Genomic DNA, 72089 nt, shown 5'->3' on the forward strand with positions numbered 1-72089 from the left:
CACTGGCACTGAAATTCATCTACCATATTACCTATTTATTTTTTGAGTTTTTTTATAAATTAAGAGTAACCATTTCATTTTTCTAATAAAGGGGCAATTTAGTGAGGCCAATCCGCTTAACCTGCACATCTTTTGCGTTGTGTGGACAAAACCCACACAAACATGGAGAGAACGTGCAAACTCCACACGGACAGTGACCCAGGGCCAGGATCGAACCTGGGACCTCGGAGCCCGTGAAGCAGCAGTGCTACCACTGCGCCACCGTGCTGCCCCTGCATTACCTATTTATGTGACAGGCAGAATGCCTGATCATTTTGCGCTGTATATCATGCAAGCTCATGAACAGGCCAGCATTTCCTGCTCCGGAACTGTCCAGCACAGCTCAGGTTACCCTGGAATGGCAAGGTATTTCCAACATTTTGAGCAACAGGGAAACTACCTGTTTCATGCTGTTGCTATGCAGTAGCAACATGAGTGGTTTTCACCACTAACTGGATGCTGCCGTCAAACCAAAATGACACCTTTGCCAATCGGAATCCACATGCCAACCAGTCAGCACTCTCTTCTCATAGAGTATAAATAGTTGTTTTCCCCTCCTGTTGGTATTATTGCGAAGTATCACGACGAGTGCAAGATGAAAATCTTCAACATGCCTATTTTTTTCAGCAATACTCAAGCCCTGTACTACCAAACAATTAAAAAGCCAACAGTGATCATATTATCTTGGAAGCATCTGGAAGTTGTGCACATTATGCTTGGAAGGAAGTAATTCAGAATGTGCAAATATTGTCACCTTAGTGATCTAGGGCTGGATTCTCCGTTTGTGAGTCTAAGTGCCGGCGCAAGCGAAGAATCCGCAGGAGGTTCAAGACAGGAAAATCAGCGAGAACCCTTCACCGATTCCAGTACTGGTGAGGGGCTAGCACTGGCACCGCCGCTCCAAAAACTGCCGGAGAATGGCCGGGTCTGAGGCCGCGCATGCTCAGGGCTGGCGACCTGCACTGGTCGCGCCGTAAAACATGCCGCCAGCCATGCTCGAATCCATCCACCAGTTGCGTCCACCCCCCCCCCCCCCCCCCCCCCCCCCCACCAATTGCCCCAGCCTGGCCAGAAGCTCCCCCAGCCAGCATCACGGATCCTGGAAGAGTGTGGCGGTCCTGGACACTCTCCGCAGCCGGAATGCCGGGTTCCCAACCGCTGGGACCACACGTGGCCCGCGCCATTGGGAACTCGGCCCATCAGGGGTGGAACATGACGGACCGGCGTCAAACCGGTCCCAATTCCGGCATCGGAATCCATTCTTCGTCCGATGGCGTCGTGTCACGGAGAATCCAACCCATAGTGTCTGAAAATGGGGGTTGCAAAGACATCGAAAGAAGAATTGAACTTATTGTGCTGCTTATGTAAGTTGGCAAAGTATATGGAAGACTAAAGATATGTTTCGAAAAAGCAAGTAAGTTATTAAGTGATGATTATAATTATGAAGTGAAATGAGATTATGATTATGAAGTGAAGTTTACCAGGCTGATTCCTGGGATAGCAGGACTGTCATATGAGGAGAGACTAAGTCGATTAGGATTATATTCATTGGAGTTTAGAAGAGTAAGAGGAGATGGAACATGGAACATAGAACAGTACAGCACAGTACAGGCCCTCCGGCCCACAATATTGTGCCGACCACTTATCCTAATCTAAGATCAACCTAACCTACACCCCTTCAATTTACTGCTGTCCATGTGCCTACCCAAGAGTCGCTTAAATGTCCCTAATGTCTCTGACTCCACCACCTCTGCTGGCAGTGCATTCCACACACCCACCACTCTGCATAAAGAATCAAACTCTGACATCTCCTCGATACCTTCCTCCAATCTCCTTAAAATTATGTCCCCTCGTGACAGCCATTTCCGCCCTGGGGAAACTTCTCTGGCTATCCACTCTATCCATGCCTCTCATCACCTTCTACACCTCTATCAAGTCACCTCTCTTCCTTCTTCGCTCCAGTGAGAAAAGCCCAAGCTCCATCAACCGTTCTTCATAAGACATGCCCTGCAGTCCAGGCAGCATCCTGGTAAATCTCTTCTGTACCCTCTCCAAAGCAACCACATCCTTCCTATAATGAGGCGACCAGAACTGGACACAATATTCCAAATGTGGTCTAACTAGGGTTTTATAAAGCTGCAGCAAAACCTCGCGGCTCTTAAACTCAATCCCCCTGTTATTGAAAACCAACACACCATACACCTTCTTAACAACCCTATCAACCTGGGTGGCAACGTTGAGGGATCTGTGTACGTGGACCCCAAGATCCGTCTGTTCCTCCACACTTCCAAGAATCCTGTCTTTTACCCTGTATTCAGCATTCAAATTCGACCTTCCAAAATGAATCACTTCACATTTATCAATGTTGAACTGCATCTGCCACTTCTCAGCCCAGCCCTGCATCCTGTCAATGTCCTGTTGTGACCTGCCACAGCCCTCGACACTATCTACAACTCCCCCAACATTTGTGTCATCTGCAAACTTACTAACCCACCCTTTCACTTCCTCATCCAAGTCATTTATAAAAGCCACAAAGAGCAGAGGTCCCAGAACAGATCCTTGCATGACATCACTGGTCACCGACCTCCAGGTGGAATATTTTTCATCCACTACCACTCGCTGTCTTCTTTCGGCCAGCCAATTCTGTATCCAGACACCCAAATTTCCCTGTATCTCATGCCCCCTGACTTTCTGAATGAGCCTACCATGGGGAACCTTATCAAACGCCTTACTGAAATCCACATACATCACATCCACTGCCCGACCTTTATCAATGTGCCTCGTCACATCCTCAAAGAATACAATGAGGCTTGTGAGGCATGACCTGTCCCTCACAAAGCCATGCTGACTACCTTTAATCAAACTATGTTTTTCTAAATAATCATTAACCCTGAGCGGGATTCTCTCAGCCCACGCCGGGTCGGAGAATCAGCCAGGCCGAGCGTGAATCGCGCTACGCTGCCCCGATGCCGGTCCACTGATTCTCCGCTCACCGGACTATTGGCGCCGGCACGATCGGCGCAGCGCCGGTTGGGGGCCGCTCTACGCCGGGGCCGTTTACATCTGGTCTTATCCGGCGGAACCTCGGCATCCATCCTGTCTGGAGCGGCCTGATGGAGGGGGAGGAGGGGTCCGACCTCAAAGGGGGGAGGCCTCCACCGTGGCCTAGCCCGCAATTGGGGCCTACCGATCAGCAGGCCGGCCTCTCGTGGTGGGGGTTTCATTTGCCCGGCGCCGGCCCCGACGCAACATGGTGTAGGGCTACAGGGGCTGGTGCGAAGAAGGAGGCTACAGCGCATGCGCGCATTCGTGCCGGCCAATGCATGCGTAGACCCACAGCGCCCATTTGACACCAGTATCGGCAGCTGGAGTGGCGTGGGTTGCTCCAGTGCCGTGCCAGCCTCCTGTAGAGCAGAGGATCACTACACATAGTGGTCCGATGACACCGTCATTTAACTCTCCAATTTTTACAAAGGCATCAACACTCTGCCTTCAGATGGGAGAATCCCAGCGATTCTCTGACCCGGTGTGGGCTGAGAGAATCCTGCCCAAGATTTATGATTATTTAGAAAAACATAGTTTGATTAAAGATAGAGATGGGAGAATCCCGACCCCTATCTCTCAGCATCCTTTCCAGTATTTTGCTCACCACAGATGTAAGACTGACTGGTCTGTAATTCCCAGGGATTTCCCTATTCCCTTTCTTGAACAGGGGAACACCATTCGCTTCCCTCCAATCATCTGGTATTACTCCAGTGGAGAATGAGGATGCAAAGACCATCGCCAATGGCGCAGCAATCTCCTCCCTTGCTTCCTGTAGTAACCTAGAGTATATTCCGTCTGGCCCAGGGGACTTATCGATCCTGATGCATTTCAAAATTTCCAGAACATCCTCCTTCTTCCTGTTCAAACCTGTTTGAACCTATTAACCTGGTTCACGCTGTTCTCGCGAGCAACACGATCCCTCTCTCTTGTGAATACTGAAGCAAAATGTTCATTTAGGGCCTCCTCTACGTCCTCAGGCTCTTGGCACAAGTTCCCTCTACTATCCCTGATCGGCCCTACTCTCACTCTGATCATCCTCTTATTCCTCACATAAGTGTAGAACGCCTTGGGGTTTTCCTTAATCCTTCCCACCAGGGCTTCTTCATGCCCCCTTCTAACTCTCCTAAGTCCATTTTTGATTTCCTTCCTGGCTACCTTGTAACCCTCTAGAGCCATGCCAGATCCTTGCTTCCTCAACCTTACGTAAGCTTCCTTCTTCCTCTTGACTAGAAGCTCCACTTCTCTTGTCATCCAAGGTTCCTTCACCTTACCCTTCCTTCCTTGGCTCAGTGGGACAAAACTATCCAGAACTCGCAGCAATTACTCCTTAAACAACCCCCACATTACTGTTATGCATTTCCCTGAGAATATCTGTTTGCAATTTATGCTCCCCAGCTCCTGTCTAATAGAAGTATAATTTCCTCTCCCTCAGTTAAATACCTTCCCATACTGTCTGTTCCTATCCCTCTCCATGACTATGGTAAAGGTCGAGGAGTTGTGGTCACTGTCACCAAAATGCTCTCCCACTGAAACATCTGACACCTGGTCTGGTCCGTTGCCGAGCACCAAATCCAATATGGCCTCCCCCCTAGTCTGCCTACATATTCAGCAGGATCCTCTGCCAGCGGGATGCCCCGTTTTGCCGGCAGCCCGGGGGTTTCCCGACAGTGTGGGGCTGCCCCACAATGGGAAACTCCATTGACCGGCCATCATAAGGGAGCATCCCGCCGGCGAGTTGAGGCAGAAATGTGACGCAGCGGGGTGGAGCATACTGCCGATTGAGTCAGGAATCCTTCATGGACACACCTGACAAAATCTGCTCAATTTGCATTAAGGAGGTTCCAGTCATTCTATTAGGGAAGTTGAAGTCACCCATGACAACAACTCTGTTACTTCTGCACCTTTCCAAGATCTGCCGCCCAATCTGTTCCTCCATCTCTCTGCTGCTTTGGGGGGTCTATAGAAACTCCCAATAAAGTGACTTTCTGACTTCCATCCATATTGACTCAGTGGACAACTCCTCCTCGACTACCTCTTTTTATGCAGCTGTGATGCACTCTCTAAGTTATGGTGCCGCACCCCTTCCTCTTTTACCTCCCACCCTATTCTTCTTAAAACATCTAGATGTTTTAAATATGAGATGTTATTGAAATTTATAAAATTCTAGCAGGATTAAATGGGGTAGATTCAGAAAGAGTAATGCTGATGGTGGGGGGAGTCCAGAACTAGGCACCATAGTTTGAGGATTAGGGGTAAACCTTTTAGGACTGAGGTGAGAATTGGGCGGCATGGTGGAGCAGTGTCTAGCACTGCTGCCTCATGGCGCCAAGGACCCAGGTTCAATCCCAGCCCTGGGTCTCTTTCCACGTGGAGTTTGCACATTCTCCCTGTGTCTGTGTGGGTCTCACCCCAATAACCCAAAAGGGTGTGCAGGGTAGGTGAATTTTCCACACTAAACTACCCCTTAATTAGGAAAAAAAATGGGTACTCTAAATTTATTTAAAAAAGGACTGAGATAAGGAGGAATTTCTTCACCCAGAGAGTGGTGAATCTGTGGAATTCACTATCACAGAAAGTATTGAGGCCATTTCAAGAAATTAGATATAGCTCTTGGAGTTCAAGGGATATAGGGGGAAGGCGGGATCAGGGTATTGAACTTGATGTTCAGTCATGAGCACAATGAATGGTTGTGCAGGCTTGAAGGGCCGTATGGCCTCCTCCTGCTTCTATTTTCTATGAATATTCCTACGTGTTACCTATCATTTAATTATAGGAATCTGAATGTTGGATCATGAGGAAAGCTGACAAGCAAAAGATAGTAAAAGAAATGGGAGTTTCCAGAATGCAAAATCCAATTAAAGTCATGACATTGACAAAATCATCCCAGAAAGGCAATTTTGAAAGTTTGGCATTTAACAAGAACGGAAAGATGTTGAATACCTTTCAGTGCCCTGCATACAGGAGATAGAAGTAGCAAGAGCTTAGGAAGAAGAAGGAAGTAATGGATAGACAATGCCAAGGCTGATGGAGATCACTGAAAACCCAGACTAGTTCAGATCCAGAAATAATCCATGGATCCATTTGGTCCAATCTCTATTGTTGGCTGATCGAAATTTAGGACGGGATTTTCCAGCCCTTCCCGCCGACAGGAGCTGTCCCACCAATGGCAGCCCCCGTGCACTGTTCCGCAGTGGTGGAGGATGTGAGCCACACAAAATATTGTAAACGTCGACGGGACTGGAAGAGCTCTCCAGCGGCCAGTGGTGAGCCGCCTCCACCCTTGGTCAAGCTATCGTATTTTCTCTTGGTTAGGTGCCTTATGTATTGAAACTATGGGTGGGATTCTCCGACCCGGCGGAGGATGGCGTGAATCCCGCCCCCGCCGGCTGCCGCATTCTCTGGCACCGGGGTTTTGGTGGGGGCGGGAATCACGTCGCGGCGGTCGGTGGCCACTGGCAGCGGCCCCAATCCCGGCGATTCTCCGGCCCGCGATGGGCCGAGCGGCAGCCCAGTTTAGGCCGGTCCCGCCAGCGTAAATTAGACCTGGCGGGACCTGGCTCTGCGGGCGGTCTCCGGGGTCCTCAGGGAGCTGCGGGGGGATCTGGCCCCGGGGGATGCCCCCACGGTGGACTGACCCGTGACTGGGGCCCACCGATCTGCAGGCGGGCCTGTGCCGTGGGGGCACTCTTTCCCTCTGCACTGGCTGCTGTCAACCTCAGCCATGCCCGGTGCGGAGACAAAACCCCCTGCGCATGCGCTGGGATGTCGCCAGCACATGCTGGCGCTCCCGCGCATGAGCCAACTCGTGCTGGCCGGCAGAAGCCCTTCGGTGCTGGTTGACATGGCACTAAGCCCCTTCGACGCCGACAGGCGCGGTGCCAACCCGCCGGCGCTAGCCTAGCCCCTGAAGGTGCAGAGGATTCCGCACTTTCCGGGTGGCCGAGGCTGGAGTGATTCACGCCACCCCTCGGCGCAGGGACTTCCCGCCCAGCCGGGTAGGGGAGAATCCCGCCCAACATAACTCATAACAGCTTAAATTTCTGAAAGTATCTTAGTCCATTATTTTCCATTATATTAAAATAATACTTACATAACTAATGACAGAAATATTTTACCCTTTTATCTATAAGGGGATGTTCAGCACCAATCCTGATTCTTCCAACGTATAAAAGAAAAATCGCTTCATTGTCAGGTTTCATGTCCTATTCAAGTGTCAAAACTGGTGGATAGGCCATTGCCATATTAAAAGGCACTTAATATAATTAGATTCAGTACATATGCATTTTTAATTAAAGTGCAAGCTTCAAGAACTAATCATCTGGTAATTAATTTTCAAACTTCAAAATCCCCTAATCTTCCAGCACAGAGTTTGGATTAACTACTTAGAAGGGATCATCTTCTTTAATGACGTCACCCCTTCTCCAGTCTTCACCTTCTTCAGTCCAGAATTAGTCAAATCTACCAGAATAGGATCCTAAAATATATTTAAAAAAACAATGACTTCAACATCCATAACAAATATTTTCAGCATCTCAATAACCTTATTCAAATGATTAAGCGTTTTGCTCTGCAAGGTGAAAAGAAAGTCATATATTTTGAATATTCTTTTGTTGTAAATTATAGATTGTAAAGCAAGGATAATGAAGGGATGTGGCAAAAAGTAGATAGGTGGTATTAAGATACAGATCAGCCATGTTTGAATTAAATGGTGGAATGGGCTGTTCCTAAGCTCCATTGCAATGACAAAGGAAACTGCCAAATAATGAAAGTTGTCAGGCTTTGCATCAAATTTGGCTTTGCACGTTCCATCAGAAGTGGCAAAACATTAAAAGGTATTTTAATTTAAAATATTCAAGATTTGAATTCAAAACAAGATTTGTTGCTAAGCTCAGTCAAACATAACAGAATTATCAAAGATGAAATTGCAAAAAAACTCAACACTTTCCAGAAAATTTGCCATCTTATATCATGTCTTTGGCCTCACATTCAGCTTGGTGTAACATGTATATTTGTCATTTTTACTTGCAAAAGGAACCATTTTCTGTGGATGGAAATACTGGCCGGGATTCTCCGAAATCCCGGCCAAATGTTGACACCGGAGTGGTGTACGCCGGCATGAACAGACATCCTGGCCCAGCAATTCAGAGGTCTTCAGGGGGCCAGCACAGCGCCAGAGTGATGCTGCTGCTCCAGCGCCGCTGCACGGTCAGCTCCGCAGTGGCACATGCACATGACGGCCGTCTCCATGCCGGCGTATGTGCATGGTTGCCGTCACCGCGCTAGCGCGAGCAACATGGCGGAGACCTACAGCAGGCCCGCGCGCAAGAAGGTAGCCCCCCTCCAGATCGCGGGCACCCGCCGATCGGAAGCCCCGATCGTGGGCCTGGGCGCCAGAGAGCCCTCCCCCCCCAGAGCCAGATCCCCCCACCCCCCCACCAAGACGTCCACCGCAGCCACGGGTCCGAGCTCCCGCCGGGTGGTACTAGGTTGAAACCACGCTGGCGGGACACGGCTGAACTCGGTGGGTTTTCGGGCGGTCAACCGCGGAGAATCGCCGCGCGGGCCTCTTTTAGCGGCCCCCGACTGGCGTCGTGGCAACCGCGCGCATGCACCTGGTGGGTCCATGGAGAATTGTGGAAGCGCCAACGCACCAGATTTGGCGTAAATGGCTATTCTCTACCCACGCGCCGAGCATGATTCCCTCCGATTCCGGCGCGGAGGGTCGGAGAATCCCGCCCACTAGGTTTTGGTAACTCCAGCTAGAAAAAGCTTACAGTGAAACCAATAGCTATGGTGCCGGTGTAGGATCCGTATCCGCTCCAACTGTACTTTTATTAAACATAAAGCCTCCAAAACCTCATGGACATAAACACTGCAATAAGAAGGAGGGACAGAATGAGTCACCTGGACTCAGGCACACTTTCAAACTGGACAAACACGGCCATGTTGTGATCATCGGTGTGTTTTCAGCCATATTTTGGTGATATTGGCCTGAGGTTTTGGCACTGCAGTCACCAAAGAGGATCAGAAAGGGTCAACCTGATTCACGGATCTTCAGTTCAAACCAGAATGACCAACTGTGTGGGGAGGTGAAAGAATCAGCTTGATTCGAGGGTATTGGAGCTGAGATTTAAAGATAGTTCAAGGATAGTAACTAAACCCCGAGAGTGTTTGGGGTGAGGTTTGGGCAGAAACATTTTTTTTTTTCCTGATTGGCAGGCAATGACTAGTCGGGTACCACAGGACCCCAACTGTTCACATTATACATGAATGATTTGGACGAGGGAACTAAATATATTATCTCCAAATTTGCAGATGATACAAAGTTGGGTGGGAGAGTGAGCTGTGAGGAGGATGCAGAGATGCTTCAGTGACATTTGGACAGACTAAGTGAGTGGGCACATGCATGGCAGATGCAGGATAATGTCGATACATACGAGGTTATCTGCTTCGGTAGAAAAAATAAGAAGGCAGATTATTATATGTATGTATGTAAATTGAGAGAGACGGATACTCAGCGAGATATTGGTGTCCGCGTACATCAATCGCTGAAAGTAAGCGCGCATGTACAGCAGGCAGTAAAGAAGGCAATGGTATATTGGCCTTCATAGCACGAGGATTTGCATATGGGAATAGAGATGTCTTAGTGCAATTGTGTAGGGCATTGGTGAGGCCACACCTGGAGTATTGTGTGCAGTTTTGGTGTCCTTATCTGAGGATGGATGTTCTTGCTGTGGAGGGAGCGCAGCAAAGGTTTACCAGGCTGATTCCTGGGAAGGCGAGATTGTCATACAAGGAGAGACTAAGTCATTTAGGATTATATTCATTGGAATTTAGAAGAGTGAGAGGGGATCTCATCGAAATTTATGAAATTCTAACATGATTAGACAGGGTAGATTCAGGAAGAATGTTTCCGATGGTGGGGAAATCCAGAACTAGGGTCACAGTTGGAGGATAAGGGGTAAATCTTTTAGGATTGAGGTGAGGAGAAATTTCTTCACCCAGAGAGTGATGAATCTATGGAATTTGCTACCACAGAAAGTAGTTGTGTAATTTCAAGAAGGAATTAGATATAGCTCTTTGGGCTAAAGGGATCAAGAGATATGGGGGGAGGGCACGACCAGGATATTAATAAATCATGCTTCCGAATGTTGTGTAGCATTATTACATTGGTTTAGAGCTCTTGTATCAGGGCATTAGGAGTGTTTCTGTGTTAATCAACAAGTTTGTGGTTGAACCTTAAACCCTTTCCAAAATCCGAAAATCAAGAATTGACAGTAAACGTAAACTGTACCATACATCTTTTACACAATGTCAAATCAGATCATCATTTTCCTTGTAGCTAACGAGGTTGTATTCCAGTTCAAATGGATACAATTTAACTCAGAGTCTGCAACATTTTTTGAACGGAAAATAAAAGGAATGGATATCAAATGAGAACTGGTTTGAGTGAAATTTTTAAATTATGCTCAAAATACAATTGAAACTGTGCTTCTGAGCTTAGCGTTAGAGTCCCATTAAAATATATGCATTATCACAAACTTCCATGAATCAGACAGCTGAACACAACTGTTTCTTTTTTTTTTCTTTCTAATAAAAAGCGCTCAAGTATGCACGTATCAGTTTCTTAGCAAATTAAATGATTTTTGACATGGGAAAGGTTTGCAAAACATGCCTAATAGCGCCTATGTGCCTAAGAATAATCTACGGGATTCTCTGTCGGCGGCGCGCCCAGACCCATGGGTTTCCTGACGGCATGGAGGTGGCCACAATGGGAAACCCCATTGGCCGGCTGTGGGAACAGAGAATCCTGCTGCTGGTGGTCGTGTGTCGCGCCAGAAAATGGGGCTGGCAGGATGGAGAATCCCGTCCAGAGTTTGATTTGAAGAGCCTTCCGGCAGTCCGACACAGCGATCATGCAATTTTGTCTGGGGTGTGGTCAGTTGTGTGTGGGACCTAATTTGGGTAAACTGAATCTTGAAGCAGGGTAAATCGATAATTGAAAACTGAAGAAACTGTTTTGGAGCATTAATCACATACCATAGAAAGATAGAATCCCGACAGTGCAGAAAAAGGCCATTCGGCCCATTGAGTCTGCACCGACCCTCTGAAAGAGCACCTTACCTAGCCCAATAGCCCCACTCTATCCCCATAATCGTGTAACCTGCACAGCTTTGGAAACAAAGCGACAATTGATCATGTCAATCCACCTAACCTGCACACCATTGGACTGTGGGAGGAAACCGAAGCACCCGGAGGAAACCCACGCACACACAGGGAGAAGGTGCAAACTCCACCCAAGGCTGGAATTGAACCCAGGTCCCTGGTGCTGTGAGACAGCAGTGCTAACCACTGTCCCACAATGTCGCTTTCCTGCTCTTTTTGCAGCATAATGCAACTGTTCCTTTATGTTTTTCTTTCTAATTAAAACCACTCAAGTATCGACAATTGGAAGTGGGCAGAAAGCTAGCAGGAACTCTAACCCTGTCATATAAATGTGACAGCATGTGGCTCATCCCAGGAATTCACCACCTTCTTCAAAAGGAAGCAGCAAAATGTTCACCATAACATTTGTCGTGACTACGATTAGACTTTAAGAAAAATCGCCTGCATATTCATGTGACAAAAATAGGTCACAGTTCTAAAGTTTGATGTCATTTTATCATTTTGAGCTTTCAATTTAAAATATAACTGAGCTTACTGCTTTTAAATCCTTAAAACAAGAAAGGCATTGTCTCCAAGAGTGCAGGATCTTTTAATTCTTTGATTGCAATGATCACACTTGACAGTCAATGAAAGCATATTTGCATCATGTCACCAGTGCCGTACATGCACACAATACTGAAAAGGTCTTCCCAGGCTTTCATCCACCAACTGTCACCATGTCAGAAATTCCTCTTAGAACACAAGCACCATTTCATAGTGCTGACTAACTGCAGTTTGACCAATTAGAAATATGACAGTAAAAACAAATTAACAAAGAACATACAGCAAAAATGACTAGTTGTTGATATTCGTCTTCAGATTTTCATTGTGAGAGGGAGGATGTCTGCTGTCAGATTGTAAAGATTTAACATCAGGAGCACCCATACTGGTGTAACTATGACGCAATGGCACATGAGAAAGGGGGCGATTTTGAGTCTGTCAGTGGAAAAATGGGTGCGGACCTAAAATCCGAAGAGAGTCGTGAAACACAATTCTTTCCGAAGTGATTGAGACTTGCAATTTTCCCCCATCCCCTCTCCCGTGGAGTCGTGCAAATCGCGCTGCTGGAGCCTGGGAACCTCATTTTATACATTAGCATGTCATTAGCAAGCACTCTCTCCAGAACTTCCGCACTCAGAGAGTATTCACCAGGCGCCGGTGTGACATCTTGCCAGCATCATTTACAATAGGTCGACAAAAGCGTGAACCTGGCAGACTCACCTCTGAAGGGGATATGATGAGGATGTGGACACGAGTCCCATGCATCTGCTCAATAGCCATGTCACCTAATGTAAGATATGGTGGGTTGGGGGTTTGGGGAACTGTGTGGAGAAATGAGATTCTTGAGTGTCCAGGCGTGTAATCCTGGTGGATCTGAGAGGAACAGATGTGGAGATATGCTAGTGTGAGTGGGGAGTGTACAAGACTCAGTGGAGAGCCACTCACTAAGGAGTGAGCATGGGTGGAGGTCCCAGAGGAGTGGAGAGCTGGGGGTCAGGTATTTCTCAGGAATCCTCACCACTCACTTTGCTTCTTCTCTTTTCAGTGCATGATTCTGGAGAATCATGGAGCCTGTCGAGATGGCTTTTTTATGATTGAGACAGAGATGTGCCGCCGCACACAGCCAGGACTACCAGTGCCCTGCTGTGGAGGGGGATGCTGGACCCATAGCTGTAAAGAAATCAGCAGCACAGAGGAAGGATCCCCATTAAGGACAGTACCGGCCAAGGTTATTCTGACAACGAGACATCCTATTTGCAGATGTTGGAGACACAGTGTTGGAGAAGACTGCCCCTGTCCTGAAGGATGGTGGACCATCTTTGCCATGTCCTGTAAGAGCTGCCAACACATGGAATGGGAGGACACCCACTGCCTATAACCCTTAAAGTTACAACTGCTCTGACCTATCATGCGAATGGCTCATTTTAGGGTAGCTGTGTGGCATTTCTCAGTCAGCCACACACAAATGCATTACAGATTCCATTCATGCGAGGCTTCACATGTACATCAATTTTGACCTGAACCACGGGAATCAAGGCACCAGGGCCATGGGCTTTGCACGCTTAGCAGACATGTCTAAGGTACAAGGTGAGAAAGATTGCACCCACATGACCTGTGTCTCCATGGCATCATGTGGCACGATTTATCAACGACAAGGGATTTCGCTACCTCAAAGTCCAGATTGTTTGTGATGACACAACGCGAATCATGCAAGCGTGAGCCCGTTTCCCAGGAGTGTCGTTGATAGTGACATCTAGGGAATGCTAGGCGGTCCCAGATGTTTTTGAGGGAGAGCAGGGTCTGGAGAGATGGCTCCTCAGGGACAAGGAGTGCACTGTGAGGAGGTGGCTGCTGATGCCAGTGCGGAGGCCAAGAACTGAGGTGGAGACTCACTAAAACAAGGTGGCATGGTGGCACAGTGGTTAGCACTTCTGCTTCACAACATCAGGGACCTGGTTTCGCTTCCGGCCTTGGGTGACTGTCTGTGTGGAGTTTGCACATTCTCCCTGTGTCTGTGAGGGTTTCCTCCAGGTGCTCTGATTTCCTCCGGCAGTCCAAAGATGTGCAGGTTAGGTGGATTGGCCATGCTAAATTGCCCCTTAGTGTCCAAAGATGTGCAGGTTAGGTGGATTGGTCATGATCAGTGCATGGGGTTACGGGGATAGGGTGGCGGTGTGGGCCTAGGTAAAGTGCTCCTTCGTAGCGTTGGTGTAGACCCAATGGGCTGAATGGCCTCTTTCTACACTGTAGGGATTCAATAGATGTTAATGAGGCTCATGCATCAACACGCGTGCTAATCGAACATGCATTTGGACAGCTGAAGATGCGGTTTTGGTGTCTGAACTGGTAGTGTGGGGGTGCCCTCCAATGTAGCACCCAGAGGGTGTCCTGCACTATTTTGGTTTCCTGCGCTCTCAACGTGATGTTGCAGTGGGGAGACCACCTGGAACAGGAAGAGTTGGAGGAGTGCCACACCTCCTCAGATGAGGAGGAGGTTGAGGAGGGTGGTGAGGGGTGACCCCCAGAGGAGGAGGGAGGGAGGACCTTGAGCCATGGCCAGTTCTCACTTGTGCCTTCAGGCTATGACTGCCCTCATAGTCTCTAGGTCTGGACATGAGCAGGACTGGCGGTGAGGAGATCTTCTACCATGGGACCTTTTATCTCATCATCAATGAGGTGCCAGTGGTAAGTTTCCGTGATCGTGCCCGATTCCATGGACAGGGCACTCAAGTCATTGGCCAGACTCTGCAGGAGAATGATGATGACCTGCATTGAGTGGTGGCATGGTGGCACAGTGGTTAACACTGCTGCCTCACCAGAGCCAGGGACATGGATTCGATTCCGACTGTGGGTGACTGTTTGGAGCTTGCATTTTCTCCTGTGTCTGCGTGGGTTTCCTCCGGTTCTCCGGTTCCCTCTGACAGCCCAAAGGTGTTCAAGTTAGGTGAATTAGCCTTGCTAAATTGTCCCTTAGTGTCCAAAGGTTGGGTGGGGATGCAGGGCTAGAGCAGGGATTGGACCTGGATAGGGTGCTCTTTCAAAGGGTGGGCACAGACTCGATGAGCCAAATGGCTGCCTCCTGCACTGTAGGGATTCTAATTTGAGTAAACAGAGCGAAGCTCCTCTATTCCTCAGGGATATGTCTGTCTCCTGCCTGATAGAGAACTGAACACGGTCTGGCACGAATCAGGCTGATCATGGGGTTCAGAGATGAGAGATGAGCTCTTATCTGTACCAGCCCCCTTCGAGGTCAGGGATTCTGTTGTGTTCCTCCAACCAACCACTGGAAGGTCAGCCTTTGTGAGCCCATGGCTGCAATGAGAGGCCTGAGCATTGGTGTGGGGTGGAGGGTGGGGTGGGGGGGGGGGGGGGGGGGTGGGCAGGCCAGCAGCAGTGCATCTTCATTGAGTCACAGTGTGGGTGTGAGAGAGACATAGTGCTGCCTCTCGCACACTGCACAGGGATGAAGCACTGAGTGCGCACGGGGGTTTGCAGAGCATGGCGCCACGGAATGACAGGGAAGAGGATCTGCTGGTGAGCAAAGTAATGTTTATTTACATGTGCTCTTTTTACTGTGGTGACCTATCCAACCTTGTGCCTCTGCTCACCCATGTCCACGAGGTACCTACAGCTTCTCTCTCTTCCTAACCCTCACAATACATCTAGGTGTTTCCCCAGGATCCACAGCTGTGATTGAGGCGGTCTGCTCTCTTCCATACCCTGTTGTCTCAGATGACTTTGGCAGGTGTCCCCTAGGGGACCTGAACCTTGAGGGTCAGGGCGTACTTTTGGTTGGCACAGGTGTTGCTGCCATCCTCTGTGCTTTGGGCTGGAGGTGTGCCGCTCACAAGGGAGGGAGTGTTAGATGGGCTGGGCACCCCCAGGGGCCCCTGAATGGAGGGCTATACCAGAAATCTAATGGAATTGAGATGGACCCAGGAAATATCAGAAGGAACCAAAGAGCCTTGATTTCCTTGGGTAGGAAAGCAATTGAATCTTGGACAAACATTTAGCTCCAGATGGAGGCAAGGAACCAGAAACTAGTTGAAATCTACAACTGCCCAGGTGGAAGATATGCCGATCGAACAATGAAAGAAGGCAACTAATCCTCAGCTTTGAAATGAAATCAGAACCAGATCAGGGAGATTGGTCAAGACACCATCAAGACTAACCCTGTGATGCCTGGGACTTTGTGTGGGGAGATGTTGGACCATTTTATGGACATAGTTGCCATTAAGACTTGGAGGGAGATGTGGTGTTAACATCAGGAGAGTTTGATGCTAATGTAACTACTGATGTAACCGAGATGCAATATCACCTGAAGAAGGAGCCGTGCTCCGAAAGCTCGTGTTTGAAACAAACCTGTTGGACTTTAACCTGGTGTTGTAAGACTTCTTACATGACAAAGAGACTGAGATCTGGTAGGAAGCAGAAGTACAACCTCTTGTAGAGTCACTGAGATGTATATAGATCTGTAAGTAAAGAAGAATGGTTTTTACGAGTAACAGTCTATGGTAGCATTCTTAGGGTAACAGGCAAACAGTAAGTAAACCCCACCCACGTCCCTGAATCCATGAAAAAATACGTTGGGACTATCTCAGGAAAAACAGGAAAATGCCTCCTCTGCTCCCTCTATGGGCCCATTGAGATCCAAAGATTTCAAACAGAAGATGAGCTCTGTTTTGGGTTCGGGGTGGGATGTTGTGGAAAATTCTACATTTCAAAAATGAAAATGATTCCAATTTTATTTGCAGTTTCGATTTCACGCTGTTGAGCAGTCTTAAGGAGACTATGCTGGAATGTACCGACAAAAGCTGCTGGGTCCCTCTGTACTCTGTCAAAATTAATAATTTGCTATGTTGTGTACCAGTTGGTGAATGATCTATTCAATCGCATCTTCTTCAAAATCAGTTCAGTCCCCGTCTCAATCTCGCTTTCCATTTCCTTTAGGTACCAATTTATACGATCACTTTTCCGCACGGCCACTTCTCCTTCCACTATAATAAAACACATGTAATTTAGAACAGCAGTCCTGAAGCATATCTTTTCAGAAACTGCGATCAGAGATGAGAGTCTCACATGCTGGTACTGCAATTCATTCAGGATACTTAACTCCACTACAGGTGCAGTAACAATTACCAACAATGGCTTACAAAAGAAATTGGGTATTTGAAGACATGGAATGATCCACTGTGATGCTCAAAGAGTCTCGGGGACAATTTCTCCAAGAATCTTGATGATTGCCTTGTTGCAAATGCTGTGCTGCGCATCACCTTGCATTGGGAGTCACCAAGATCCACAAAAGGGGGCAGCTGGGGCACAGCTATCAACACTTCAAGTAGATTATTGCACAAAAATGTTTCAACAGCATGTAGCTAAATACAGGATAGGCCAGACATGTGACACAGTTACATTATAGAGGTATGAAGACAGCGACACTTTGGTCAGTGCTGCAGTACTAAATGGTTCGTTAGTGATGGTACACCAACAGCAACCATTACACTTGAAAACCTGATGCCAAAGCAGCTTTTATTTTATAAAAAATAATAATGCTTTCAATAAAGAAGGTTTTCTGTGCTTCATTTAACATTTTATTTGGCAGATTTATTTTCTGGCCTGACACCTGTGACTTTGCCGAATGTTTATTTGACATTTATATTTGCCTCTACCACTGAAGGTGGACAGAGGTATTTGTTTTTGTCCACTTGTTAGTATGTTTGTCTGTGAATAATATATCTCAAAAAACAATAGAGGTATTTCAACAAAATTTGGGATGCAGATAAGGTATGGCCCAAGGAGGAATAGATTTGTTTTTGGTGAAGATGAAGATCCGGATCCTGGAAGTTCTTTTTTCCGAAAGGATCCATGAACATTGAGTGATAGGGAAAATTGACTTATTTTTGATAATTTTGTAGGTTCCTTTATTTAAAATGTTGTTAATTGTTTTGGAATGTTATGGATTGGATGTGAATTGGCCTGAAGCTAAAATACTTATTTTTTCAGTTTTGCAGTTAAGTAGCATCAACCAAACGCCTCAGGTGGGATTCTCCGTTTGCCGATGCCGAAACGCGATTGGGCGGACAAAACGTTCCGACTGCAAAATCGCGGCGGCTGCTGATTTGACGGCAAATCGCGATTCTCCGTCACCTTGACAGCAACGTCCTGGAACGCACATACGGTAAACATCGTTTGCATATCATTAGTGGGTCCGACCCGGTATTCTCCGGGGCCTCCGCGATTCCCTCCTCCGATGGGCCAAGTTCCCGATGACACGGTTCACTTGTGCTTTCAAAAATCATGAAATCGGTGTGGTAGCTGCTGAGGAAGAGAGAGAGGAGGTAGGACATGGAGAGGAATGACTGCGGTCTGCCGGGCCAGAGATTGGCCGGGCTGGCTGGGGTGGGGGGGAGACCTCTAAGGGCGGAGGAAGGGGGGGATGGGGGGAATAAGTCGAGTGGCCGGAGTGACCCCCCACGGGACGGGGCGGTGCCCAGGCACAGACCGCCATTACCGCAGCCATCCTGCTGCACCCACTGACCACCTAACTTGGCCTTTGGCTCGAGACCCGTATGGATTGCAGCTCGTTTCTTGGGTTGGCCTGCCCACCGACCTTCCGCCCTCTCGGGTGTCCCTACCTCCACCTGCTGTACCGGGACAACTGTGTAGTGAGAACCAGATAGTGTCCCAGGGACTCTTCACTATTATACCCTACTGAGGTGAGTGTCTCTGGGATGGTGGAGGGTGTTGGGGATTGCTCTGATGGGAAATCACTGTCATCCTCAGACTCAAGCTCCAGGGTCTAATGAGTCTGAAGCAGAGGGCTGGTGTCAGAGCTGCTCCCATCATTGCTCGGCTGTGGCACTGGCTGGGGGCAAAGGACGCCTGATGGACCCGCCCCATCACCGACAGGTCCTGTAAGACACAAGATGCATGATTAGGCTACGGGCCAGGAAGGAGTGGGGTGGGTGTGTTGGTGGGGTGGAGAATGGTGGTGTGGGGGTGAGGATGGTGTGGGGGTGAGTGTGGTGTTGAGGTGTGGTTGGCAGAGGGGTGAGGGTGGTGTTGGGGTGAGGGTGGTGTTGGGGTGAGAGTGGTGTTGGGGTGAGTATGGTGTTGGGGTGAGGGTGGTGTTGGGGTGAGGTTGGTGGAGGGGTGAGGGTGGTGTTGGGGTGAGGGTGGTGTTGGGGTGAGTATGGCGTTGGGGTGAGGGTGGTGTGAGGGTGAGGGTGGTGTTGGGGTGAGGGTGGTGTTGGGGTGAGAGTGAGGTTCGGGTGAGGTTGGTGGAGGTGTGAGGGTGATGTTGGGGTGAGTTTGGTGTTGGGGTGAGGGTGGTGTGGGGGTGAGGGTGGTGTTGGGGTGAGGGTGGTGTTGGGGTGAGGGTGGTGTTGGGGTGAGGGTGGTGTTGGGGTGAGGGTGGTGTTGGGGTGGTGTTGGTGTGAGGGTGGTGTTGGGGTGAGGGTGGTGTTGGGGTGAGGGTGGTGTTTCCGTGAGGTAGGTGTTGGGGTGAGGGTGGTGGAGGGGTGAGGGTGGTGTTGGGGTGCGTGTGGTGGAGGGATGAGGGTGATGTTGAGGTGGGGTTGGTGTTGGGGTGAGGGTGATGTTGGGGTGAGGGTGGTGGAGGGATGAGGGTGATGTTGGGGTGAGGGTGGTGTTGGGGTGAGGGTGGTGTGGGGGTGAGGGTGGTGTTGGGGTGAGGGTGGTGTTGGGGTGAGGGTGGTGTTGGGGTGAGGGTGGTGTTGGGGTGAGGGTGGTGTTGGGGTGGTGTTGGTGTGAGGGTGGTGTTGGGGTGAGGGTGGTGTTGGGGTGAGGGTGGTGTTTCCGTGAGGTAGGTGTTGGGGTGAGGGTGGTGGAGGGGTGAGGGTGGTGTTGGGGTGAGTGTGGTGGAGGGATGAGGGTGATGTTGAGGTGGGGTTGGTGTTGGGGTGAGGGTGATGTTGGGGTGAGGGTGGTGGAGGGATGAGGGTGATGTTGGGGTGAGGGTGGTGTTGGGGTGAGGGTGGTGTTGGGGTGAGGGTGGTGGAGGGGCGAGGCAGGTGTTTCTGTGAGGTTGGTGTTGGGGTGAGGTTGGTGTTGGGGTGAGTGTGGTGGAGGGATGAGGGTGATGTTGGTGTGAGGTTGGTGGAGGGATGAGGGTGATGTTGGGATGAGGTTGGTGGAGGGATGAGGGTGATGTTGGGGTGAGGGTGGTGGAGGGACGAGGGTGATGTTGGGGTGAGGAGGGTGTTGGGGTGAGGGTTGTGGAGGATGAGGGTGGTGTTGGGGTGAGGGTGATGTTGGAGTGAGGGTGGTGTTGGAATGAGGGTGGTGTTGGGGTGAAGGTGGTGTTGGGGTGAGGGTGGTGTTGGAGTGAGGGCGGTGTTGGAGTGAGGGTGGTGTTGGAATGAGGGTGGTGTTGGGGTGAGGGTGGTGTTGGAGTGAGGTTGGGGTGAGGGTGGTGTTGGGGTGAGGGTGGTGTTGGGGTGAGGGTGGTGTTGGAATGAGGGTGGTGTTGGGGTGAAGGTGGTGTTGGGGTGAGGGTGGTGTTGGGGTGAGGGTGGTGTTGGGGTGATGTTGGTGTTGGGGTGAGTGTAGTGGAGGGATGAGGGTGATGTTGGGGTGAGGGTGGTGTTGGGGTGAGGTTGGGGTGAGGGTTTGTGGAGGTGAGGGTGGTGTTGGGGTGAGTGTAGTGTGGGGTGAGGTTGGTGTTGGTGTGGTGTGGGGGTGAGGGTGGTGTGGGGGTGAGGGTGGTGGAGGGGTGAGGGTTTGTGGAGGTGAGGGTGGTGTTGGGGTGAGGGTGGTGTGGGGGTGAGTGTAGTGTGGGGTGAGGTTGGTGTTGGGGTGGTGTGGGGGTGAGGTTGGTGTTGGGGTGAGGGTGGTGTGGGGGTGAGGGTGGTGTTGGGGTGAGTGTAGTGTGGGGTGAGGTTGGTGTTGGTGTGGTGTGGGGGTGAGGGTTGTGTGGGGGTGAGGGTGGTGGAGGGGTGAGGGTTTGTGGAGGTGAGGGTGGTGTTGGGGTGAGGGTGGTGTGGGGGTGAGTGTAGTGTGGGGTGAGGTTGGTGTTGGGGTGGTGTGGGGGTGAGGTTGGTGTTGGGGTGAGGGTGGTGTGGGGGTGAGGGTGGTGGAGGGGTGAGGGTGATGTTGGGGTGAGGGTGGTGTTGGGGTGAGGGTGGTGTGGGGGTGAGGGTGGTGTGGGGGTGAGTGTGGTGTTGGGGTGAGGGTGGTGGAGGGGTGAGGTTGGTGTTGGGGTGAGGGTGGGGGAGGTGAGGGTGGTGTTGGGGTGAGGGTTTGTGGAGGTGAGGGTGGTGTTGGGGTGAGGGTGGTGTGGGGGTGAGGGTGGTGTGGGGGTGAGGGTGGTGTTGGGGTGAGGTTGGTGTTGGGGTGAGGGTGGTGTGGGGGTGAGTGCGGTGTTGGGGTGAGGGTTTGTGGAGGTGAGGGTGGTGTGGGGGTGAGTGTAGTGTGGGGTGAGGTTGGTGTTGGGGTGAGGGTGGTGTTGGGGTGAGGGTGGTGTGGGGGTGAGGGTGGTGTTGGGGTAAGGGTGGTGTGGGGGTGAGGGTGGTGTTGGGGTGAGGTTGGTGTTGGGGTGAGGGTGGTGTGGGGGTGAGGGTGGTGTTGGGGTAAGGGTGGTGTGGGGGTGAGGGTGGTGTGGGGGTGAGTGTGGTGTTGGGGTGAGGGTTTGTGGAGGTGAGGGTGGTGTTGGGGTGAGGGTGGTGTGGGGGTGGTGTGGGGGTGAGGGTGGTGTGGGGTGAGTGTGGTGTTGGGGTGAGGGTGGTGTTTCCGTGAGGTTGGTGTTGGGGTGAGGGTTTGTGGAGGTGAGGGTGGTGTTGGGGTGAGTTTGGTGTGGGGGTGTGTGGTGTTTGCGTGAAAGTGGTGGGGGGGGTGAGGGTGGGGGAGGTTGAGGAGGGCGGTTGGTACATGTGTCATGGGGAACTGCAACTCAGCAGAGTCTCACTTCCTCGCCCATGATTGAACTCCAATTCGGCGACCTACCTTTCCTCTGGTTGCTGCCACTTCCAGGGCCCTCTGCTTGGCCACGGTGAGGGGCCGCAGGTCCAGCGGTCCCCCTCCTGTCTTCCCCCACCCCCAGTGGTTGTGTGCAGCCTTTTCCGGGCGTGGGGGAGAACAGAAAAAGACAGTGTTAAACAATCCGACTCATGTAGACCAGGGGGTGAGCAGTTGGTGGCCTCAGTGGCCAGGGCACCCAGCCATGGCAGCCAGTATGGGTTACGGCATGTGGAGCAGGGTGGTGGTTCAGCTGCCCTGTGGGTTGGGGGGGGTAGGGTATGGATGCATGAGACGCAGGCTAGTGCCAGGGACTCACCCTGGCTACCCTGAAGAAATCGTGCAGTTTCTTCATGCAGTTCAGGCCAGTGCGGGCAGTGTTGCTGGTGGCGCTGACCGCCTCTGCCACCTGCACACAGGCACGGCGAAAGGCGGCAGCTGGCAGCCTCCTTCCCGGGCCAGGAGTCCAGGATCATCCGCCTCTCCTCCACTGATTCCACGAAGGTCTCCAGCTCGGCGTTGAAGAAGTGCCTTGCTGCCTCTTGTTGGCTGGGACGGTGTGTGTGGGGAGTGAAGTGTGTATACGTGGCTGCAGCTTGTCAGCTTCCTGAGTGTCAATCGCTAAACCGGCAAATCCGACTCCGTTTCCCATTGGAATCGATTGTGTTCCACAAGGCGCCGGAATAGCAATAGCGGAATCAGTCCAGGTGTGGCGCCTTTGCTGTCGTGAAAGTCCACAAATTCTGCGTTGGCATCAACACTTTGTATCAGAAACGGAGAATCCCGCCGCTCATGTTTATGGGATAAAAGATTGATTGATTGATATTTACTGTCACATTTACCAAAGTACAGTGAAAATGATTTTTCTGCGGCCAAGGTATCATCCAGAAGTGCACAAATTGTAGTTTAGTGTTGAGTTAACATGGTGTGGTGGAGGTATGTGCTTTGAATGCCATCTTTTCTTGGTTTTCATGTATTTCATGATTCAAATTTAAAGGTGATCCTGAAGAATAGCGCTTAAAGCTCCATACAATAAAGTATGGAGATACAGGGCACAGTCCCAAAATAGGACAAAAATTCAAAATTAAAAGTGTATTGAATGACTAAATCTTACCTGTGATATGAGGATACAGGATAACCAGAGTAGGGGTGTGATTCAACAGACACAAGTTAAAATCCACTAAATGGTGCATTTAGTGGGGTGTTTCTTGATGGCTGCAAAGCCAAGGAACATCCGCTGTCCAACTTTATCATCTTTTTGGGCCTTGGAGAGTCTCTCCCTGCCGAAGTCACACTTAGAAGGATTTCTTACTGGCGAGCTGAAACATGCCAACAGGAAACGCCCCTCACAGAACGGAGAACCATTTCCTCCGGCAGCCCAGATCTTCCCCCCTTTTAGGCCCCCACCTTTTGATACCCCTCTCAACCCCCAACATTGGTGAGGCTCCCGGGAAACCCCCCCCTCACCCTCTTCTAGCTGGCAAGACCCCCCTGCCCCAACCCCTAGCAGTGCCAACCTGGCACATGGATGCCCTTGCACTGCCAGTCTACCATCCTGGCAGGGCCAGGGTGGCACTGCCATGGTGCCAGACTGCTAGTGCTAATGTGTCAGGGGGAGTGTCAGGGTGCCACCCGGTCCTGTTCATGGCCACCTAGGGTTCTCTAAAGGTCTGGGAAGCGTTCCCCCCCCCCCCCCCCAGGTACGGTTATGACTGGTCAACGTTTGTGTGGTGAATGCGATTCACACCGGATTATAACCTGTATATACATGTGTCTATATTGTAAGTGCAGTTGCACTATCTGACCTCCAGGGGTAGCTCTGGGAATGCTTGAGAGTTGTACGGGGCTCCTCCCTTGGCTCCGCCCAGGACTCCTCCCCCGGGAGCTTCTGGATAAAGATCAGTGCCACAGGGTCAGCCGGCCAGTTCACCGAAAGTTCAACGGCTAACAGGCTGGCTCTGTTGTAAGTATATTAAAACCGCTATTCTAATCCTACAAGCACGTGTCCGTAGAATTGTTGGTTCCAACAATTTAATATACTTAGGAAACAGTCGAAGAAATCATGGAAGCAGCCCTCAAGCCCGGATGCCTAGAACCCGACCCACAGGAAGCAGAGGCTCAGGAAATTTTTTCCCACTGGCTGAGATGTTTTAAAACCTACCTGGCAGAAGCCAGCACCGCTGGAACAATGGAGGAACAAAAATTCAGCCTACTGAACACAAGGGTAAGCCACAGAATCTCCACACAGCTGAATCCGGCTGGTTCTTACACCGCAGCGCTGGCAATACTGGACAAAATGTACGTTAGGCCCATTAACGAGGTTTATGCACGCCACGTGTTTACGACTCGCCGTCAGCGGCCTACAGAAATGCTTGCTGAATTTGTAAGGGAATTGAACAGCCTTTCCAATGACTGTAATTATCACGCCGTTACCGCGGCTAAGCATAGGGAGCTTGCTGTGCGGGACATTTTCGTAGCGGGCCTTAGGTCTAACTATGTGCGCCAAAGACTGCTAGTAAAGGGGGCCCAGGACTTAGACACTACTGTGGAGGCTGCTACCACTATGGAAGTTTCCTTCCGCAGCCTCAAGTCGTTTCCCGCAGACCCCGCGACCCCATCGTGGACCCCCGACCAACAGTCCCCTCAGGCCTGTGCCGCACGGCCCCCCAGCTACCGCGCTGCCAAAGCCAGTTACTCTGCTGCCCCAGCCAGCTGCTCAGCTGCCCCAGCCAGCTACTCAGCTGCTCCAGCCAGCTACTCAGCTGCCCCAGCCTGCCATTTCTGTGGCCAAAGCCAGCCCCCGCGGCAGCACTGCCCAGCCCGATCCGCGACCTGCAGCAGCTGTGGGAAGAAAGGCCACTATGCCAGAGTGTGCCTCGCGAAAAGGGCCCCAGTTTTTAACTCCCGTGCAGAGAGAACAAATCGCTCCCTACACCAGGGGGCCCATGGGGCCCGAAACGCTGCGGCCTATGCCCCGACTCCGCCCCCTCCCGCTACGTGCGATCCATGGGGGCCGCCATCTTGGCAAACCCCCACCATGCGGCCGGCCACGTGCGACTCATGGGGGCCGCCATCTTCCTCGCCGCTCACCACGTGCATCTGCATCACCATCTGCATCAGCATGCTCAGAAAGCTCATCTGAAGAGTACGACTTCCTCGGGCACTCACCACGCAGCCCGCAACTCAATAACAAGGAGAAATGCGTTTTCCGCACAAACACACTGGCCATCCTCGGCTACGTCATGGAGAACGGAGTCCTGGGCCCAGACCCGGACCGCATGCTCCCCCTCCCTCATTGCCTCAAGGCCTTCAAACGGTGCTTGGGGTTCTTTTCATACTACGCCCAGTGGGTCCCTCAATATGCAGACAAAGCTCGCCCACTCTTTAAGTCCACACGATTTCCCCTGTCTGCTGAGGCGCGCCAGGCCTTCAGCTGCATCAAGGAGGACATCGCCAAAGCAGCCATGCAGGTGGTGGATGAATCCACTCCCTTTCAGGTTGAGAGCGACGCCTCAGAGGTAGCTCTAGCAGCCACTTTAAATCAGGCAGGGAGGCCCGTTGCATTTTTCTCCCGTACCCTATCCGCTTCAGAACTCCGACACTCCTCAGTCGAGAAGGAAGCGCAAGCCATCGTGGAGGCTGTTCGTCACTGGAGGCACTACCTCACAGGTAGGAGGTTCACCCTCAACACCGACCAACGATCGGTTGCCTTTATGTTTGACAACTCGCAAAGGGGCAAAATAAAAAATGATAAAATCCTTCGGTAGAGGATCGAACACTCCACCTATTGTTACGATATTAAATATCAACCGGGGAAGCTCAACGAGCCCTCGGATGCCCTATCCCGCGGGACATGCGCCAGCGCGCAGATCAGCCGTCTGAAAGCCATCCACGTGGACCTCTGCCATCCAGGGGTCACCCGGCTCGCCCACTACATCAGAGCCCGAAACCTGCCTTTCTCCAACGAGGAGGTAAACGCGGTCACCAGGGACTGCCCGATCTGTGCGGAGTGCAAACCGCACTTCTATAGACCAGACAGGGCCCACCTGGTCAAGGCTTCTAGGCCCTTTGAACGCCTTGCGATCGATTTAAAAGGGCCACTCCCCTCCACTAACAAGAACATCTATTTCCTCAACATCATCGACGAGTTCTCCCGATTCCCTTTTGCCATTCCATGCCCTGATATGACCTCCCACACAGTCATTAAGGCCCTGCATAGTGTCTTCACCCTGTTCGGTTTCCCCAGCTACTTGCACAGCGACCGGGGTTCGTCCTTTATGAGCGACGAGCTGCGTCAGTACCTGCTCGACAAGGGCATCGCCTGGAGCAGGACTACCAGCTCCAACCCCAGGGGGAACGGACAGGTGGAGAGGGAGAACGCAACGGTCTGGAAGACCGTCCTACTGACCCTCCGGTCTAGAAAACTCCAAGTCTCCCAATGGCAGGACGTCCTCCCAGACGCGCTCCACGCTATCAGATCCCTCCTCTGTACAGCTACAAATCAAACCCCTCACGAGCGACTCTTCATTTTTTCTAGGGGCACTACCACGGGAGTCTCACTTCCGGCGTGGCTGAGGACACCAGGCCCGGTCCTCCTGAGGAAGCACGTCAGGGGGCACAAAACTGACCCCCTTGTTGAAAAGGTGCGTCTCCTCCATTCCAACCCCCAGTATGCATTTGTGGAGTTCCCGGATGGTCGCCAGGACACAGTATCCCTTCGGGACCTGGCACCCGCTGGATCCAGCCCCCCCCACCCCCACTGAGGAACCCCTTACCCGTTCCCTATGCAGCCGCCCCCTCGCGCCCCCGATCCCGCAAGCTCACCCCACCGGTTCCACACGCCAGAACCTGCCCGCCCACAGCGCCCCCAGTCTCCGGTCGAGCCAGAGGTGTATAAAGTTCAGATGAGACCCACCCCGGAGTCTGCCATCGTACCCCAGCTCTCAACACCCACCCAGCCACCGCAAGAGGCTGCAACCCCGGTGCTCCGCAGATCGAAAAGAACAATTCGTCCACCGGACAGACTAACTCTGTGAGCCACCACCCCCGCTGGACTCGATTTTTTTCACAGGGGGTGAATGTGGTGAATGTGACTCACACCGGATTATAACCTGTATATACATGTGTCTATATTGTAAGTGCAGTTGCACTATCTGACCTCCAGGGGGAGTAGCTCTGGGAATGCTTGAGAGTTGTACGGGGCTCCTCCCTTGGCTCCGCCCAGGACTCCTCACCCGGGAGCTGCTGTATAAAGATCAGTGCCACAGGGTCAGCCGGCCAGTTCACCGAAAGTTCAACGGCTAACAGGCTGGCTCTGTTGTAAGTATATTAAAACCGCTATTCTAATCCTACAAGCACGTGTCCGTAGAATTGTTGGTTCCAACAGTTTGGGCCTCAGTAAATAAACTACACAACGGCAAAGGCCAGAAACCTTCAGCGAGGTGTGTGGATATCATAGAGAGAAAAAAACAGCTCAGAGAAAAAGCGAAGGTATAGGAGAGACAACAGAATGCCCCATGCTATAGACATATTGATCCATGGTCGATACCCTGGCCCCCAGGATCTCCACCGTGGACGTCACCCGTGCACTATTGGCCTGGGTGGCACACGCGATCGACACCACCTCCTGCTCTTGCGCATGGTTGGACTCCTCCAACTGCATCTGCAGGTTGTGGATGCTCGCCGACAACCCCTCATGTAGTCCCTGGCTCAATGTAGTCCCTTTCCACAATGCATGTCCATTCCTGAAGCCCGAAACACATCTGGATGGCTGCTGGTCCCTGGGCTCGGCATGCCCTCCGATCGTCCACCCCCTTGGGTGCTCCTACCTCCACCTGCTGTACTGGATGAGATGGGTTGTGCACACCAGATAGTCCTTCAGGAGCCCCTTCACTAACATGAGCAACCGAGGTGAATGTCTCTGGGATGCTGGAGGGTGTTGGAGACAACTGTGCCGGGAAATCTGTGTCATCCCCGGACGCGAGCTTTGGGGTGCCCTGGGATTCGGGTCAATTGCTCCTGTCAGTGTCGGTGCCTTCCGCGTCACTGGTCAGCATCTGGTGTTCTGGCTGTGGCTGGGATCAGGGGGGGGTGGGGACACCAGAAGGCCCCCCATCACCAGCAGCTCCTGCAAGACACAAGAAAAGATGCATGATCGTATCGCGGGCCGGGGGGAGTGGGGGTAATAGGGGGTTTTGGAGAGGGGGTGTGTTTGGGAGGGGTTATGGGGTGGTGTGGGGGGTGAGGTGGTGGGGGCGGTGTGTGTGTGTGAGGGTAGTGTGGGGGTGATTGTGGGGGGGGGTGACACTCGGCCATGGGTAACCGCAACTCAGCGGGGCCTCACTTCCTCGCCCAATGTCGGGCTCCACCCCGGCGATTGCCCTTTCCTTGGGGCCGCTGACCATGTCCAGGGCCCATTGCTTTGCTGCGGTGAGGGGCCGCAGGTCTGGTGGTCCCCCTCTAGTCTTTTTGGTGCCCTTCTCCTGGGAGGGGAGGGGGGGGGGGTGGAACAGAAAACGCACAGCGTTAGACAATCTGACTCATACAGCCCAGGGGGTTGGTAGCTAGTGGCGTCAGTGCACCTGGCCATGCCAGCTGGTAAGGGTGCCTGCATTTTTGCAGGGTGTGAGTTCGGCCACCCTCCGGGTGGGGAAGGGGTTGGGTTACAGGTGTGTGGAACGGGGGTTGGTGCAAGGGGCACAGAGCTGCCTACTCGCCCTGGCCACCCAGAGATGGTTGTGCAGTTTTTTCAAGCACTGCAGGCCAGTCCGGATGGGGTTGCCCATGGCACTGACCACCTCTGCCACTTGCTTCCAGGTCCGGCAGATGTGGCGGTTGGCAGCCTCCTCCCCATCCTGGAGTATAGGGTCACCTGCCTCTCCTCCACGGCATCTAGCAGGGTCTCCAGTTCAGCATCAGTGAACCTTGGGGCAGCGCGTCTTGCTGCCATCTTGTTGGCTGGGACGAGTGTGTGTGGGAAATGTGTAAATGCCGCAAACGCCAATCACGGACCCGGCGAAACCCGCACCGTTTCTCATTGGAATCGATTGTGTTCCACGTGGTGCCGGTGCTAGCCCATCAATGGTTGCTGAATCGGTCCAGCTTTGCTGTTGTAGAAGTCCACGATTCCTGACCCGGAGTCAACAAACGAAGGATCTAGCTGACTGATTTTCAAAGCTTTATAATGCACTGGATGGTCTTTCCATTTGTTCCCTTATCAGAATTCTCTGTGGTAAATTTACTGTTGGAAATCAATACTGTAGGTGAAGATAACAATGGTGGCTATTTCTGCACAAGTGTCTCATGACGCAAGTATAACTAGCTGATGTTGAAATTCTATACAAGGAGCAACTCATAAAGAAAAGCTTATAATTTAGGGTGGCACAGTACTGTGTTTTAGAACACTGGACTTTCTCTTATCTTAAAGCATCAATGGGGATACTTTCTTCTGGTTACCATCTGTGGAAAAGTCCATACATACAGGGGAGGAAGTGATATAGTGGTATTGTCACTGGACTAATAATCCAGAGACCCAGAGTACTCTGGTTCAAATCCCGCCACTGCAGCTGGTGAAATTTGAATTCAATAAAAATCTGGACTTAAAAGTCTAATGCAACCATTATCGATTGTTGTAAAAACCCATCTGGTTCACTAATGCCCTTTAGGGAATGAAATCTGCCGTCTTTACCTGGTCTGGCTTACATGTGCCTCCGGATCCCCACAGCAATGTGGTTGACTCGTAACTGCCCCTTAAGGGCAACTCGGGATGGGGGATAAATGCTGGCGCAGCCTGCGATGCCCATGTCTCCTCAACAAATTTTTTTAAAAATTTGGACACAGTGGCACAGTGAATTTGCACTGCTGCCTCAGCACCAGGGAACCGGGTTCAATTCAGGCCTCGGGTCACTGTCTGTTTGGAGTTTGCACTTTCTCCCCATGTCTGCGTGGGTTTTGTCCAGGTGCTCTGCTTTCCACTCACAGTCCAAAGATATGCAGGTTAGCTGGATTGGCCATGCTAAATTTCCCTTTAGTGTCCAAAAGATTACTGGGTTACAGGGATAGGGTGAGGGCATGGGGGTAGGGTGATCTTTCTAAGGGTTGGTGCAAACTTGATGGGCTAAATGGCCTCCGTCTGCACTGTAGGAATTCTAAAAATAAAGCACACGAACATCTCTTTCCTGTCGCCTTGCAAGGAATTTGCACATATGGTACATGGAAGAGGAGAGCCAGAAGAAAAAGCATATTCCTCTAAAATAGAATGAAAGCAAAGTTTACAGAGAGTTGAAAAAGCATAATTTGCCTCTTATTTTTAACCTTTTTTTTCTTTCCATTCTATAAGCTGCATCAAATATTTCTCTTTTTTAGTTTAGATTGCCGATGATACAAAAGTTTTAGACATAACTGGTTCGGAATTTACATGCCAGAAGCAACTAGGAGATAGCAAAAGTGTGCAACTGCAGAAATTGTTTCCCTCCCACATCATTACACATTGATGCATGGCATTAAGGGTCAAGTAGTAACATGGATAGAGGATTGGTTAATTAATAGAAAGCAAAGAGTGGGGATTAATGGGTGTTTCTCTGGTTGGCAATCAGTAGCTAGTGGTGTCCCTCAGGGATCCGTGTTAGGCCCACAATTGTTCACAATTTACATAGATGATTTGGAGTTGGGGACCAAGGGCAATATGTCCAAGTTTGCAGATGACACTAAGATGAGTGGTAAAGCGAAAAGTACAGAGGATACTGGAAGTCTGCAGAGGGATTTGGATAGGTTAAGTGAATGGGCTAGGGTCTGGCAGATGGAATACAATGTTGACAAATGTGAGGTTATCCATTTTGGTAGGAATAACAGCAAACGGGATTATTATTTAAACGATAAAATATTAAAGCATGCCGCTGTGCAGAGAGTCTTGGGAGTGCTAGTGCATGAGTCACAGAAGGTTGGTTTACAGGCGCAACAGGTGATTAAGAAGGCAAATGGAATTTTGTCCTTCATTGCTAGAGGGATGGAGTTTAAGACTAGGGAGGTTATGTTGCAATTGTATAAGGTGTTAGTGAGGCCACAACTGGAGTATTGTGTTCAGTTTTGGTCTCCTTACTTGAGAAAGGACGTACTGGCACTGGAGGGTGTGCAGAGGAGATTCACTAGGTTAATCTCAGAGCTGAAGGGGTTGGATTATGAGGAGAGGTTGAGTAGACTGGGACTGTACTCATTGAAATTTAGAAGAATGAGGGGGGATCTTATAGAAACATTTAAAATTATGAAGGGAATAGATAGGATAGATGCGGACAGGTTGTTTCCACTGGTGGGTGAAAGCAGAACTAGGGGACATAGCCTCAAAATAAGGGGAAGTAGATTTAGGACTGAGTTTAGGAGGAACTTCTTCACCCAAAGGGTTGTGAATCTATGGAATTCCTTGCCCAGTGAAGTAGTTGAGGCTCCTTCATTACATGTTTTTAAGGTAAAGATAGATAGTTTTTTGAAGAATAAAGGGATTAAGGGTTACGGTGTTCGGGCCAGAAAGTGGCGCTGAGTCCACAAAAGATCAGCCATGATCTCATTGAATGGCGGAGCAGGCTCGAGGGGCCAGATGGCCTACTCCTGCTCCTAGTTCTTATGTTCTTATGTTCTTATGATGAACAGGAAATTGTAATATCAACTAAAAAAACAATTACGTTCCAGTAACAATTTTAATTTTTAAAATCAAAATGTCATCATAATGTGGCATGATAACATTTTGGATCTCAAAATCAGTGTCAACAATCTCTTCCAGATGTTGGTTCCGACATCCCTCATGATTGGGAGTTAGCATCTACTGCCTAATATCTAACAAGACAATTGTTATGACCTTTGGAACACCCAGAGTTGTGTGCTCTGAATGCTGCAATCTCATGTCTCACTTGCATCGCTTGTATCTTTGGAAAGGTAAATAGAAACATTCTAGGAAGATGGAGAAAACCAAAGAGGATGCATTTTGCATGAAGAAGTACAACATGCTGAGTTTCAATCTACTTCATGCAGCTCTTGGAACAGAGAAAATAATGCACATTACACAATCCTAGTTAGCAACACTTTACAAACCAGCAAAATCCCATCAGATTAATTGACTTTAATGTTGGAAGAGGGCAATTTTCACTTCAAATTTCTACAGTGTTACATTCCAGTCAGACGACGCAGATATGCTTTGACACCCGATCCTTCCCTACATTTTCATAATAATGGCTGCCCAGTTAAGCTTTCAATTATTCCTGTGACTGCTCTCCTAGATATGAGGCGGGATTCTCCGTCGGCCGACGGCAAAATCGAGAAATGCGAGTGGGCGGAGAATAGTTTACGTCGCCAAAATCGCGGCCAGCGCCGGTTGACGCCAGATCAGGATTGTCCATCACTGTGAAAATGGTATAAATGCGCCACGCACCACGCGGAGTTTAAACACTGTTTACATCTCATTAGCATACGGCCAGTGACACTGTGCAGAACCAGGTGACAAGGTGGGTCGTCACTGGGTGCGCAGCAAGGTGGCCGCCGTAATGGTGGTCAGTGCCTGGACACCACCCCCGTCCCATGGGTGCGTCACCCCTGCCGCTCAGCCTGGTTCCCCCGACCCCCCCCCCCCCCCCCCCCCCCCCCCCCTCCCCTCCCCACCACAGCCAGCAGTGTCCGGGCTGGCAGCCCACGGCCGCTCCTCTCCATGTCCTACCTCTTCTCTCTCCCTCTCAGAAGTCAGCACGCCAGGGTCACAGTTTCTGAGAGCACACATGGACCGCGCCGTCAGGAACCCGGCCCTCAGAGGCAGAGAAACGCGGGCCCACTAATGAGATGTAAACAGTGTTTAAACTCCGCGTGGTGCGTGGCGCATTTATACCATTTTCGCAGTGATGGACAATCCCGATTTGGCGTCAATCACGAATTCGGCAAGTCCGACACCATTGTGTTCCACGTGGCGCCGGTGCTAGTCCCTTAACACTAGCTAAATTGGTCCAGCTACGGCGGTGGTTTTGCTGTAATGGAACTCCACAAATCCTGCAGCTGCGTCAACGCTTCGTCTCAGGAATGGAGAATCCCACCGACGGTCTTCTGAACCAGGTTTCCACTCTGGTATCTTCCCATCCAGTTATAACATCAACTGGTATTGTAACATTTAACAACTCATAACTGTGTCTACATATATAGTTGAGGGTACAGGTAAGGAACTGACTCCATTCTAGGTCTTTATATATCTCTGTCCATCTCTGGACTATCCTTGGCTCTGGGTCTTCTCACATCACTCTAATGCAGTACTGTACGCAGTCTGACATTAACCATGTATCAGGCCTTACTGCCATACCTTCCGCTATGGCTGGTGGTGTTAGCCATGTTGGTTTGGAGGTTGGATTGATATCTGGGTAAGGTTTCATCCATTTTTTCCATTGCTTGATATTAAACCATGCCCGGATTGGGCTAGCTGGTTTGGTGGTGCATTGCTGTTGTTGCTCTTGATCATTTCTTGCAGGGTGGGCAGGATGGTATCTGCTTGGCAGTGCCTTTCCTTCTTTTTCCTGTGGGCCATTGGGAAGCTCAAAAGCAGAGGAAGGGCATTCCTGGGGCAAGAAGATTGAGTAGCATGCTGTTGTTGTTAATGGAGTGGGACTGCTATGAGGTTCCAACATCCCTTGTGAGTCTGGGATGCCAGCAAGAAGCTGCCGTGTGTGTACTGTGGTCGGTGTGTCTGCCAACTGTACCATCATCATAGTTGGAGCGAGAGGCTCCTCAGACTATTGATCCTTCTCTGGTCCCACTTCGACCCGAGGTGCTATGGTAATCCCTATGCGGTAGGTTGGTTTTCCAGGACCTGGAATGATAATGGGTAAACCTGCTCTGTTAAGACAGGGGTGATCACAGGTGAAATCAGAGTCTGTATATTATTTGGGGCTGAGGACTCAGGACCATGCTGTTCCAACTGTCTAACGACAGTGGTATCCTTGACACTTCAGAGAAGATCTAGGGCAATGTATATTGGCAAAGAAAAATGTAGGTCCCTTATTGTCAGAAACAGGGGAATGTAATCATGGGGAACAAGGAAATGGCTGACCAACTACCTTCTTCACAATGAAGGACATAAATAATATATCAGAAATGTCGGGGAATACCGAGTTTAGTGAGAGGGATGAACTGAAGGAAATCAGTATGAGTGGAGAAATGTTATTGGTATTGGTATTGGGGTGATTGATGGGATTGAAGGTCAAAAACTCCACAAAGCATGATAATCCACATCTCAGAGTACTGAAGGAAGTGCCTCTAGAAATATTGGATGCATTTGTGGTTACCTTCCAAGATTCTATCGCCTCTGGAATGGTTCTTACAGATTAGAGGGTAGCTAATGTAATCTGTTACAGATGCCTGGTCAGCTCCCAACAGTGGCTAAGAGACTGGACCAGATTGATATGTTCCAGGAGTGATGATATAAGAAATAGGACTTGGTTATTTTATAAACAAACTTTATTGAAACAAAAGAGAAAAAAACAATATTTCAACTTTGAGACTTCAACCCTAACAATAGCAGCTTACATGTAGTTTCTTAGCCTTAACACACAAGTTTCCCATTAAACAGCGCTTTAACAGAACATGCAGGTCTCATGCCACTTACACCGGAAGACAAAGGCAATACTTGCATTTAGGACACAATTTTTCTTCTGTTATGGACATTCATGCAGAACCCTTTTCCAAAATCTGCCTCTGTGGCAACTTTCATGACCTCTCCCGGTTGATTTCCAAAGCCTTCTTGTATACCTGTTCAAAACGGGATTCTCTCTCTCTCTCTCCCTGTAAGCTCCGCCCAGCCCCTCAAACACAGGTTCTCTACTGGGGTTTCCAGGCCTGAATCGATCACCATTATCTTGGCTGTTAGATGGCACACTCCCGTTTATACAGAAGGACAGAACCATGCTATTGATATGCAACTATTCTCCCAATGACTGCAAAGGGACCATCAGTTCTGTAATGGGCTAAAGGCTGGTCAGACAGGAATGTCCCCAAGGACAATGGATCTCGGTATGCTGTGTATTCTCACTAACAAGTTTAATTCTGACTGGGACAATGTAACTTGGCCAGGTATGGGCGTACCCCTCTGACTCCATGCTAGCAGGTTTGTTTTCCCTCAGTCACCTTCAGACATAACTCTTTGATAGAAACTTCATTAACTTCTGCTTCGTTAACATTTGTTCTGTTGGCGAATAAATATAATTCATAGACAATGAACATAAGTCTCCACCTGGAATGGCGGGTACTGCGCGGTCTGCAGGAAACATTTTATTCTAGGATTAGTTAAACTAGTCCTCCTCAAAACCAAAATGCCAGTTGTGACAAACATTGATTTAAATCCTGAGACCAGGCTAACAAAGTACAAACAATCAGCACAGGAGTCTCAATCCTTCAACATCCAAGCGATCGAAAACAAGCTGGATGAACGTAACGCAAGACTTACCTCTCAGAGGTAAGTAAGAGACTGCTGTGTTCTCTGTTTCACAGAGACGTGTCTCACTCCGCCTCACCGGACTGTGCCATACTACCTGTAGGCTTCTCAATTCATCGGGCAGTCCGCACCGCGTCATCAGGCAAAGCGAACGGTGGAGGAGTTTGCCTCCTCATGAACTCCTCCTGGTACTTGGATGTGACAACCCTAGCGACCTACTGCTCCCCAGAAATAGAATCCCTGACCGTGAAGTGCCGTCCGTACTATCTTCCACGTGAGTTCACTTCAGCCATTATCACAGCGGTCTACATCCCACCCCAGGCACAAGTGAGGAAGGCGCTGGATGAACCGTACACAGTTATAAACAACTATGAAACAGAACACCCGGAGGCCTTGTTCATCGTGGCTGGGGACTTCAAAAAGGCCAACCTCAAGAGTGTACTGCCAAAATTCCACCAGAACATCTCCTGTCCCACCAGGGGCGACAACACTCTTGGCTACTCAAAAATCAAGGGCACCTACCGTTCCATCCCCGACTGCACTTTGGAAACTCAGACCATAAGACGGTGCTCCTTCTCCCGGCATACAAGCAGAAACTCAAGCGGGAGAATCCTGTTAAAAAGGTTGTGCAGTGCTGGTCCGAGGAAACAGAAGAGCTCCTACGTAACTGCTTGGAGACAATGGACTATTCCATATTTAAGAACTCAGCGACCACCTTAAATGAGTATGCCACCACCATCACAGACTTCATCAGCAAATATGTGGACGATTGTGTGTCAAAGAAAGCAGCACATACTTTCCCCAACCGTAAACCAGAAGGCCAAAAGACTATAAGACATAGTAACAGAATTAGGCCACTCGGCCATCGAGTCTGCTCCACCATTCCATCATGGCTGATATTTTCTCATCACCATTCTCCTGCTTCTCCCCATAACCCCTGATCCCCTTATTAATCAAGAACCTATCTATCTCTGTCTTAAAGATACTCAGTGATTTGGCCTCCACAGCCTTCTGCGGTAAAGAGTGCCACAGATTCCCACCCTCTGGCTGTAGAAATTCCTCCTCATCGCAGTTTTAAAGGATCATCCCTTTAGTCTGAGATGGTGCCCTCTGGTTCCAGTTTTTAACCATGGCTCAATCGCGAGATTGACTTCCTAATGAAGGACAGGTCTGAGGCGTTCAAGTCAGGCGACCCTGACCTGTACATGAAATCCAGGTACCAATTCCGCAAAGCCATCAGAGATGCCAAGAGAGAATATCAGACCAAGCTGGAATCACAAACTAGCCTTACAAAGTCTTGGCGGTTGTGGTAAGGCCTAAGCAACATAACGGGCTACAAAGCGAAGCCGAGCAGTATCTCCAGAGCAGCACACCCCTCCCCGATGAACTCAATGCATTCTATGCTCGGTTCGAGCAGGAAACCAACGATCCACTGTTGAGTGCCCCAGCAGCCCATAACACACCCATACCCACCATCATAGCTTTCGAAGTCAGATCGGCCTTCCTGAAAGTGAACCCTCGGAAGGCGACACGTTCGGACGGGATTCCTGGCTGTGCACTCAGAGCCTGCACGGACCAGCTTGCAGATGTGTTCACAGACATCTTTAACCTGTCCCGACTCCACTCCGAGGTCCCCACATGCTTCAAGAAGACCACCATCACACTGGTGCCAAAGAAAAAAATGCAGTTCTTTAAAATGGATTTCACAAGAACCAGGGACAATAACATTACTGATAACACCCTTGTTTTCAGAACACGGAAAAGAGGTTCGGATGACGTCCTTGTTTGTGGAACATGAATAATAAGCCCCAATGATGTCTGAAGCTCAAAGGATTGTTTAAATTAAACTATAAAATACGGTGCCAACGAAATTTAACCAATGATACCAAGAATCAATCGTCGAATGTGCAGACCTGACTTTCAAAGCCCATCAGCTCGTGCCCCTAAAAGTGAATCTGGCCAAGCTCTTTCTATTGGGAACTATGTTTGATTCAAGCGTGAGTCTTGAAACTTATGTAAATGTTCAAATAAACACATTGCTGTAGTTTTGGTGAAGGCTGATTAATTCTGAGGGACTGTTCGAACTACAGACATTGCAGACAGAATTGTTAGAGTTAAAATATTAGAGTGATTAATGGTTAATAGCAAAAGTAAGCTCCAATAATTAGCCATGTTCAGCAAATCTCAAGTGCTTAGGCGAGGAGAGACTGGGAAGTTAGAGACAAGGGTACCTGGAAAGGAGGGTAAAAGGATTAAAGAAAGACATCTTCCCTTCCTCTCTGCCCGAAATCTACGCCGGACCCCAAAAACGGTCAATTACTATCTTGATTAACTGAACTGAGAAATGGCTGGATCACGGTCAGAATGGGAAAAGACTCTCAGGAAGGGAGTACCTCAACTGTATATGGCCCAAATGGATAGATAGTTTTGGGAAAAAGTTCACAGGTCTGCGATCAATCGGACAGAGTCAGTGGAAAGTGGCCCACTCAGAGTTAGGAAATTGCACGTTGAAATATGAAACAGCTGGGGCAGCACGGTGGCGCAGTGGGTTAGCACTGTGGCCTCACGGCACCGAGGTCCCAGGTTCGATCCCGGCTCTGGGTCACTGTCCGTGTGGAGTTTGCACATTCTCCCTTTAATTGGAAAAAATGAATTGGGTACCCTAAATTAAAAGAAAAAAGAAATATGAAACAGCTACAGCTATACTTAGTTGCATGTCAGAATTAAGTGATAAAAAACAGAGATAGCAAATTTGAGTCACAATGAAGAAATCCTTCGGTAACCGCTTGTGGGCATTAATGTTCCAGATCTGTGACACTACAGTTGAGAGAATCAGAATACCGATGGTCCTCGCAGACAATCCCAGTTACAGATCCCAGGTCTTGACAGCGAACGGTCCCAATGGATCTTTTGTGTCAAAACAAAAGGCGGAAAACCAGGGTACCAAGGCCAGAGCCGGGGAGGCCAGGACCGCCTACGTCCCCACTCCTCAAACTTTTTGTCAAGGCATAGCAGGCGGATGAGAATTTGAAACAGATCAGGAATGGAGGGCGCGATTCTCCCAAAACGGGAGAAACCGTAAGGCTGGCGTCAAACCCGGGCTGGTTTGACGCCAGCGCGCCCCTTCCCGACCGGGAACCGATTCTGGTCCCCGGTCGGGGCTAGCAGCCCGACCCCGTAAGCTCCGGCATCACGGGCTTAACGAATTTCGTTAAGCCCGCTTGCCAGAGTTAGCGCCGGCTGACGCGTCATATGACGTCAGCCGCGCATGCGCGGATTGGAAGACTCCAACCCGCGCATGTGCGGATGACGTCATCGTGTATTTGCGCGAAACCCGCGCATGCGCAGGCCGGGATGCCCCTCAGCCGCCCCGCGAATGGATACTGCGGGGCGGCGGAAGGAGAAATAGTGCGCGGGCATCGGGCCCGCTGCCCACGATCTGTGCCCACCGATCGCGGGCCCATGGCACCCTTGGCACGGCCGTGGTACTGCCGTGCCAATCGGTGCCATGGTTATAAAAAGCGAGTTGTTCCCGCCGTTTTTACGAACGGCCAGACCAGGTGTGTTTGCCATTCGGAAAAACAGCGTAAAGGGCTGGGACTTCGGCCCATCTATCAGCTGTGAATCGCTGCCGGCCGTAAAAAAACGGCGGCAGCGATTCGTGTCGGGAGTTGGGCGGGGGGGGGGGGGGGGGGGGGGAGAATAGCGGGAGGGCGGGAAAAATGTCGGGAAGGCCCTCCCGCTATTCTCCGACCCGTCGTGGGGGGCGGAGAATCGCGCCCGGAGTGTTTCCAGCATCTTACAACATATGGAAAGCTAAAATAAAGGTAAAGGGCAGTCTTGTCCTTAAGGACAGAAGTTATGGATCCAGGATCAGAACCAAATAATCTATCAATGTCACGATGTTCGGGCACAACAAAGTGTGAAAACAACTACAGAAATAATTCTAAGTTTATGCTGGTGGCCCAAAGTAGATGGAAATGTAAAGCATTTTGTGGAAAATTGTCTGTTTTGTGCCCAAAATAATCCAGATCACAATGCTGAGAAAGCAGAGCTCAGTTACACCAGGTCGGTAAATGGGCCATGGACAAATTTACAAATAGACTATGTGCACCCTTGCCACCATGCAGTGGGGTAGTGGTATTGCTGTTGGACTAGTAATCCAGAGACCCAAAGTCATGCTCTGGGGACCGGGGTTTTGAATCCTGTTATGGCCGATGGTGAAGTTGGAATTCAATAAAAGAAAGCCTGGAATTTAAAGTCCAAAGATGACCATGAATGTTGATTATCATAAAGACCCCATCTGGTCCATTGTCCTTTAGGGAAGGAAATCTGTCGTCCTTACCTGGTCTGGCCTACATGTGACTCCAGATCCATAGCAATGTGGTTGACTCTTAAGTACCCTCAGGGATGGGCAATAAATGCTGGACCAGCCAGCAACACCCACATCCCATGAACAAATGTTTTAAAACAAATTCCCTACTAGGACAAATGTGGCAAAGGTAACAGCTGATGTGCTGTAGGTGTTCACTGAAAGGGGACTCCCCCGTAACATTGAATCAGATCAAGGACCTAAATTCATCACTCAGGTGATGCAGAATGTAATGACCCTTTCAGGAATAAAACAGAAATTCCACATAGCCATTGTTTGGGTATCGTGGAAAGAATTAAACTAAATTTGAAAAACATGATTTGGATAACTGTCCAAAAAAATGACTACTTGGAACGTAGACCTTCCCTTTTTCCTAAAGATAGTATGAAATCCAGCTCAACAGGGTTTACTCTCCATATCCTGATGACAGACACACCATGAGAGGGGTCAGATGGGTCAGAGCCAGAATTGACAGCTGTCAGCCACAAAAAGGCTGTAGAACAATTGATGGATAATATTCAAGCCACGCTTTTGGCTGATGCAGTTAAAGTGGGACATAAAAAGAAGGGTAGTGAAGCAAAGCTTGATGAGATATTCAAGCCTGTGGAATATGAGATTGGGAATAAAGTCATGCTCCAAATTCACCAATAAGAAACTGCTCCTAAATATAATGGAGCACATTCTATAGAAGACAAAGCAAGTCCTTTGCTGTACAAAGTCTTATTAGACTCTGGGAAAACCGGGTGGAACCATGTAAACCAGTTAGAACTATTCAACCCACAGAGTAATCACCAGCCCCATGTGTTGCTGGAAGTGGGTGAGTAAGATGCAGTTACACCTCTTGCTCCTCCCCAGTAGCGAATGGAGCATCTGCAGGTGCTGCCATCAGCCCAAATCAGCTTGTACAGGCACTAAGAGGCAAAATCCCCAAGGAAATACTCCGAAGTTGAGAAAGCAAAAAAGGGAAAGTTGAGCAGGTAAATCCGATAAGATTCGAATGAAGAAGAAACTTTGGCCAATTGGTTAGTGAGATCCAACTGTAAATAGGAGCATATACTATTTTGACCTCAATAATAATGTCATGTCCCTTTAAGAAATGTTTTGTCTTAACACATGGCTTCAGTAATGTCATTGTGTGGGTGGAGCTGGGCTGTGGCTCTGTGTGTTTTACTTTCGCTTTGAATTTGGACTGGTTTTGAATTGCACAGGTTGAAAGAAGTGTCTTTCTATCTTCATTTTAAAATCTGTTTCCAGACTACTTGGTAACTTTAAAGAGATAACTGCTTGCTGGAAGGAATTCACACCTGCTGTTTGAAAAGGGGAACAGAGTATCAATAACAAGTCAGAATGCCATGTGCTGGGCCACACCTTTGAAAAGGGGTTTCTGGTTTTACTTGGATTTTGTTGTTGAATTGGAACCGTTAAGGGGGAATTCATTAAGGGTTATACCTAGATTACTGCAGCTGCGTGGAGTCTTTATGTTTGTCGTTGATAAAAATTCTTACTTTGTGTGTTTATACAAATGTTAACTAGGTTCTTAGAATAAAGCTTGTTTTTTTGATTAAAAGCACCTAAGAACTCTGTTGAACAACACCTGGAAGGCAGGCTCTTGTGCTCATCATAGCCAAATTCAAGAGACAGTTATAGGTTAGGTGAACTCCATAACATACTTTGGTGTTTTCTAAACCCTGGCCCATAAAAAGAGGCACGAAACGACGGACTGGTAGAACTCTAGCAGTAACAGAGATAACAATCTCTGAAATTACGTCACAATATCCGGGACTCACAAAGCAGAAACCGTGATAGCATGAAACCATGTCCAATGGGGAAACAACAAGAATCAATAGACTGTGAGATCAGTACCAGGACTTGACAATGATATTGTCTTGAGGAATATTGGAAAAACACTGGATGATGGTGCGCACCCATGAATTAGAACCAGTAGTTTTAAATGTTACAAAGTTAAAACTCCCGAACTGAAGTCCTACCCAGATCAAGAGATTATATAACCGACAGACTAAAATACTGCTAGGCCAAGAAGCAGGGAATGACGAGTAAGAGGGATGAAATGTACAATACAGGACCGATAACATTTTAAACTTGCCCAATTTGGATGAAAAATTGTGAGTTTTAACAAGGCAAGTGAAAGTACGTTAGGGAAATTAAACAAAAATATTAAACAAAATATCTAAGGAAATGAAGAAATAAATTGGGCAGGATTAAATATTGTGAAAATAATGAATGGACATGCAAAAGAAAACATTAACCAGATAATAAAAGAGAAAGCTAATGACTGAAACGAGAATTAGAATCGAATTCTTTGCAGTATTTATGGAAATTGGATGATAGAGCAATTATGGGGATATTTGGTAGAAGTGAATAATTAATTAATTTGGAAAGAGAACAAAAAATCATTTCATTTAAAATACGGAGTTTCTGTTTGAAAGAACGTCTGGAGGATTGTGCTTGATTTTGAGACAAAACACACAGGACAAATTTGAAAGTGTGAAAGTCTGTTCCAAAACAAGAAGATAAGACAAATTTGGCAGAAATCCACTTTGAGTCTTCCAGAACATTTGCGGGAATAGAACAAAATAAAATTTTAGATTATGTAAAGGGACACAATGCTGTGCCAACCTTTTCCGCACGCTCTCCGTCCCCTTAGGTTCTGTCGGAAAATTAGCAATTTCAGCAGACTTGTTCTCAATTGCACAGAGTGTTTTGTTTCTATGATTATGTACTGGTCAATGTTAGTTTATATAAAGTTTAATTGAGAATTTGTGGGAATTCAACAAGACCGGTTAAATGTGAAATTTTATGCATAGTCCAGAGGAATTTGGAATAATTGTGAGAATTGTGTCTCTCACATCCCCCTAAATAATGGAACGAAACATTAGATCATAGAATTTACAGTGCAGACGGAGGTCATTTGGCCCATCGAGTCTGTACTGGCCCTTGAAAGAGCAACCCACTTAAACCCACACCCCGCAACCCAGTAAAACAATAAGGGCAATTTAGCCTTCCCAATCCACCTAATTAGTAGGAACTATGCTGGACAAATGTCAGCAGGCCAGCAAAATTATAAACTGTCTAAATCCAATAAACTATGCCAATCAAGTCTGCACCGACGCATGAAAGGATCTGACCTGCACGCCTAATCCCATTTGCCAGCATTTGGCCCATAGCCTTGAATATTATGGCGTGCCAACTACTCATCCAGGTAATTTTTAAAGGATGTAAGGTAACCTGCCTCTACCACCCTCCCAAGCAGTGCACTCCGATCGGCACCACTCTCTGGGTAAAAACACATGGGACGGGCCCGGATTGGTACTCAGTGCCCCCTCCTCACAGTCGGTGCCCATAGGGCCTTGGGGTTCACCTTGGGATAGAGGGGCAGCTGGTTAGAGTCCCGGCTTCCCCTGCATCATCTAGCTTTGCCAGCCCACTGCTCCTCAGTGACTGGGACATATCCCCCAGTGACTGGGCCATGCTCTGCACTGCCTCAGCCATGCCCACCTGCGACTCGGACAATCTCCGCAGCACGTTGGCCATTCCCATCCGAGAGCGGGACATGTCCCGCAGAACCTCATCAAGGTCAGCTTGGTACTGGGTGGCATCCCCAGTGAGGTAGACATACTGCTGAGACCCTCAGCCATGGCTGTCACCGATTGCGCAACGCCTTGAACACCTTCACTAATGGTGCTGACGTCGTGCACCTTAGCAGTGTTAACCTTGGTGCCACTCATTGCCGATGCCATCTCCTGTGCTATGAATCTGCTGGAGTGACGCTGACATCTCCCTCTGAATGTCCAGGTTGGTCCCGATCTTTCCCATCAGCCTCGGGTAACTATGTTCCGGAGGCTCAGCATCAGACTGGGATCCAGCTGGGTCCTGGGATCCATGAGACCTCCGACTTTATCGCGCCTGGTGGGGGGGTTTCCTGCCTCCACCAAATGTACATCAGCAGCAGTGTGGTGCTCGCCAGATTGTGCCCCAGAAGCCTGATCACTGACATTTCCCACCGAGGTGCGTAAATCTGCATTGGTGGAGGGTTGGGATGACAGCTGTGACGCGAATAACAATTGCATCCTCGGAGCTCTCCTCTGAGGTGTTCTCCTTGGAGTTAGGAGAGGGAGCCGCCCGGGAAGTGCCGGTGGCATCAGCTGCTTGACTTGTGGGAGAATGGATATGTGGTCAGTGGGAGGGATGGGTCAGTCAGTAAGGCAATCACCACTCACGTTTGACAGGTCCTGCGGAAGGAGCCTGGTGGTCCCTCACCTCTGTGGCATCTGCCAGCCTCCACGTGGGTGATCGCCCTGTCCTCAGCCACACCAGTCACCTCCAGCACCCACTCCTCAAAGTAGATGAGGATTCTCAAGTACCCCACTGTCAGTCTGGGCCCGCTCCTGCCAATTGTGGGAGAGCTTTTCCTGAGGGAACACAGAGAGGACATTGTTAGCCACACGAGTGGTTCACAGTTGTGGGCGTAGGTGTGAAGGGAGGATTAGGGTGGAGGGATGGTTCAAGTGGTGGGTGAAGGGAGTGCTGAAGGGGAGAGGGGGATGGAGGGACGATTGGGGGATTTTCTCTTGGGGGTTTTGGGGGTTGGGGGGCTGGTGTCTACTTATTCGTGCTGCCCAGTGTAGGTCTTCGAACACTGGAGGCCAGGCCTCCTGACTCACTGCCAGAGCTGACTGCTGCCGCCACCTCATCTCCGGCAGCACTGGCTGGCTTGTGGCTCGCCCCCCGGGACCCTCTCGGGATCAGGACATTCCTCCTGGCCTTGCATCCAGGACCCTCCCCACATCAGCACCCCCAAATCCTGGGGACAGTCTCCTCGGCGCCATGGTTAGTGAGCTGGCTGGGACTCTCTTCGTTACAAGAACGGGCCTCCCAAACTGGCAGAACCCCCAAAGTTCGCTCCAGCCAGAACCCCATCCCAGGGAGTCGCCCAGGGACCATTGGGGCCCCGGAGGGAGGAGGAAATGGTGGGGCATGTACTGGTGAATCCTGTAGAGGAGGTGCAGGATCGCCGCAGCACCTCTGCATCCCCCCTCCACCTGTACCTGGTGCATCCAATGAGCTGCGGGCAGAACGGGGAGGCACCAGACCACCTGTGACACCCGGATGACTGCCAGTCCCATCCAGGTCCGGCCACTCCTGAGGATGGCCGGCAAAGAGGACCCAGGTCACAGGGCGGGAAATGCAGAAGGCTGACTCCACTTCTGATGCTCCGCCTGGTGGTCCACTGAGAAGGAGCATTAGGACATGAATCAGAGCCCTCAGAGCAGTCAGAGCTTACCCCCGGGGTTGCCCTCGGAGGTGACAGGGGACAGGGCTGCATATGTGACCCATCACCGCACTCCGCCCTGATATCCAAACCCGCCACTGCACCCACCTCGGACTCCATCCCCACCCCACCATTGGGGTTATATGGGACCGTGAGATGGAATGGTCAGCACGCATGCAATGGGGCAGCACAGTGGTGCAGTAGTTAGCATTGCTGCCTCACGGCACCATGGTCCCAGGTTTGATCCCAGCTCTGGGTCACTGTCCGTGTGGAGTTTGCACATTCTCCCCGTGTTAGCATGGGTTTATCCTCCACAACCCAACGATGTGCAGGGTAGGTAGATTGGCCACGCTAAATTGCCCCTTAATTGGAAAAAAATAATTGGGTAGTCTAAAAAAATTTTTTAAATTGACCGGGTGAATCCTACTTTAAAAAAAGTATCTGGGGCAGCACGGTAGCACAAGTGGATAGCACTGTGGCTTCACAGTGCCAGGGTCCCAGGTTCGATTCCCCGCTGGGTCACTTTCTGTGCGGAGTCTGCACGTTCTCCCAATGTCTGCGTCCCCGATGCTCTGGTTTCCTCCCACAGTCCAAAGATGTGTAGGTTAGGTGGATTGGCCATGATAAATTGCCCTTAGTGACCAAAAAGGTTAGTAAGGGTTATTAAGGTGTGGGAATAGGGTGGAAGTGAGGGCTTAAGTGGGTCGGTGCAGAATCGATGGGCCGAATGGCCTCCTTCTGCACTGTAAGTTCTATGTTCTCAGATGGATGTTGCAATGTGCTCCCGTGGGTGGAAGTCAGACTTCGTCAAACGATACGGAGCACCAGACTTCATCGCAGTGCAAGTCATCATCCTCCATCCCATGGACCAAACCTGCTGATAATGCCAATCCAATGCCAGCACCTTGTAGTGAATCAGGTGTGAAACACGGAGGGGATGCATGTGCTGGGGGTGGGGGTGGGGGTGGTGGTGGATGGTTGCAGGTGGAATGCAGCAAGGGGGGAACCGGCCAGAGGTGGTTGGCGGTAGTGCTGTGTGGGGGTGGGGCTTGTGGGTGGCCAGGCCCCATAGTCGGTGAACCTGGAGGTGATTAGATTGTCCAATGCACGGCGGCCTTGGCACACATGTTGCGCAGCCTCCTGTGGCTGCCTGGGCCACATGCCCTGCCCATCCTGGCCCTCCTCTGCATCCTCCTTATCGGACGAGGCCTGTCTTTCATCTTCCTCCTCCAGCATGTCTCCCTTCTGATCTGTAATGTTGTGCAGGACACAGCAGGCCATCACGATGTGGAGACACTCCTAGGGTTGAACTGGAGGGCCCTTCCAGAGCAGTCCAGGCACCTGAACCCCATCTTCAGGATGCCGATGCAATGCTCAATGACTATCCTGGTGGCTGCATGGTCGTTATAGCGATTCTCTGCGTCAGTATGAGGCCTCCAGATAGGCACCACCAGCCACGACCGCAGCGGATAACCCCTGCCACCCAAGAGCCAACCCCTCACCCGAAGGAGCGCCTCAAAGGTGTCGGTCATAGAACATAGAACATAGAAAAATACAGCACAGAACAGGCCCTTCGGCCCACGATGTTGTGCCGAACTTTTGTCCTAGATTAAGAACAAATTAATCTACACCCCATCATTCCATCGTAATCCGTGTACCTATCCAATAGCCGCTTGAAGGTCCCTAACGTTTCCGACTCAACTACTTCCACAGGCAATGCATTCCATGCCCCCACTACTCTCTGGGTAAAGAACCTACCTCTGACATCCCCTCTATATCTTCCACCATTCACCTTAAATTTATGTCCACTTGAAATGGTTTGTTCCATCCGGTGAAAAGTCTCTGACTGTCTACTCTATCTATTTCCCTGATCATCTTATAAACCTCTATGAAGTCGCCCCTCATCCTTCTCCATTCTAATGAGAAAAGGCCTAGCACCCTCAACCTTTCCTCGTATGACCTACTCTCCATTCCAGGCAACATCCTGGTAAATCTCCTTTGCACTTTTTCCAAAGTTTCCACATCCTTCCTAAAATGAGGCGACCAGAATGGCACACAGTACTCCAAATGTGGCCTGACCAAGGTTTTGTACAATTGCATCATTACCTCACGGCTCTTAAATTCAATCCCTCTGCGAATGAACGCTAGCACACCATAGGCCTTCTTCACAGCTCTATCCACTTGAGTGGCAACTTTCAAAGATCGATAAACATAGACCCCAAGATCTCTCTGATCCTCCACATTGCCAAGAACCCTACCGTTAACCCTGTATTCCGCATTCATATTTGTCCTTCCAAAATGGACAACCTCACACTTTTCAGGGTTAAACTCCATCTGCCACTTCTCAGCCCAGCTCTGCATCCTATTTATGTCTCTTTGCAGCCGATAATAGCCCTCCTCACTATCCACAACTCCACCAATCTTCGTATCGTCTGCAAATTTACTGACCCACCCTTCAACTCTCTCATCCAAGTTATTAATGAAAATCACAAACATCAGAGGACCCAGAACTGATCCCTGCAGTACGCCACTGGTAACTGGGCTCCAGGCTGAGTATTTGCAATCCACCACCACTCTCTGACTTCTATCGGTTAGCCAGTTCGTTATCCACCTGGACAAATTTCCCACAATCCCATGCCTCCGTAATTTCTGCATAAGCCTACCATGGGGAACCTTATCAAATGCCTTACTAAAATCTATGCACACCACATCCACTTCTTTACCTTCATCCACGTGCTTGGTCACCTCCTCAAAGAATTCAATAAGACTTGTGAGGCAAGACCTACCCCCCGACAAATCCGTGCTGACTATCCCTAATTAAGCAGTGTCATTCCAGATGCTCAGAACTCCTATCCCTCAGTATCCTTTCCATTACTTTGCCTACCACCGAAGTAAGACTAACTGGCCTGTAATTCCCAGGGTTATCCCTATTCCCTTTTTTGAACAGGGGCACGACATTCGCCACTCTCCAATCCCCTGGTACCACCCCTGTTGACAGCGAGGACGAAAAGATCTTTGCCAACGGCTCTGCAATTTCATCTCTTGCTTCCCATAGAATCCTTGGATATATCCCGTCCAGGCTCGGGGGACTTGTCTATCCTCAAGTTTTTCAAAATGCCCAACACATCTTCCTTCCTAACAAGTATCTCCTCGAGCTTACCAGTCTGTTTCACACTGTCCTCTCCAACAATATGGCCCCTCTCATTCGTAAATACTGAAGAAAGGTACTCGTTCAAGACCTCTCCTATCTCTTCTGACTCAATACACAATCTCCCGCTGCTGTCCTTGATCGGACACACCCTCGATCTAGTCATTCTCATATTTCTCACATACGTGTCAAAGGCCTTGGGGTTTTCCTTGATTCTAACATGCCCTCTTTTAGCTCTCCTAATCCCTTTCTTCAGTTCCCTCCTGGTTATCATGTATCCCTCCAGCGCCCTGTCTGAATCTTGTTTCCTCAGCCTTACCTAAGTCTCCTTCTTCCTCTTAACAAGACATTCAACCTCTCTTGTCAACCATGGTTCCCTCACTCGACCATCTCTTCCCTGCCTGACAGGGACATACATATCAAGGACATGTAGTATCTGTTCCTTGAACAAGTTCCATATTTCAATTGTGTCCTTCCCTGACAGCCTATGTTCCCAACTTATGCACTTCAGTTCTTGTCTAACAGCATCGTATTTACCCTTCCCCCAATTGTAAATCTTGCCCTGTTGCACGCACCTATCCCTCTCCATTACTAAAGTGAAAGTCACAGAATTGTGGTCACTATCTCCAAAATGCTCCCCCACTAACAAATCTATCACTTGCCCTGGTTCATTACCAAGTACCAAATCCAATATGGCCTCCCCTCTAGTTGGACCATCTACATACTGTGTTAGAAAAGCTTCCTGGACACATTGCACAAACACCACCCCATCCAAACTATTTGATCTAAAGAGTTTCCACTCAATATTTGGGAAGTTGAAGTCACCCATGACTACTACCCTGTGACTTCTGCACCTTTCCAAATCTGTTTCCCAATCTGTTCCTCCATATCTCTGCTGCTATTGTGGGGCCTATAAAAAACTCCCAACAAGGTGACTGCTCCTTTTCTATTTCTGACTTCAATCCATACTACCTCAGTAGGCAAATCTTCCTCAAACTGCCTTTCTGCAGCTGTTATCTCTAATTAATAATGCAACCCCCCCCCCCCCCCACCTCTTTTACCATCCTCCCTAATCTTGTTGAAACATCTATAACCAGGAACCTCCAACAACCATTTCTGCCCCTCGTCTATCCAAGTTTCCGTGATGGCCACCACATCGTAGTCCCAAGTACCGATCCATGCCTTAAGTTCACCCACCTTATTCCTGATGCTTCTTGCATTAAAGTATACATACTTCAACCCATCTCCGTGTCTGCAAGTACTCTCCTTTGTCAGTGTTACCTTCCCCACTGCCTCACTCCATGCTTTGACGTCCTGAACATCGGCTACCTTAGTTGCTGGACTACAAGTCCGGTTCCCATTCCCCTGCCAAATTAGTTTAAACCCTCCTGAAGAGTACTAGAAAACCTCCCTCCCAGGATATTGGTGCCCCTCTGGTTCGGATGCAACCCATCCTGCTTGTACAGGTCCCACCTTCCCCAGAATGCGCTCCAATTATCCAAATACCTGAAGCCCTCCCTCCTACACCATTCCTGCAGCCATGTGTTCAACTGCACTCTCTCCCTATTCCTAGCCTCGCTATCACGTGGCAACAAACCAGAGATGACAACTCTGTTGGGTGTGCCAGAATGAAGGCATCATGCACGCTGCCTGGACAGTGGGCGTAGACGTGCCTGATGTGCAGCAGGTGGTCAAACACCAACTGCACATTGAGGGAGTGCAATCCCTTCCATTTAGTGAAGTGCACGCCCTCGTGCAGCGGTGCTCACAGGGGGAAATGTGTCCCATCAATCAATCGCTGGACCTGGGGCATCCCAGCAATGGCGGTGAATCGCGCTGCCCAGGCAACTTGGTGGGCTCGGTCCACATTCGGGTTGGTGTATTGTGCCGCCCGGGCGCAGAGCGCCTACATTACAATGCAGATACACCTGTGCACAGAGGTCTGGGAGATCCCAGACAGGTGCCCACTTGGTGCCTGGAAGAATCTCATGGCATAACAGTTTCGGGCGACTGTCACCTTGATGGTCACCAGGAGCAGGTGTCCTCCCCCATACCCCAGAGATTCCATGTGCATCATAATGCGGCAAATATGCCGTACGGTCTCACTGGTTAGCCAGAGTCTTCAGCAACACGCATGGGCGGGCAGGTCCTCGAATGACAGGCACTGCGGGTATATACAAGGCCTGATACTGGTACACATGAGGCCTCCTCCACGGCCTGTTGAGCAGCCACCTCTCCATTCTCACTGGTTGGCTCTTGCCCTGGTTACAGTGGTCCTCCCTGAGCAGCTGCTACTCGTGCATCTGCAGTGCGTACTCAAGGGCCGCTGCAGCTAGGCAGACGCCAGCCATTCCTGGTTGAATACTGAACTCCATTATCTGTCGGGGTGAAGGGCAGACATGTTAATATGGTGAGTTTTCCAGTGTCCAACCAGGTCCAATGGGCTGCATGGTGGCCCTGGCTTGCACTACAGCCATTGCCCTCGCAAGTCCCCCACCGCCCCCTCCACTCCCACTCCCACTTCTGGCTGTTCCCCTGACACTTTGTCCTCTGCACCGCATCCCTGGTCCTGTTAGTGCCTAGCACTGGGGGGGGGGGGGGGCCTCTCACCCTGCCACCCGACTCTACCGGCAGGAGTATCGTTGGCTGACGCTACACTCTGCGGCTCCTTTCCTGTGTCCTCCTGTGGGGTCTACTGTGGGGGTCCTCCGGAGGTGGCCCGTGTGATACCCTACCAGCAGAGTGGCATCAGGTTGGCCGGGGGTTGGGTGCAGTGCACCACCGACCAGCGCCATGCTTTGTGACATATCTGCATGCAGGCCCATGGGTAGGGCTCGACCAGGGGTTGGGTAGCAATATGGCCGATGACACTCTGCGCATCTATGGACCACAGTGGGCAGTCAGGGGAATACGCAGCCAAATAGCTGCCTTGCAGGCTGCGGCACTAGAGGTCCTTGCCTGGACACACCAGCCCCGGAGGGACAAGCTGACTCCATGGCCTATCCCCCAGTGGCTCCCCCACCCCCCCCCCCCTCCCACCCCCGCCTCCTTTACTACCCCTATCTCTGGCAGTTGGCCCCAGCCAGCGGCACAACTGTCAGCCCACCATTGCATTTTTGGGAACATTACCTATCTCCTCTCTCTTCCCCAGCAGCCACGATGTCTGTTTCCCAATTTTACATCCCACAAGTGAACCTCGCCGTCACTTCCGTCTTGCAGAGTCGGAGCATCCCAGGAGGCTGGAGTCTACCGGGTTGGGCCCGTTAATGAGATGTTAATGCATGCTCCTGTATATTTTGCTTGCGAAAATGGCATTACATGGGTGCTCAGCACCAACCTCGATATTTGGCTGATGCACTATTCGCCACCCGATTGTGATTCGCGATTCCGTGTCGGCAAATGGAGAAACACACCTCGTGGTCGGGATTCTCTGATTGCCGATACTGAAATCGCATTCGGCGATTGAGCGGAGAATCGCTTGTGACGCCGAGATCGGAGGCGGTGCCTGTTTTCGGATGCTCCGCCCCTCCAAAACGGCATCATCGGTGAATACGCCGCACGCCGTTGGGACGGCCTCAGGACATCACCTGAAGGCCATATCCCGATGTTCCGCCCCCGATGGGCCGAGTTCCCGACTGCGTGGGACACGTGTGCTCTCAGTTTTCGTCAACGTCGCGTGGCGGCTGCGGACTTTGTCCAGCGCCGTCACAGTTGGGGGCTTCGGCGAGGGATCCCCCATCCCTGGGGGATGGTCTGGGAGTGGCGATGGGGGGGTTACAGGGGGCACTATCTGGCAGGCCGGGTCCGCGCACGGCTGTCACCATGTTGTACGCATGTTGCGCATGGCCACGGTCCCGTCAATTCTCCGGCTGTTTCTGTCGGGAACGCCGGCAGTTTTACATGGCGCGGCTGCAAGCCCCTCACCGGGCTGAGCATCGGTGTGGGGGCGGCGCAGACTTTTCCGTCGTAAGACTAGAAACATGCTCCGGACACAGCCTCAAACTTGGAGAATTCAGCCATTCGTCCCCCAAATGGAGAATCTGTCCCATAATTGTAGAATTGCACAGTGCATGACAGCCTTACCTATTCATACCTTACTAAACCTTCAAAAAGCTGTGAATTTGATCACTTTCCCTCCCTTTTGTCCTGTTAAGTGTTGCCCAACTTTCTTCATCAGCTCACATACATGAAAGTTGATTCTCAAATTTATGCTGAAAGCACATTCTTGCCCAATTTGCTCACCATAACTATTGAATTCAAATAGCTTACAGTATTTAATTTTATTGTGACTGAATCTAGAAAACTATTTAAAAACTGCATTCTAATCTGCAAGAAGAGCATTTCACATTTGGAGCTTAGTCGGAGTGGCAGAGTAAAACTGCATGGATTGTAAAATGAATCTCTCCCCTCCCCCAGGTGAATAAAACACAATGCAAGTGAGTTCACCAGTCGCGGCTTATTGCATCCACCAACACCATCTGCTCAATTACATTGTTTACTTATTCCAACAATCCAGCTATTAAAGCGTATGAAATTATGTCTTATCAGTATGCACAACAAAACAATAATAAAGAGTGATTTACTCCACCTTGTAGGGTGATGGCAATTTGCAATGCATCACGCATCATCATTCCACAATAAAATACAAGACACAAAGGAAAATAATAAATAATGGGTGAGATCTTGCAGCTGTTCATGCCGGCAGGATTGTCCTGTCCCGCCGATGTCCCACCCCGGCCGGGAGCTTCTCGGCAGCATTGGGTGGATTCAATGTGAAATCCTCTTGACAGCGACAGGAGCAGAAGATCCCTCAACCAGGCAGCAGCGGGACACCTCCCCCTGCCAAGAAACATGCTGTGGGGACGCCAGAGACTCTCGCTCAATACTTGCATGTTGTAAATATCCTTGCCTTTTATTCCCTTATTTCCCCGTTTGTTTATTTTACTGATCTTATTTTTGATCCACAGATGATTAATGGGCATTTATGTCTAAGGCAAGCAGCAGAGTTCCAGTAGAGAGTACGTTTTTTTATTTGTTCTTGGGATGTGGGCATTGCTGGCTGGGCCAGAATTTGTTGTCCATCCGTAATTGTGCTTGAACTGAATGGCTTGCTGGGCCATTTTAGAGGGGGGATGTTAAGAGTCAACCACATTGCTGTTTGTGTCTGAAGTCACATGTAGGCCAGACTGGATAAGGATGGCAGATTTCCTTCCCCGAAGGACATTAGTGAACCAGATGGTTTTTTACGACAATTGGCAACGGTTTCATGATCATCGTTAAACTTTGTAATTCCAGATTTTTAATTGAATTCAAATTTCACCATCTGTCATGGTGGGATTCGAACTTGGGACCCCAGAGCATTACCCTGGGTCTCTGAATTACTACTCTATTGACAATACCACTACACCAGTGCCCCCCCCCCCCCCCCCCAGGAGTGCCTGCTGGTTTAAACAGGAGCTGCTAACTTGTCGGCACCAGGGAGAGAGATAGGGTGGGACTTGGTTTGATTGATTGGCTGGTGGCCAAAGAATTGGCACAAAGGCCATACTCTGCCCGGTAGTAGGTGGTGATTGGATCCTATCTCAGTGGAATGCTTTTCAAGAAGTTTTAGTTTTGTTTCTGGCAGCTCAGAGGCAAGGTCCTGCTACTCTCTCTCCAGAATAGCTGTGAGTGTTGTATTTCTGAGACTTGCAGAGAACTTGAATTAATCTACCTACAGGAAAACCATTACAGGCTGCAAACAAAGACCAGAACCTGTTAACTCTCTCCAGATAGACTGTGATTGCTATACTTCTGAAACTATAGAGTTCTGATTGAACCTATAATAAATGCTACAAAATGAAAGCAAGTTTGAAGAGGAGTAAAGTGCTGAAAATCACCATCTCAAACAAAGACTCTTATTTGCCCTTTTACTGATTCTTTTTTAATCTCTTTCTTCCCCTCTGTGTCTGTCTATCTTGTGTTTGTGTGTAGAGGATGAATGGGAAAGTTAAAGTGGGGATTAGGAATTAGATCATAGTTAACCACTTGTATTTGCTGTGTATATCATTATTAGTTCCTGTTATAAATAACCAGTAATTGTCTTTACATTTACAATTATTGGTCAATTCACTTGTATTGTGGCTCCGGGTCAAGTGGGGCTGGAATTGACCGGGCACTAGCCCAAGGTATCGTAGCAATGTCAAATAAATGGAAGCTATCTGGCTGCATGTTACATATCTTAAGTATTGCACCTCTCAAGTATAGAAACATAAAATTATGAAAGGAACAGTTAAGATAGAAGCAGGGAGGTGTTTCCACTGAAACTAGAACTAGGGGGCATAGCCTCAAACTAAGGGGGAGCAGATTTAGGACTAGGTTGAGGAGGAACGTCTTCATCCAAAGGGTTGTGAATCTGTGGAATTCCCAGCCCAGTTAAGCAGTTGAAGCTACCTCATTGGATGTTTTTGAGGCAAAGATAGATAGATTTTTGAACAGTAAAAGAATTAAGGGTTACGGTGAGCGGGCGGGTAAGTGGAGCTGAGTCCACAAAAAAATCAGCTTGCTCTTATTGAATGGCAGAGCAGACTCAAGGGGCCAGATGGTCTACTCCTGCTCCTAGTTCTGATGTTCTTGTGTTCTTATGTATTTTAATATAGTCCCTCAATGAGTCATCTCAGATATTTGAACCTAAGGTGAACTTGCAGTCACATATTTATGCCATCATGAAAACTGCTCATTTCCACCTCTAATATTGCTCGTCTCCACCCTCACTGCTGAAACCCTCATACACGTCTTTGTTACTTCCAGGCATGACTATTAAAATGCATCCCTGGCCAGCCTTCCACATTCAAACCGGGAGTAAACATGAGATCTTCCAAAACTCTGACGCGCATTACCCAAATCCCATCTAATGTCATTCACCCCACTGTTCCTGTGCTTACTGAACTATAATGGCTCCCAGTTAAACAATGCCTTGATTTAAAGCACTCATTGCTGTTTTCAAAGCTCTCCATGACTGGCTCTTCCCCATCTCTGTAATCTTCTCCAGCCCTACAACCTCCAAGATATCTGCGCTCATATATTTCCAACCTCTTGAGCAATTGCTTCCCATTGGTGGCCATGCTTTCAGCTGCCTTGTCCCGAAGTTCTGGAATTTCCTCTCTGCTTCTCTGAGGCAGGGGAACATTGGCAATACTTCCGTGGTGGTGGGGGTGAGGGAGGGGGGGGGGGGGGCTCCCCCAATGATTGTCTGGGGGAGTGGAGTTCCTGATAATTGCCCAGCAGGGGAGGAGGAGCGTAAAACTTCTGTCTGATCCAGGCGCCCTTTAAAGATGGCACCCCAATCTCTGTGGAGCCAGGTGCTGGCTCTCTCAGACCCCGCCCCAGCAGAGTGACGGCATAAACCATGGCCACGCATTTTTTTTCTTCAAAGGGACTACAAGATCTGGAGTGAAAACCAGTCTGTGCAACTGTAGAGCTACACACCGATTTTCAATCTGAGCCTGAAACTTTGAAAAAATATGGTACGATTCCGTCAATTGAATCCGCCCCACCCGGCATTGGGAATCCCGCATCAAGGGTTTGCCATCAGCGGGGGCTGCAAGTTCCCGCTAATGAGAATGACAGGAAAATGCCCCCCAGAGTCTCAAAATAAGAGCAGTCCATTTAAGACTGGGAATTTCTTCATACAAGGTTTGTGGAAACTTAATAACTTAGAATGCTCAAGGCAGAGGTCGATTAGTGAATACAAATGACATCAGAGGATATGCAGATATCATGGGACAGTGGTGTTGAGACAGATGATCAGCCATGATCTAATCGAATGGGACAGCATGCTCAACAGGCCAAATGCCCTACTCCTGCTTTCATGTTTCTATGATTTCTATGAACCGTATTTCTATGAGAAATTGTATAAGAACATAAGAACTAGGAGCAGGAGTAGGCCATCTGGCCCGTCAAGCCTGCTCCACCATTCAATAAGATCATGGTTGATATTTTTGTGGACTCAGCTCCACTTACCCACCCGCTCACCGTAACCCTTAATTCCTTTACTGTTCAAATATCTATCTATCTTTGCCTTAGAAACATCCAATGAGGTAGCCTCAACTGCTTCTCTGGGCAGGCAATTCCACAGAGTCACGACCCTTTGGGTGAAGAAATTCCTCCTGATTTGATTTAATTTATAGTCACATGTACCGAAGTACAGTGAAAAGTATTTTTCTGTGGCCAAGGGAACGTACACAGTACGTACATAGACAAAAAAAATAATCGACAGAGACATTGACAAATGGTACATCGACAAACAGTGCAGAACAAGGCACCAAACAATGCAAATACATGAGCAAGAGCAGCATAGGACGTCATGAATAATGTTCTTACAGGGAATAGATCAGCCTGAGGGAGAATCATTGAGGAGAGTAGTGGCTGTGGGAACAATCTGTTCCTATGTCTGGATGAGCAGGTGTTCGGATTTCTGTACCTTCTGCCTGATGGAAGGGTCTGGAAGAAGGCAATGCCTGGGTGTGAAGGGTCTCTGACAATGCTGTCTGCCTTCCTGAGGCAATGGGAGGTGTAGACAGAATCAATGCATGGGTGGCAAGCTTCTGTGATGCGTTGGGCTGAGTTTGCAGTTGCCATACCAGGCTGTGATGCAGCTGGATAGGATGCTCTCTATCACACAGCTGTAGAGGTTTGTGAGAGTCGATGCAGACATGTTGAATTTCTTTAGCTTCCATAGGAAGTAGAGACATTGCTGGAATTTCTTGACTGTTACATCAACATGAGTGGACCAGGACAGCCTGTTGGTGATGGTGACTCCCAGGAACTTAAAGCTATCGACCATCTCCACTTTGGAACCATTAATGCAGATGGGGTGTATGTCGTTCTATGCTTCCTGAAGTCGATGACCAGTTCCTTGGTCTTTCCAACATTTAGAGAGAGATTGCTTTTGGTACACCATGTAACCAAGTGATTTATCTCCTTCCTGTAGTCTGATTAGTCGTTGTTTGAGGTACGTCTGACCACTGTTGTATCATCCGCAAACTTATAGGTTGAGTTGGAGTTAAATCTTGCCACATAGCCGTGTGTGTATAGAGAGTACAGTAGAGGACTGAGCACACATCTTTGTGGGGCCCCGCTATTGTGGAGGAGATGCTGTTGCCTACCCTGACAGATTGCAGTCTGTTGGTGAGGGAGTCAAGGATCCAGCTGCACAGGGAGGGGTTAAGTGCAAGATTGCAGGGTTTGGGTATCAGTCGTGTTGGGATAATGGTGTTGAAGGTGGAGCTGTAGTCTATGAATGGCAGTCTCACGTAGGTGTCCTTGTTGTCGAGGTGTTCGAGTATTGATTGTAGAGCCAGGGAGATAGCATCTTCTGTGGACCAGTTGCAGTAGTCGGCGAACTGAAGTGGATCGAGACCGTCTGGGAGGCTGCCATTGATCCATCTCGAAGCATTTTATGATAACACACGTCAGGGCCACCGGTCGGTGGTTGTTGCGGCACACTAACTTGTTCTTCTTTGGTTCTGGTATTACGGTGGCCTTCTTGAAGGGCGAGGGGACCTCGGAGCGGAGAAGTGAGGTGTTGACGATGTCTGCAAATACATCACCAGCTGGTCTGTGCAGGTTCTGAGTGCTTGCCCAGGGACTCCGTCTGGGCCCGTTGCTTTCCGCGGATTCACTTTCAAGAAGGCAGCTCTCACCTCTTGAGGCTCGAATAGTGGGTATGGGTGTGTCCAGGACTATTGGGGCGGTGGCACTGATACATTGGCTGACTGTTCAAAGCGGACATAGAATTTGTTCAGTTCATCGGGGAGGGATGCTCCAGACCCAGATGTTCCGCCTGGCCTTGCTTTGTACCCTGTGAGCTCGTGTAAGCCCTGCCATAGTCATCGTGGGTTAGTGTCATTGGCCTGGGACTCTAGTTCAATCCGATATTGTCTTTTTGCTTCCCTGATGGCATTCCGTACGTCGTACCTGGATTTCTTATATGGGTCAGGGTCATCAGACTTGAACGTCTCTGTCCGGAACTTCAGCAAGGAGTGAACCCTTTGGTTGAGCCAGGGTTTCCGATTGGGGAACACCCGTATTGTCTTCTTTGGTACACAGTCCTTGACACACTTACTGATGAAGTCTGTGACAGTGGTTGTGTACTCGTCCAGGTTAACTGCCGCGGCTTGAATGTGGACCAGTCCATAGACTCCAAGCAGTCGTGGAGGTGGGATGTAGACTGCTGTGATGAGTACAGAGGTGAATTCACGTGGGAGGTAGAAAGGGCAAAGCTTTATGGTCAGGTATTCTTGGTCTGGGGAGCACTGGCACGCTAGGGACACCACATCCGAGTACCAAGAGGTGTTGATGAGGAGGCAAACACCCCCACCCTTCGACTTTCCTGAGGCCATTGTGCGGCCCATCCGGTGGATTGAAAAGCCTTCGGTTGGATGGCACAGTCTGGTGTGGAAACTCAGTCCTAAATCTGCTCCCCCTTACTTTGAGGCTATGCCCCCTAGTTCTAATTTCCCCGCTTCTATCCTATCTATTCCCTTCACAATTTTATATGTTTCTATAAGATCCCCCCTTATTCTTCTAAATTACAATGATTACATTCCCAGTCTGCTCAGCATATATGGATGTTAACTGCAAATTGGTTTGAAATAAAGTGTCCCTAATGACAGTCATTGGGATCAACCATGATGAGCAGAAACTTAAAGAAGGTATAGAATGGTCCTCATCATATCGAACTGGACTCCAACAAAGGAAGCACCGCAGATAATTGGGAAAATGACTCGTCAATTGTTTTTCTAATTACTTTATCCTCTTTTAGAAAAAAATACCCATTTGTTTTGTGTAGTAAATGCAGCGAATGAAAACGCAGCATTTTTGTTTCTCAAACAGACTTTTAGATAATTAACTCATTCGTACAAATATTCTCTTGGTGTCAGTTTGCCAACTGTAAATTTAGATGGTATAATACTGTCCTCCAGTGGTTGAACAAAAATACACATGTGCAATTCTTGAATTTTGTCAATGAATGGAGAGCATCCCAATTGAAATAAAAATAATAATAATTAATAATAATAATCTTCATTGTCACAAGTAGGCTTACATTAACACTGCAATGGAGGCCATTTGTCCCATCAAGTCTGCACCTACCCACTTAAATCCTCACTTCCACCCTATCCCATAACCCAATAACCCCTCCTAACTTTTTTTGGTCACTTAGGGCAATTTAGCATGGTCAATCTACCTAACCTGTACGTCTTTGGACTGTGGGAGGAAACCGGAGCACCCGGAGGAAACCCACACTGGCACGGGGAGAGCGTACAGACCCCGCACAGGCAATGACACAAGCCTGGAATCGAACCTGGGATCCTGCTGGTGTAAAGCCACAGTGCTAACCACTATGCTACTGTGCAGCCCATTGACAGTGACCAAAGCCAAGATTCGGATCTGGGTCTCTGGCACTGTGAAGCAACAGTGCTACACAATGTGCTACCGTACAAGACTCCTAATTTCCCAATTTTCCAAGAAAAGTCTCTGGAGTTTCATGAATGAAGAATTCAATTGATTCCAATCCGTCCCCAGGGTTCCAATGTCATTTAATAATAATAATAATCTTTATTGTCACAAATAGGTTTACATTAACACTTCAGTGAAGTTACTGTGAAAAGCCCCTTTTTGGCGACTGGTGATGCATTTTGGTCGATCGAACATGGAGAGACAATATAAAATAAGGACTGAATTTGGATTTTATTTATTGTCACGTGTACCGAGGTACAGTAAAAAGTATTTTTCAACAAGCAGCTCACAGATCATTAAGTACATGAAAAGAAAAGGAAATAAAAGAAAACACATAATATGGCAACACAAGGAACACAATTTAACTACATAAACACCGGCATCAGGTGAAGCATACAGGGGTGTAGTATTAATCAGGTCAGTCCATAAGAGGGTTGTTTAGAAGTCTGGTAACAGCGGGGAAGAAGCTGTTTTTTAGTTTGTTGATGCGTGTTCTCAGACATTTGTATCTCCTGCCCGATGGACGAAGTTGGAAGAGCGGGTAAGCCGGGTGGGAGGGGTCTTTGATTATGTTGCCCCCTTCCCCCAAGCAGCAGGAGGTATAGATGGAGTCAATGGATGGGAGGCAGGTTCGCGTGATGACTGGGCTGTGTTTACGACTCTCTGATGTTTCTTATGATCTTGGGCTGAGCAGTTGCCATACCAGGCTGTGATGCAGCCCGCTAGGATGCTTTCTATGGTGCATCAGTAAAGGTTGGTCAGAGTCAATGTGGACGTGCCGAATTTGTGGAAGTATAGGAGCTGTTGTGCTTTCTTGGTGTTAGCGTCAATGTGGGTGGACCAGGACAGATTTTTGGAGATGTGTAGCCCTAGAACTTTGAAACTGCTAACCATCTCCACCTCGGCCCCGTTGATGCTGACAGGGGTGTGTACAGTACTTTGCTTCCTGAAGTCAATGACCAGATCTTTAGTTTTGCTGGCATTGAGGGAGAGATTGTTGTCGTTACACCTCTCCACTAGGTTCTCAATCTCCCTCCTGTATTCTGACTCGTCGTTATTCAAGATCCGGCCCACTATGGTCGTATCGTCAGCAAACGTGCTGAAATTCTTAAGGGGGGGCAGGAGCAGAGGATTCTGGGTGTTTATGTACTTAGATCATTGAAGGTAGCAGGAAGGTGGCGTGGCGGGAGTAGTTAATTAATGCACATCGTATCCTGGGCTTTCTTGACAAGGGCATGGAGTACAAGAGCAAGGAGATTATCATAGAATTTGCAGTGCAGAAGGAGGCCATTCGGCCCATCGAGTCTGAACCAGCTCTTGGAAAGAGCACCCTACCCAAGGTCAACACCTCCACCTTATCCCCATAACCCAGTAACCCCACCCAACACTAAGGGCAATTTTGGACACTAAGGGCAATTTATCATGGCCAATCCACCTAACCTGCACATCTTTGGACTGTGGGAGGAAACCGGAGCACCCGGAGGAAACCTACGCACACACGGGGAGGATGTGCAGACTCCACACAGTCAGTGACCCAAGCTGGAATCGAACCTGGGACCCTGGAGCTGTAAAGCAATTGTGCTATCCACAATGCTACCGTGCTGAACAAGACACTAGTTAAACCTCAGCTGGAATATTGTGTACAGCTCTGAGCACCACTATATAGAAAGGATGTGACCATGTTGGAGAGAGTACAGAAGAGGTTTACAAGTATGTTTCCAGGGATGAGAAATTTCAGTTATGAGGATAGATTGGAGAGAAGGCTTGAGGAGATTTGATAGAGATTTTCAAAATCATGACGTGGTTGGGTGGAGGAGATAGGGAGAAATTGTCCCCGTTCGTAAAAGGACCAAGAATGAGAGGGCATAGATTAAAATGATTTGCAAAAGAAGCAAATGTGATGTGAGAAAAAATGCTTTCACACAGCGAGTCGTACAGATCTGGAATTCACTGTCTGGAAGTGTGATGGAGGCAAGTTCAATAAGGTAATTTAAGAGGGCATTAGATGATTATTTTAATAGAAACAATGTGCAGGGGGACAGGGAAAAGGCAGTGGAATGGCACTAAGTCACGATGCTCATGGGGGAACCCTTTGAAGTGATTTACTCACTGTCAATTCCATTTCCCTTTGAAGTAGCGAAGCCTGTTTGTATGCCTAGAAGGCTAAACATTTGAACTGCCTTGTTTACATTGAATTTCACATACCATTGTCTTTTGAAAGCTTTCTGATTGACAGATCCAGGCAGTTTTAAAGGGAGGATTAACATTGTTTATTTCTATGATTCTGCATGGATCCATTAACTCAGAGAGAGGCTGTTTTTTCAACTGTAGTTTTTTAAAAGATGTTCTCTCTTTGTTCTAAAGTGCTTCTTAGTAATCCTTTGGGGTGAGAGGCAGGATGGGGGGGGGGGGGGGCTGAAGGGGAGAACTGGGTTGGCTGAGGGGGGGGAATGACGAGGGCGGAAGAGCTCCCCAGTCTCTGAGGAACAGGGCCTGTAGGTGAGATTAGGTCTCACCCACTCAATTCCAGCGTGACTGAAAATCCCCGAGGGTAACATTTTTTCTAAGTGCCATTGAATGCCACATCGGAGTCGCTCCTCGTGTCAACAGGAATCATTGCGGTTTTCCCACTGATGTGAGTATTTAGTCACCGATTGGGAGAATTGTCAAATGGCCTCCTTCTGCATCAAAACAATTATGTGATACAGTCTTGACTGTCTCTGGTGATGGTGGGTGAAAGCCACACGTGATTTTGGTTCTGGCCTTTGATTTCTCTACCAATCACTTTTCTTATTCCTCTTACTGGGCGGGATTCTCCGTTGGCTGACAGCAGAATCATGAAACATGATTGGGTGGAGAATAGGTTCCGACGCTGATAACATGGTGGCCGCCAATCGATTGTGTTCCACGCAGCGCCCTGAAACCCTCACACCATCTCTTCAGCCACGCATGCGTCTCCGATACATCTGGCTATTTTTACTCTGACTAGCACGTGGCACTCATAGTAATCCTGAGATCACCACCTTTGATGTCCTACTTTTCAACTTTCTTCCTAACCCCTTATAATCTGACTTTAGGACCTCATCCCTTTTTTTAACCTATGTCATTTGCACCAATGTGTACCACAACCATTGGCTGTTCGCCTGCTTCCTTCACATCCTTGGCCCTAGCACCAGCGAGGCAACATATCACTCTGGTGTCTCACTTGTTAGCCACAGAAATGCCTACCTAGAATCTCTTGTAAAAGTGTGCATTCCGACACATTTTACTCTCCTATGCAGCAGAGCCTACCACGTTGCAATTAATTTGGCTGTTGCTGCTTTCCTCTGAGAGGCCATTCCCCCCAACAATATCCAGAATGGTGTATCTTTTTTGCAGGGGAATGGCCGCAGGAGAGTCCTGCGCTGCCTGCCGAGTCATCTTTCTCTGCCTGGTAGTTATCCATTCCTTCCTGCTTGAGGACTCTTAGCTTGCAGTGTGACCACCTCTCTATACATGCTAACTATGATACTCTCAGCCTCGCTGATGCTCCACAGTGTCCTCAGCCGCCACTCCAGCTCCGAAATCTGGGCTTCCAGAAGCTGCAGCTAGAGACACGTCCTGCACAGATGCTGGGGCCAGTCACTGGAAAGGTTCCTGACTTCCCACATGCAGCAGGAGGAACAAATCACCACCAAGAGAACTCCTGGCATGACCTACCCCTTTAAATTAAATTTATCCTTTGGAAGATATTTAATATCAAATAATATCTATTACTTCCTGACCCTTCTTCCTGTTCCTCGCTTTGACAGAATATAGCCATTTTTTCATTGTGAAAAAAGGGGCAGCACGGTAGCATGGTGGTTAGCATAAATGCTTCACAGCTCCAGGTTCCCAGGTTCAATTCCCGGCTGGGTCACTGTCTGTGTGGAGTCTGCACGTCCTCCCCGTGTCTGCGTGGGTTTCCTCCGGGTGCTCCGGTTTCCTCCCACAGTCCAAAGATGTGCGGGTTAGGTGGATTGGCCATGCTAAATTGCCCGTAGTGTCCTAAAAGTAAGGTTAAAGGGGGGTTGTTGGGTTTTTTTTTTTAAATAATTTTTATTGAAGAGATTTTTTACATGAGAATATTTACCCCCCCTAACCATAGACTATTACACAATATTCCCTCTTTAACAGATATCCCCCCCCCGCCCGACCCCCCGCGCACGCTGTCCCTCCCCCCCTCCCCCCCCCAAAAAAAAACAAACAAAGCAACAATTAACATCAAACATGAACTGCGAACAAATTTGTCCGCATTACAACCTTAAATAACCCACCGCACCCGTTGTTGCCACCCCCCCCCCCCCCCCCCCCCCCGGGTTGCTGCTGCTGCGACCTCTGCACCCTATCTTTGAGCCAAAAAGTCGAGGAAGGGCTGCCACCGCCTGAAGAACCCTTGTACCGACCCTCTCAGTGCGAATTTGACCCTTTCCAACTGGATAAAGCTTGCCATGTCATTAATCCAAGTTTCCACGCTTGGAGGCCTCGCGTCCTTCCACTGTATCAGTATCCTTCTTCGCGCAACTAGGGACGCAAAGGCCAGTATTCCGGCCTCTCTCGCCTCCTGTACCCCCGGCTCCACCCCAACCCCAAAGATCGCTAGCCCCCATCCTGGTTTGACCCTGGATCCCACCACCCTCGACACCGTCCTTGCCACCCCCTTCCAGAACTCCTCCAGTGCCGGACATGCCCAAAACATATGGACATGGTTCGCTGGACTTCCCGAACACCTGACACATCTGTCCTCACCCCCAAAGAACCGACTCATCCTTGTCCCCGTCATATGGGCTCTATGTAGCACCTTAAATTGAATGAGGCTAAGCCTCGCACACGAGGAGGAAGAATTAACCCTCTCCAGGGCATCAGCCCATGTCCCATCCTCTATCTGCTCTCCCAGCTCCCCCTCCCACTTGTCTTTCAGCTCCTCTACTGATACCTCCTCAGCCTCCTGCATCACTTTGTATATGTCCGATATCCTCCCCCCTCCGACCCAGACCCCCGATAGCACCCTATCGCTCGCCCCCTTGCTGGGGAGCAAGGGGAACCCTTCCACCTGGCGGCTAGCAAATGCCTTCACCTGCAAATGTCGAAACACGTTTCCCGGGGGGAGCCCGAATTTCTCCTCCAGCTCTCTCAGGCTCGCAAACCTCCCATCTACAAACAGATCCTTCAGCTGCCTGATGCCCACCCTGTGCCAGCTCTGAAATCCCCCGTCCATGTTCCCCGGGGTGAATCTATGGTTCCCTCTTAACGGTGCCTCCATCAGACCTCCCACTTCCCCCCTGTGTCGCCTCCACTGCCCCCAGATCCTGAGGGTGGCCGCCACCACCGGGCTCGTGGTGTACCTCGTGGGAGGGAGCGGCCATGGCGCCGTTACTAGGGCCCCCAGGCTTATATTGCCACAGGACGCCCTCTCCATTCGTTTCCAAGCTGCCCCCTCCCCTTCCATCATCCACTTACGCACCATCGACACATTAGCCGCCCAGTAATACCCCGAAAGGTTGGGTAATGCCAGCCCCCCACTCTCCCTACTCCGCTCCAAGAAGACCCTCCTCACCCTTGGGGTGCCATGCGCCCACACGTAGCTCATGATGCTGCTCGTCACCTTTTTGAAGAAGGCCCTAGGGAGGAAGATGGGCAAGCACTGAAATAAAAACAAAAACCTTGGGAGGACCGTCATTTTAACGGACTGCACTCTACCCGCCAGCGATAGCGGCACCATGTCCCACCTTTTAAATTCCTCCTCCATCTGTTCCACCAGCCTAGTGAAGTTCAACTTGTGGAGAGTCCCCCAGTTCCTAGCCACCTGCACCCCTAAATATCTAAAACTCTTTCCTGCTCTCTTCAACGGGAGTCTCCCGATTTCCTCTTCCTGGTCCCCTGGGTGTATCACAAATACCTCACTCTTACCCAAGTTTAGCTTGTACCCCGAAAAGTCCCCGAATTCTGCTAGCAGTTCCATCACCTCCGGCATTCCCCCTTCTGGGTCTGCCACATATAACAGCAGGTCGTCCGCGTATAGCGATACCCGGTGCTCCTCCCCGCCCCTTGTCAGCCCTCTCCACCCCCCTGAGCCCCTCAGTGCCATCGCCAACGGTTCAATTGCCAGTGCGAAGAGCAGGGGGGTCAAGGGGCACCCCTGTCTGGTCCCCCGGTGGAGCCCAAAATACTCCGATCTCCTACCATTCGTCACTACACTTGCCGTCGGGGCCGAATAGAGCAGCTTCACCCATTTAATAAATCCCACCCCAAATCCAAACCGTTCCAGCGTCTCCCACAGGTACTTCCACTCCACCCTATCAAATGCTTTCTCCGCGTCCAATGCCACCACTATCTCCGCCTCCCCCTCCACTGCCGGCATCATGATGACGTTTAGCAGTCTCCGCACGTTCGTATTAAGCTGCCGCCCTTTCACAAAACCCGTCTGGTCCTCGTGTATCACCCCTGGCACACAATCCTCTATCCTGGTAGCCAGGATCTTTGCCAGCAGCTTGGCGTCCACATTTAGGAGCGAGATAGGCATATATGACCCACACTGCACGGGGTCCTTGTCCCGCTTCAAGATCAGAGAGATCAGTGCCTGCGACATTGTCGGGGGCAGAGCCCCCCCCTCCCATGCCTCGTTGAAGGCTCGCACCAGCACAGGGCCCACCAGATCCGCATATATTTTGTAAAATTCCACCGGGAACCCGTCTGGCCCCGGCGCCTTCCCCGACTGCATATGCCCAATCCCCTTGACTAGCTCCTCTAGCCCTATCTGCGCTCCCAGCCCCTCTACCAGCTCCTCTTGGACCTTGGGGAACCTCAGTTTGTTCAAGAAGCCCTCCATCCCCCCTCCCCTCGTCGGCGGCTCTGACCGATACAGCTCCTTATAGAAGTCTCTGAAAACCCCATTTACTTCTGGCCCCTTCTGCACTATGTTCCCACCCCTCTCCCTCACTCCCCCAATTTCTCTAGCCGCATCCCACTTGCGGAGCTGATGCGCCAGCATCCTACTCGCCTTCTCCCCATACTCATAAATCGCGCCCTGCGCCCTTCTCCACTGTGCCTCCGCCTTTCTGGTGGTCAACAGGTCAAACTTAGCCTGCAAACTACGCCGTTCCCCCAGCAGCCCCTCCTCTGGTGCCTCCGCATATTTCCTATCCACGTCCAGAAGCTCCCCCACCAGCCTCTCCCTCTCCTGTCTCTCCCTCCTTTCCCTATGTGCCCGTATGGAGATCAGCTCCCCCCGGATCACCGCCTTCAGGGCCTCCCATACCATCCCCACCTGCACCTCCCCCGTGTCATTAATGTCCAGATATCTCTCAATGCTCTTCCGGACCCTCTTACACACCTCCTCATCCGCCAGCAACCCCACATCCAGACGCCACAGCGGACGCTGGTCTCGCACCTCTCCCATTTCCAAATCTACCCAGTGTGGCGCGTGGTCTGAGACCGCTATGGCCGAGTACTCCACTTCCCGTACTTTCGGGATCAGTCCCCTGCTTAATACAAAAAAGTCAATTCTAGAATAGACTCTGTGGACATGGGAGAAAAAGGAATACTCCCTCGCCCTCGGCCTCCCAAACCTCCAGGGGTCCACCCCTCCCATCTGCTCCATAAACCCCTTTAACACTTCTGCCGCTGCCGGCCTCCTACTCGTCCTTGAACTCGATCTGTCCAACACGGGGTCCAGCACTGTGTTGAAGTCCCCCCCCCATGATCAGGCCCCCTGCCTCCAGGTCCGGAATGAGGCCCAGTAGGCGCCTCATGAAGCCAGCGTCGTCCCAGTTCGGGGCATACACGTTAACCATCACCACTTTCTCCCCCTGCAGCCTACCCTTCACCATGACATATCTACCCTCTTTATCCGCCACCACCTCCGCCGCCACGAACGACACCCTCTTCCCTACCAGGATCGCCACCCCTCGGTTCTTTACGTCCAGTCCTGAGTGGAACACTTGTCCCACCCACCCCCTTCTCAGGCGGACCTGGTCCGCCACCTTCAAATGGGTCTCTTGTAGCATTGCTACATCCGCTTTCAGCCCCTTCAAATGCGAGATTACTCTCGTTCTCTTGACCGGCCCATTCAGCCCCCTCACATTCCAAGTTATCAGCCGGGTCGAAGGGCAGCCCGCCCCTTTCCCCCGCCGACTAGCCATATCCTGTCACCTGCTCGCCCCGAGTCAGCCCTCCCTTTCTGACCCGCTCCCCATGGCGATGGCGCCCCCCCCCCCACCCCTCCAGCCCTCAACTTCTCCTCCCTGGCCTTTTCAGCAGCAACCCGGTGTACCCCCCCTTCCCCCCTCCCCCTCCCCACCCCCCTCCCCCTCCCCCCCCACCCCCCTCCCCCCCCAGGCTAGGACCCTTCCTAGCCGCGACGCACCCTCCATAGTACTTCCGTAAGTCAGCTGGTTTACGCTGACCCGGCTGCCCCTGCCACACTCCGGCTCCTCCCGGCATGGGGGGACGTCCCCCCCCCTTACCACCCCTCCTTGACCCCGCTCCAGCGCGGGAAAGGGAGCCATTGCTGACCACGCCCCTTACTCCCACCCCCCTCCCTCCTCTGCCCCGTGCGCGGGAAACCAGAGGAAAGCCCGCGCTTTCGCCCTGCCCCTCCCCGCCCCTCCATCTTCAGTTCCACCCCCGTCCCCGATCTCCCACCGATAAATACAAAACAACCAAAAACCCCACAAGAAACACATACCCCCGGCACTCCCCCCCCCCCACCCCACCATAACATTATAAATAACAGGAAAAAGAGAGAAAAAACTGGTATAGAGAACAAAAAGGGTCCAAAAATACGGCCAAGTGAAAATCCAGCCAACAGAAAGCCACGTGTCCAGCTTAAAGTACCAGAGCGGCAACGACCGCCAAGTATCCCCTGGTTCTAGTTCGAGTCCAGCTTTTCTTCCTGGACAAAGGCCCACGCCTCCTCCGGGGACTCGAAATAGTGGTGCTGGTCCTTGTAGGTCACCCACAAGCGCGCTGGCTGCAGCATCCCGAATCTAATTCTCTTGGCATGCAGCACCGCCTTCGTCCGGTTGAACCGGGCCCGCCGCTTTGCCACCTCCGCACTCCAGTCCTGAAAGATCCTCACCGTCGAGTTCTCCCATTTGCTGCTCCTCTCTCTCTTGGCCCACCTCAGCACCCTCTCCCGGTCACTGAATCGCTGGAACCGAACCAGCACCGCCCTCGGGGGTTCGTTTGCTCTTGGCTTCCTGGCCATTACTCTGTAGGCCTCCTCCAATTCCAGGGGCGAAGGGACGGCCCCTGCCCCCATCAGTGAGCCCAGCATTTCTGCCACATACCCCTGAAGGTCCGACCCCTCCAGCCCTTCTGTCAGGCCCAGGATCCTCAGGTTTTTCCACCTCATGCGGGTATCCATCTCCTCCAATCGGTTTTGCCATCTCAGGTGGAGTGCCTCGTGCACCTCCACCTTTCCCACGAGGACCGTGGCCTCCTCCTCCCTCACAGTCATCTCCTGCTGCAGCTCCCGAATTGACGCCTCTTGGGTCGCCTGTGACCCCATCAGCCTGGTGGTCGTCGCGTTCATCGACTCCAGCAGCTCCACTTTCAGCTCCGTGAAGAAGCGCAGGAGAGCGGCCTGCTGCTCCGCCGCCCATGTCCTCCAGTCCTAGGGTGCGCCGCCGGCCACCATTTTGGATTTCTTCCCCCGCTTTTTTCGGGGAGCTGCTGCCGCTTTTTTTCCTGCCCCACTTCGGGTGACGACCATAAATTTGACGGGGTTCTCCTCTGGGAACCTTCCCCCACCGGGAATTGCCGTTCCAGCGCCGTTAGGGGCCCTCCAATCGGCCCGAAAACACCTTCCTAACAGGAGCAGCCAAACGTGCGACTTAGCTAGTCATAGCCGCAACCGGAAGTCGGGGTTGTTGGGTTACGGGTATAGGGTGGATACGTGGGTTTGAGTAGGGTGATCATTGCTCGGCACAACATCGAGGGCCGAAGGGCCTGTTCTGTGCTGTACTGTTCTATGTTCTATGTTCTATAGCCCTTAAAAACGATGAACAACAAAATAAGACCTTAAAAACCATAAATACTTACCCGACCCAATCATCTGCTTCCACTTGACCTGCGTCACTTTTGAATGCTGACGTCCCTTCAGGAGTTCCAAACTTGCATCCATTCCCAGCCATGCTCTTTCACACACTCCTTTATCCTCCCGGCTCTTCTCTCAGTCTCACTCCTTTAGCCACCTGGCTCTTCTCTCAGTCTCACTCCTTTAGCCACCTGGCTCTTCTCTCAGTCTCACTCCTTTATCCACCCGGCTCTTCTCTCAGTCTCACTCCTTTATCCACCCGGCTCTTCTCTCAGTCTCACTCCTTTATCCACCCGGCTCTTCTCTCAGTCTCACTCCTTTATCCACCCGGCTCTTCTCTCAGTCTCACTCCTTTATCCTCCTGGCTCTGCTCTCAGTCTTGCTCTTTCTGACATTTCTTTATCCCAGCAATATCACAATGAATATATCATAATTAACTTTTATATACACAGCTGTTTAAATGTAACAGAATGTCCCAATATACTTTATCAGAGAGATGTCAAAGAAAATTTGACACTGCACCATTCAAGTAGATAGTATTAAAGAAGAGAAGCTTGATGAAAGAGAGGAAAGTGAGGTAGTGATGTGGCTGGTGTTATAGATACCTAGTTCATGGTTCAAAGTAATACTTTAACAGACACTGGCATGCCACCCACCACACTCCACCCCAACGCCCACCTCCATGCATGGACAACACCCCCAACAAACATCACCCTCATCCCCCAAACACATTATGGGAAACCACCCCCTAATGGGGTTCCCCAGAGGGCCACCCCCTAAGTGCCAACCAGGCACTGCCCCTAGCACCCTGGTGCACTTCTCAGTTTTGACAACCAGTAGTGATTCACACGGACGTGATGCCACGCTGACTGAGTGGAGAGACAAGACGTGGGCCGATGTTAAAACATCAAAGCTGGTAGGTATATGTAAATATATTAAATTATGGAAATAAGGTTTGTTTACTGATGTCTGGGTGGGTTGCTGAGAAATCCGTGGGATGTCTTTGCTGCTTTGCTCTATATTTTATATTGTGCTGCGCTCAATCACAGTTTGCCTGTTAATTCATATGTACCATATAACTCCGAATGTTGGCACATACAATAGATATTTCAAGGGGTTTTATCTTTTTGACCTTGTAAATTTTTTTTTTGTTTGTTCAAAGCTCGGGGAATCTGGTGTCTTGTGTCTCAAACTTTTTCTCCTTTAAACAAAATGTTATCGGTTCCGAACCAGATCTCACCAAAAACCTGGGGATCTGGTCTGGAATCATAACACCTGCCTGGAGTGTGTTGGTATCATCAAGACTAGGGATTAAGACATGGACAAGGAAATCAACAACAGATGAGCTGAGGTAGGGATGAAGTCAACTGTTGTTTCGGAGATGGAATGATGCGGTCTTAGTGATGCTGTGATTGGAAGCAATTGGGGCCAAATATCACATCAAGGTTGCAAATAACCGATCCAGCCTTAGGCAGTTGCTAGAGAAGGAATTGAGTTGTGGTGAGACTGAAGACAGTGAGCGGAATTCTCCATTTCTCGACACTGAACTCGCAAAACTTGATTGGGCGGAGAATACCAAAATCTCAATTCGCCGTCACCTCGACAGTGGCATCAATGCCTACCGGAATGCATGCACAGTAGACACCGTTTGCATAACATTAGCGGGCCTGCCCCGGTTTTCTCCAGGACCTCTGTGAGTCTCCTCCTCCGAAAGGCCATTTTCCGACTGCGCGGTTCACTTGTCCTTTGAAATGTTGTGAAACCGGCGTTGTGGCTGATGCAGGAGAGAGGAGGAAGGACACGGAGAGGAGCGACTGCCAGGCCGTACACTGGCCAGGCTGGCTGGGGTAGGGGGGTCCCTGCCAGGGCCAGGGGAGAGGGGGTGATGGGGGAACAGGTTCTGCAGAATGACACCGGCTGTATGGGTGCACCCCCCCCCCCCCCCCCCCCACCTCCGTTGCACCACACGCCACAATCCCCCATCCGGCTGTCACCCGGCCCACCCAGGGCAATGCCCACTGAAGCCCCTATTGGGGCCGTGGAGTGTACTGCTGGTGAGGGCAGTGCAAGGTGACGGTACTCCTGGCATCAGGGATGGATGCCAGGGCCAGAGGCCCCCAAGGTGCCGGCCACCAATGGGGTCAGGGGTGCGGGGATAAGGAGGGAAACGCAAAGACAGAGCCCTCAGTGCCAACTGGTGTCACCATGTAGCCCATTGGACCTGGTTGGGCACGGGGGTATGCACCATGTTAACATGTCGGCCTTTCACCTCCTGCAGACAATGGATATTGGCTATACAACAAGCAATGGTGGACTTCCTGCTAGTCACCACAGCTCTGGGGCGTGCCCTGCAGTTGTACAAGCTGGCACTGTTCGAGGAAGAGGAAGTTGCAGCAGCGGATCGTGCAGCAGAGGAGCGTTTCACAGAGGAACAGGTGGCAATCACCCAGGATGGAGAGCAAGCCGCCTAACAGGCCGAGGAGGAGGAGCTGCCAAGGAGGTGCTGCA

The 72089-nt window shown here is 50.0% G+C and overlaps 1 protein-coding gene across 2 annotated transcripts; it reads right to left on the reverse strand.

Moving 5' to 3' along the window:
* Positions 1 to 7370: 7370 nt before the first annotated feature.
* Positions 7371 to 52767, reverse strand: LOC119966301 (DNA replication licensing factor MCM6-like). 2 transcript variants are annotated; one of them, XM_038797775.1, is made up of 3 exons: positions 52614 to 52767; positions 16658 to 16787; positions 7371 to 7558 (listed from the first exon to the last, which is right to left on the reverse strand). In XM_038797775.1, exons 1-3 carry the CDS (start codon positions 52720 to 52722, stop codon positions 7543 to 7545), a joined length of 255 nt encoding a protein of 84 aa, XP_038653703.1. In that variant the 5' UTR covers positions 52723 to 52767; the 3' UTR covers positions 7371 to 7542. The 2 variants fall into 2 exon arrangements, 1 of the variants encoding a protein (XP_038653703.1); XR_005460722.1 differs by lacking the exons at positions 7371 to 7558; positions 16658 to 16787 and adding an exon at positions 27792 to 27892.
* Between the last annotated feature and the right edge of the window lie 19322 nt (positions 52768 to 72089).

Source organism: Scyliorhinus canicula, chromosome 5 (genome assembly GCF_902713615.1).
Source record: "Scyliorhinus canicula chromosome 5, sScyCan1.1, whole genome shotgun sequence".
NCBI lineage: Eukaryota > Metazoa > Chordata > Chondrichthyes > Carcharhiniformes > Scyliorhinidae > Scyliorhinus > Scyliorhinus canicula.

Bases quoted from the DNA above. Each gene is read 5' to 3' on its own strand.
- LOC119966301 (XM_038797775.1), bottom strand. From the start codon at position 52,722: ATGAACAGCTGCAAGATCTCACCCATTATTTATTATTTTCCTTTGTGT. The intron at 16,788-52,613 runs GTGGAGTAAATC...GTTTTATTATAG, and splicing joins AATTGCCATCACCCTACAAG to TGGAAGGAGAAGTGGCCGTG.